Genomic DNA, 61,820 nt, shown 5'->3' with positions numbered 1-61,820 from the left:
ATTTATAATGCGCTGTGCGACACCTCGATCGGTATCCTCGCACTAACTCCAATTCTCGCTATGAGTTCCATCACCTGTACTCAAGCTGCCAATTACATTAGTTTTAACAATCGATTGAACGAATCACCGAATCAACCGATCCCAACATAACCGTGCTCAAAGCACAATAATCAAGCACAAAACCAATAACACTAGCGACATCAATATTAACATGGAATCACCCACAATACTGACCATCTAGCATGGCAAAACACAAGCTAGTCAAGCGTCCCCAACTAACCACACAAAGTATCCACTAGGACCCCCGCCGTGTCCGGTGCGCTCCTATGGAGTACTTTGTCATAGTCTCACTTGACTAAAAATAATAATGTCTAAAGCAAGATATATTAGAAATATAATTTTCATAACAGATGCAGATATGCAACAGTGTGAAGTCATAATGAAAAAATTTACTAAAGCCATGGTGGATGGATGGGGTGAATCACACATTACTCATTACATGGTATGTTTGTTCTCCATGATTTTTAAATTTTAATTGCAATTAAATCGATTTCTTTGGTGTTTACCATACAAACCCTTCCTGTGTATGTAGCACACTATTTATGCTCATAGTCCGTGGTGCCTTCAACAATATGATTCATTAAACGTTTGGAGTTCTCAAGAGATGAAGAAGTCGCATTACAGAGCTCAATGCACATACTTCAAAAGTACATGGCATGGAGGTGGAGTTAATGGAAGTGGCACTCTTTATGAAATGTTTGAGTGATTTTATTGTGGAATAATTGGGTCCTCGAATGTGATGGAGAAACCTTTGCAAATAGAGTTAGCCCAAGAACTTTATTAAACTCAAACCATCCATGGAAAATTTCAAAAGCGTCCCAAAATCACAAAGGGTGATTAGCAACCAAAAGCCAGTTAGAACAGAATTGGTCACCAAAAAAAAAAAAAAGCATTGATGGCATTAGTTGGAAGCATATATGAAATATCACTCTTCTTGGTGGTTATTCTCTTTTAACAATTTTGGGAGTATTTTATTAGGGGGCTATTATAAGCTAAAGGTTTAGCACTAACTTTTAAAGTGACTTTAAAAGGTGAAAGCCCCTTCATTATCTTAGTATACATTCTCCTTACCAAAACTTCCATCTCTCTTGGAAAAAAAACTGCCATCTCTCTTTCCAAATCTCCTCCTCTCACACCTACATGGCAAGAACAAAGAAAATTGGCAGAGACGTGGATAAGAAGATAGGGTTGTTGATCCCCACAACAACATACAATAGAGTTCTTGAGGAGCGGCAAAAACAATTGGAGGAAATATGGGAAGAAGCATGACAACAAGAAGTAGAGGCATGGCAACAAGAAGAATGGAGAGTTTAAAGAAGAGCAGCAAGAGAGACAACAAGGAGAGTAGGAAGAGAGACAATAAGATAGTGACAAAAGATGAAGAAGAAATATTGAAGGATAAAAGAGAAAGACAACAAGATGTCCCAAGGCCACAACTACCTAGACACAAAGGCAAACCATGAAGAAAAAGGTAATGCTTGGATGAAGAGAAATGGGGGAGGCACATAGAGGAACAAAGATGGGAGAGGATTCTTGCAGTTCAACAGGCAAGGCAACATTTGTAGCCACTACCATGGCATAATAGTGTCCTAGATATTCCAGCACTGAGAAGACCGACTGGAAGAAAATCTTTCTCACTAAGGGGTGGAAAAAGTGAACCATATAGAGGTGGCAGAGGTGGTAGAGGTGGAAGAGGTGGAGGTGGAGGTGGAGGTAGAGCTAGAGTTGAAGGAAGGAGACACCGTAGGAAGCTAACAAATACTAAAAGAGCATAGAACTCTCTGATCTTGAGAGCTCCACTCCCTCACCTAGTTAAAGAAATCATGGAGCACTACAAAGATGGCTTAGGAATCCGATCCCACGCCTTGTCTGCCTTGCAAGAGGGAGTAGAAATGACTCTCATTACTCTTTTTTGGAATACAAATCTATGTGCTATCCATGCCAAGAGGATTACCATCGCGAACAAGAATATGCAACTTGCAAAGAGGAGAACAGGCGACGATGGACTTAGGAAATCATGAATCATGATTCACCATTTGTGGTGGTTGTTTTTAAAAAAATTGCAAGCCGATTGTAAAAAATGTGGAGAAATCTGATAACATAAACATCTTTTTATCTTGCTCAAATTTCTTGTATTTTATTGCATTTTAGCCCATGTAATTAATTTGTATTGAATAGTTGTTTTTGTATTGAAAACACTTCATTATTGAATTTATATGGGGGGAGGGAAGAGAGAGAGAGAGAGAGAGAGAGAGAGAGAGACCCATTTGACTATTGCACCAAGTAATTACCCCATCCGGACTGGCATCTACACACTGCCAATGTTCTTTGAGATCTTCCCAAGTTGTCAACTCAATCCCTCTAATTACATTGCCCTTTTCCATCCATCTGTCACATTTTCTTTCTTGAAATCCCCAACAATTGCCTTCTGCACAAGGTAATGATTCCCACAGTAACCTTCTTTCAGCTGCTATGTTCGGGGCATATAGAGAGGAGACTGAAAATTAATTACCTTTCATGAAACACCCATCTGTTCAAAACATCAGTCTCACTACTTGAGTGACTCCTCCCTGATAATGGGAAAGTATTCCAATAGCAACTTGTCCCTTCCCTTTTGCATGGGAAGTGAAGTACCAAGTTCTCCTTCTATCAATGGTTTTTAGCCTACTTTCTAAGTTGGCTCCAATGGCCTTGACTTCTTGCAATGCTAGAAAAGTAGGAGAGAGATAGTTGGTCTCCTCTCCTCTACCAGGGTCCATCAACCTTGGAGCATTGAGAGTCAAGAAGGAGATACTTTTACCTGGCATTCTTTTCTTGCCCCTTCTTAGCCCTGGGGTTGAGGCTGTTCAATTGAGTAGAGGTTTCCTTGGATTGTCTTCTCTTGTTCTGAACCACTGTGAAGGATTTACCTTGACTTGTGTTCTCTTTATTCTCTGGGGAACCCTTGCCTTGTTCTTCCTCTGAGTCTTCTCCACTGAGTTCTTCCCCTTCCATTGCATCATCTCTATTGACTTCCTCAAAAATCTCCTTAGACCAGCCCTCCTCTACCATCATTTGATCATCAAGTATTCTGACTATTACTGATCTCCTTAATACTTATCATCTTGTTGTTCTTTAAGAGCTTCAAATGAGTTCTTAGTCATAGCAGAGGGGGTAACATTTTCCTTCCCTTTATCCAATGTGTTCTTGGAGGTATGAACCTCGTGTTTAGAAGTGTCAAAAACAACATAAGTCTTAGGGACCCACTCTTCAGAGGAGGCATATTGCTTTTAGGCTGTAGGAGCTGCCTCTCTAGGCTTTCCCTTTTTCAAAGTGCAATTCTTAACCACATGGGTGGATAGCCCACACAGGAAACAAGAATTGGGCAAGTTTTAATACATCAAAGCTCCATAAATATGCCTGCCATTTCTATTCAAGATCACTAAAGTCTTAGCGAGTTCTTCAGCAATGTCTAACTTGACACACACCTGAGGAAGACCTCTAGGGTTTATAAAGTTTTCTTTCTCTACACCCATGACTTCTCCTAGTCTAGAACACAGGAAAGGCAGTTGATTGCACAAATAAAGGGGAAGGTCAGGGAGCTCCACCCACACAGGAATTCTAGTGGATCTGGGACATCAGGAGAGAACCCCTTAGTCCACCATTCTAGGTACAAGGGTTGATTCCCAATGGTCCAAAGACCATATTGTAAAGCTCTAGCAGCCATTTCAATTTCTAAAAAAGAAGCCTTTTTTTAGAAACCTAACATTCAAAACATTTATTCCCTTCCTCACCCAGTTTGTCCTAATCCAAGTTTCAAGAAAAGCCATTAGTGGTCTAGCCCCTTGGAGGAAGCCAACTAGTGTATGAGTACTTAGCCACCTAACCGAATCAATGAGCAGAGTGTCATCCAGAAAAGCCATGATGGACTTACCGCTGCCAAGTGGTTCACTCTCTCTAGAAGATTGTTGTGTTCTTCCAACAGTAGTCGACGCTTCAACTCTTGCTCCTTGCTCAAACTGAGGCGTTGCATCTTTCTCTTTCTCCTCGCTAGGGGGGGTATCCTCTGCTCACTCAAAGTCTTCCTAGCATATGTGCCCATTTTCTCTTGTACTTCTTCTGTCTCCTCCGCTTGATGGGGCGTTGTCTGTTGTTGTGCCTCCGTTTCCATTTTATTTACAATCATGTAGGCCGTGACCGTGTCAACCATCTCTTGCAGTGCCAACTCCTCTGCTTCCTCCTTCACTCGGTGCAGAGGGGAACCACGCTCTCAGCATTGTTGGCAGAGGCTCTGTTGAACATTCCTAGTTTGCCTGAATTGTTTGCTCCTCTTCTAAGATGGGGAGAGCTAAAGCATGAGGCTTTGTGTACGGACTCTGGAGCTGAGGACCCATTTGGATAGGCAAAGCTAGAAGTAGGACACGATCCCAGGGGGAGGCTAGAGAAGCCCCCCTGTGGCTTCTAAGCTGCATGTGCATATGAGAGGTAGGAAGAACTTCCTCTACCACCATGACTTCCTGAGAATGAGAGTCCATGTCAAGGAGGGAGGGGGAAGTGTTTTTCGTTCTCAGCACACTGGTTCTGGTTGTTTGCTAGTGTAGGGAAGGCACGGTCGTCAACGAACTTAAAGTCTTCATACACGGACAGTTGGAAAAAGTCCCTAGCTAGTGTTTTGTCCTACTCGAATCTCGAAGGGATTGCCTCTTGTCTTCTCAAGAGCTTCTTGCGAGATCTCGAGAAGTTCAACAGGACCATGTAGACCGTACTGTAGATTGGGAGCTATTTGGCGGAATGGAGTGTATTGACGGTGACTGGCAAGTCCATCACCATTAAGCCCACTAGTGTCTCCATCTCCATCATCCATAGCTCGTCTAAATGCTTTTATTTTTGGGCTAAAATTGGAACTTCAATGTATATAGCCAGGATTTTCAATACCTTTATTCATCGCTCATTCTTCGCGACTTGAGAGACATGACTCTTCTTGAGCTCCATCGATTCGACATCACTAAGTTGAGCTATGCTCTCTAGCCGATGTTCTTGCCTCACCCTTCATAAGTTGTGTATACATCTGTGGACTCTTCTTGGGAGATATTGGCCAGTATTGCAAGGTGGCATATTCGGGGAGCTAGATGCACAGAGGCATTGGATGGATCCCAAGTCCAACCCTCTCATACTTTGGCCAGTGTATGGACAGACACTATACATACACTGATGGCCATTTGGGCGACCATGCAAGGATCCTCTTGGGAAGCTTCTGCTAGGAGAGCTATATTTCTTAGAGAATGGAGGGGTTAACCCCTCTTCTCTTAGACTCCTATAGGATTGAGATGGCACTTTCAACCTTCAACCTTGGTAGTTTTTACCCTCTTTTGAGGAGTGTTTTTTCATGCTCGCACCATGTATTTCCACCTTCAACTTTCACTCTCGTAGGTTTTGTTCATACCTCGTAGAAGTCTTTACGCAAAAAAAAAACATGTGAAGGAAGAAATTCAATGACAACATCATGCACTTCCAACATCAATCCTTGCAGATCTACAATGTCCAAAAAAATAAAAAATATCATCGAGTCTTATTATGTGTGTCAAAACAATTTCAAAAATATCATAAGCCTTATTATGTAAATGATAAGAATATTTAGCATCTTAAAACTAATCAAAAGAGACAATATGGTTTATAATTACCTCACTCGAATCCACTTCAAGAAGAGATTCTAGTTCAAATGAAGATAAGTCAAAATAAATTTGTGACATTAGACCTTCAATTAGATTCTTCCAATCATGAAGTTTTAAATGTAGCAAATGATATATAATCAAAAGGAGTTATGCTAAATTGAAACTCCTTACTTCATGATAATTTTGAGAGAGAGAAATATTCAAAGACCTACTACAAACATTTTGACAATTCAACCTTTGGCATTGATTACCCTTGTCGGTGTTGAAACATGAGCCTAGATGGTTATCCATTTATGATAAATTGTCAAATTTCATTGGTTGTCCAATCAATCTTTATCCTTATACATCCTCAATTATGCAAGTAATCATTAAAAAATGCACAATAGTTACACAAGGACACTCCACAATCAATCAACAAATATGTTTTTTAACTATGGCAACCAATAATAGGAACATTGTGCAAAGTCGACAAATGAGACAAAGTTTTCAACACAAATGAGTTCAAATAAGGCACAAGCTACTCAACGAAAAATTTAGGGGAGCACAATTGGACAATCCAGTTAACCACATAAATGGTACAAATGCAAATATCACATACCAAAGTGTGAAAGCTTTTAAAACAACACTCAAACTATAATTTCAACCCAACCAACTATGAACAAAGTGAAAAGAGCATCTCACTACCAATAATTCTCTAAAGGAATCAATTATCTGTTTTCAACCTCATGTGCAAGCATATACAACTCTTCAAAAGTTTTAATTGATCCTATTGAAGACCCAATAGTAACTAGGATATGTGATAGTAGAAATCTTAAATTACAAAGGGAACAATGTAGCCAACAAAGCTTTTACAACTTACGCTAATCCTCTTTTCAACATGATTCACATTTGGAAGACATGCACTTCTTCATGAACCTATGGCATTTTCTAGACAATGTGCAAGCATATACAACTCTTCAAAAGTTTCAATTGATCCTATTGAAGACCCAATAGTAACTAGGATATGTGATAGTAGAAATCTTAGATTACAAAGGGGACAATGTAGTCAACAAAGCTTCTACAACTTAACGCTAATCCTCTTTTCAGCATGATTTACATTTGGAAGACATGCACTTCTTCATGAACCTATGGCATTTTCTAGACAATAGATTCTGAAGAAAAGATGAAAGGAGTTTTAACAACTTGCAAGAACTCACAAGAATATGCATCGTCAAGGCATCAAACAACAAATGTGACCATCAACTTTCAACTATTGTTTGAAGACATCAACTCCTCGTTCATGATATGTGAAATTCGATAAAGATAGTACAAAACTTCAACAAAATACAAGAAATGAAGTGAACAATGGAAAGAAATGAAGATGTTGTTAACTTGTCAAAAGGCTAACATTCACACCAATCTCAAAGAGAATCAATGTAATTCAAGGCTTCAACATGCTTCAATTTTTCATCAAGCTAGTTTAAAAGATAGTGTTTTTTTTTTTTTTTTTAAGAGACTACTACAGGGTTGAGGTGGCACTTTCAACCTCAGCCTTGGTTGTTTTCCACCTCACTCTGAGGGGATTTTTTATTTATCCTCATGATTTCATGACGTACTCTGCTTTGAGCTTGCTCTCGCGAGTTTTTTCTCTTACTTAATAGAAGTCTTTTTCTTGAAAAAAAAAAAGATAGTGTTTTGACATTTCATGGAGACAATCATGTAATAAATCTATTTACACATCAACAACAATTGACTTTGTTCTTCACTTCAACATGCAAACAACATCTATAGAGGAAGAAAAAGAAAGCTTCCCACATCAAAATGCGCAAAGTGAAAATATTGACAGATGCACTAGGTTTCACAATGACGTTTCTTTTTAACGACAAAGGAAGAGGGTAAAGGGTGCTCTCTACGCAAAGTAGATTTAAAAGCAATTTACTACAAGAATGCTCACAATTTCTTTGCTAATAAGGTTTTAAAGCCAATCTTTGTAAGCCTCCTTTTATGGTTGGGCAAAAAAGAGAGGACTTTTTGGAGTAGGTTTGCAACCTACAGTGCAATGGTGCTCGTAGGCAAATACTCCCCCAAAGAGAAAGAGAGAAGGGGAGGGAAGGAGGGGGAGAAGGGGGTGAGGGCATTTTTTATGTTGAAAGGGCTTACAAATTTTGAGACTCAGAACGAATATTGGATATATAGACTCAAAACGAATATTGGACTCTACAAACACTTTTATATCGACTAAATCTTCCCTGTCATAATCTCTTGTTATATGATTAATGACTCAACACTTGATTTAGAGGCAAGCCTCAAAGTCTTCCTAGAGACATCGCTATAAAGATATCTACCAAGAATACTCCATATTACTACTACTACCATTTAAACAGAAGGCCATCCTTCTTTACTAGGGGAAAGCTTTTAACACAATCATATTTTTGCAAGTAACAACATACGTGTAGAGTGCCATCATCAAAACCAAGTCACTCAACTTGAGATAGAAGGGACAATTTCACACATAGCAAAACTATGAGAGGAACGACACTACCTACTACTTTGGAGGCAGACAATGATCAAGCAATAACACACTATTTAGCAATGTGTTGCATACTCCTAACGCAAGTTTTTACATCAAAGAGGGACATGATACAATCGGTACACAAAAGACAAATGTGTTATGGGGCATAATTTGCCCAGTTAAGGAAATCAAAAGACTTCTTGAGCAACCTCGTGGAAATGACATATAACTACATAGTTTGAAGCAATTATTGTAAATAAAACTTCGCAATCACTTGCAACATGCATGCATCCCCCCTCCAACACACACACTCACACCAAAAAGAAAGAAAGAAAGAAAGAAAAGGATAAGAATATGTCACCGATTTTAAAATCACATGCCTAGAGCTTCCACATAACGTTGGAAACAAACTCTAGATACGAAGAAAAGAACCATTTGATTGTTCACATACACTTGCACACTCTAGAGCACTAAACAACTTAGTCTAGGACTTAAGCCGTGGAGTGATCAAGGACTCCCTTCACACTATGAAGCAGCAAGCTGCAAATCGAAACTTGGAGAGTTCATGCACTTCATTGCACAACGTAGCCTAGGACTCTATTGAGCAAAGGCACTTGAGAAAAGAGTAGCGAAGCAAACTCCAGAAGTCATAAATCGCAGCTTGTAAAAGCAACCGTGAGATCTAGGACGAGCGAGCACAAGGATCCCATTGAAGCCATTTGTATTGTGAATTCATGTGCATCATGTTGTTTTGTTGTATTCAATAGCTGGTCAACATAGGATTGTGGCTCGAGAAGCTTTTGTCCTATGAATCGCCCCTCAAAGTGATAACAAGTTTCTGCTATGCTTCGTTAAAGGTAGGCTAGTTGGTATCAGAGCATATTATGTTCTCCACGCCCTTTTAGCATTCTTTCAATTCTGACATTATTTCGAAGGTGAAGATACTTGGTTCATTGTCCTTGCAATTGGCTTGTAATAGAGAGGAATAGAGAGGAGAGAGGACACAAAGAATGCTCTGACCAAAGATTTAAAGAACATGCAAGATCTTACTACAGCCATGCTTGCAGAAGGGTCACAGACTTCAAGAACAAGAAAAGCTTAATTCATTCTTTGTATTCAGACTTACCACTCGTCAGCCAGCCAACATATCAATGTAGACCAATCACTATCACTGAATCTGTATGGAGTAAATCTCCGAGTACCCTAATAAACCCACAGTTGGAGAGTGCAGATAACTTCAATATCAAGAAAGCTGCAGTTCAGACAGCATGACTGCAGTCATCAGTCTGACTACAAGTTCAGTTTAAAAAATTATCTACAAGCACAGTTGTCATACATTTCTAGTATAAAGATTACAAAGCTGAACCAAATCATTTCCTTGATACAGCCGCAAATTATCACACTCTACTCACAGCCACTATCAGGCTGAATGTAACTTATATTCGAAGTCAACTTACATTATTACAAAGGTGAAGATACTTGGTTCATTGTCCTTGCAATTGGCTTGTAATAGAGAGGAATAGAGAGGAGAGAGGACACAGAAGAATGCTCTGACCAAAGATTTAAAGAACATGCAAGATCTTACTAAAGCCATGCTTGCAGAAGGGTCACAGACTTCAAGAACAAGAAAAGCTTAATTCATTCTTTGTATTCAGTCTTACCACTCGTCAGCCAGCCAACATATCAATGTAGACCAATCACTATCACTGAATCTGTATGGAGTGAATCTCCGAGTACCCTAATAAACCCACAGCTGGAGAGTGCAGATAACTTCAATATCAGGAAAGCTGCAGTTCAGACAGCATGACTGCAGTCATCATTCTGACTACAAGTTCAGTTTAAAAAATTATCTACAAGCACAGTTGTCATACATTTCTACAAAGCTGAACCAAATCATTTCCTTGATACAGCCGCAAATTATCACACACTCTACTCACAGCCACTATCAGGCTGAATGTAACTTATATTCGAAGTCGACTATGTGACCCAATGAATCCACTCCCTCAATAGTGTTCTATGACCAACCCCATGCACTACCCAAAATAGCGCACCACCCTTATGGTACAACAGAAGAAAAGACTCTTGAAACAATAGGTATTCATACAAAAGAGAAAGAGAGAGTACGAAAACATGAACCCCATCAAATGAAAATCACACCTTACCCACATGTCGTGTCACACAGAAAGGTGGATTTACGAATTCATAACCACCCTACATTGACTCAACAGTGCTTTATGGCGTATCTGTCGATTTCCATTCTCCAAGTTGTAGAAAAGAAGGTGCTGTGTCTCTGTATTTGAAACTATCCACTCTGTAAAGGTATCAACCATGCTGCAGCTTCCCACGGATAGTATTCTGCTGCCTGGCGCACTCAAGGTTAACCTTTTTACCTTCCTGTTGGGCCTACCTTTGCTTTCATTACAAAAGTAGAACCCTGGATTATCTCCGTCATTCAAATTAACCTTTCTAGATTTGGCACTATATAAAAGCCCTGGTGTAAAGACATGAATGACTGACACAGTGATGGCCTTCTTTGGCATTGTACATTGCTGAGAGTTACCCTCCCCATTGTTGCCTCAAGAATTACCTATAGCTGTAGCCCTTGGCTGTACCATATTCATATCATAAACAGATAAACAAGGTTTCTGCCCCCGCCCCCAACAAAAACACCACCCCCACCAAACACGCACCTAATCAGGATCATGAGGCCGTCTGGCAATAAAGGAATATTTGACAATATGAACTTTGCAACGTAAAGAGTGTCCGCAATAGAAGTGAGGAGAGAGCATTCAAGTGATACGTACATGCTCCTCAAATTCGGTGTTTGCCAAATTTATGGAAAGGTTTCTCATAAGCAGCAAAATCTGCAAAACAATCACCTTGCTGAGACTCGAAGGTTACAATACAAGAAAAATACATGAAGGCCCCCGCCTTACATCTGAGAATTCCCTACAGACTGCAATCCTGACTGTGTGAAGACAGAAACTACTCATGTTGCACAGCAAGGTTGTTCTTCAAGCATCAGTTCAAGAACAGCCTTGAGAAGTCCATGTATGTATTGCTAATAGACTCAGCACAAATAAAAGAAAATGACTGGACAACCAGGAAAATTGAAAACCTCAATCAAAAGCAAAAGATAATCAAATGAGAAACTAGCAAATGAAGGATAGCAAAGTATATCAAAAGGGCAAACCAGAATGAGCTCTAAGACAACCCGACTATCTGAATTTCTAGAGATATGGTAGTCTGAACAAGCCCATAAGTACAAGAAGAACAGCAAAGGAACACATTACTTGACAACAAGCACGTGTGCACCCACACACATCCCTCTCCCCCCGGCCCACAAAAAAAAAAAAAAACCAAAGCAAGGGAGGCAGGGTGAAAGCAAAAGGGCATGTAATACTTTTACAAGGAAAAACCACACACACAAACACATGTGGAGACAGACAGAAAGAGAGAGAGAGAGAGAGGCAGCAGAAACAAGACATAAACCAAGAAACATTCCGACTTCTTGTAAAAGATGAAAGCAAAATGCTGAACTTTAAAAGGTGAATTTCAAACAAACAGAAAGAACATTGCCAACACATAGCTCTGGAACTTTAACAATAGAAGCAGAACATGTAGCTCCAGAACTTTCAACAACAGAAGCAGGCAGTGAGCATAGAATGATCCATCAATGAGCACATTCCAAAGAACATAAAAGAACAAGCTAAGGCTCTACCTAATCCAAACATTTCTACACATACCGTTTCCCGATTGATAGGGGCCATCTCTTTCAGCTGGTTAAGGTGTCCTGTCATGCCCGGATCAAAGACATTTCCCAAAAATGTATAGATCTCAGAGAAGTCTGGAGCGTCTGCAAGGTCTCATGAACATAATGAAAACAAAAGTAAAATGTCTGTAAGGCAGACGTAGAATTAAGAAGTCTAGAATGCAAGAATGACCATCTACAGTCCAAAACCCAAGGAGAAACACTGCTAGGATCGGAGCAGATAAATTGATTATAATTGCAAACACTCACCACGGACATTGGCATCCTGATCACTTTTTCCTGGAACCAATTGTTGCTGTGCTAAACTCAAAGGAGAGCTACCATCACTGCTGTAACACTTTCCCTTGAAAATTGGATTAACAGGATCCATGTCTGCACAAACACAGTACAGCACGATACATTCAGATTTAGGCTGTTGCTTGCAGGCATGGAAACACCAGTGGAGTTTGCAAACACCATACATTTGAGCATAAATTTGTGCAAAGCAGAAATATCACTCCACCATGAAATGCATATATCATCACAAAATATCCACGAGTTACTGCAACATTTCTGCTCTCCATTTCTCTTTGGACACAATACGATGTTAAAAAGATTTCCGATAGGAGCGTGATTTATCTCCCTTGGGAAGGACGATTGGCATCCTTCCAAACAACCATTCTTCGACACACCTTCCGCAGACTGGCACCAGTGCCATTCTGTACAAACTCACATAGAGAATGGCAATAGTGGTATTCTAATCCATGACATCATGTAGCGAGTGCTTGTAGGGGAACAATATGTTGAGCCAACAGCAGCGATTTCAAAACATGATCGCGAGCCCTTCACCAAGATTGGGCTTCCTTTTTAAGATTCAAGGCATCCCTTGAGAGTCCTTCAGATGAGAGTCTCTCCAACAATAAAAGGAAATGCCTTCCTGGAATCCAAAGACTAGTAGTAGACCTTCTATTGCACAGATCTTTTCAGACATTAAGCATAGCTCTGATGTAAAATATGTATTTGAGCAGGAAATAATCTGTTAGATAATTAACCTAACCTTGAGCAGCAGACACATCTAAATAATTATATGCCTCAGATTGGTGAGATCCCATTCATGTGCACCGCACACGATGACTTAACACCTTTGGAACTTCGAACAGAAGCAGTCTCTTAAAAGCTACTTCATCCAACCTACCAAGTGGGCCCTAATTATTTACAAAGCTCCACATCCTCTCTAATCACAGAAGTCCAATCATACAAATTCAGATTTTTTGTTGTTCTAAAGACCAAATTTCTACATAGAAAATATAAGAGAAGAAAAAAGAGGTAAACAAAAAATTTTATGAAAAACAAAAGGAAAGCAACACTTATGTCGTCATCAGTGCCCAAGCATAAGCAGCTATACTAGGTTTCTAAAGATCCGCAGAGTCTCTTGGGCAAACCCAGTGCTTACGTCAAATAAACAAAAGAGAAAGAAAACGAGAAATAAAGAAGAAAGGAAGGTGACTAAGCAAAAATAAACAAGCAAGTCAAGAAACAAAATCTTCCAAAAACTGGAATAATCTCTCTCTCTCTCTCTCTCTCTCTCTCTCTCTCTCTCCCCCTCGCACCCCTCGCTCACCCCCTCCCTCAACCCTCACCCCCTCGCTCAGCCTCCCCGCTCACCCCCTCGCACCCCTCCTCTCACCCCTCCACTCAGCCCCTCACTCACCCCTCCTGCTACCTCTGCTACCCCCTGCTACCCCTCTCGCTACCTTTGCTACCCCCTCCCGCTAACTCCGCTACCCCCTCCGCTGCCCCTCGCTCCCCCCCCCGCTACCTTTGCTACCCCCTTGCTAACCCCCCCCCCCCGCTACCCCTCTCTACCCCCCCGCTACCCCCCCCCCCCCGTTTTTTTTTTTTGCCCAAAAAAAAAAAACCCCCCCCACTCTCAGCTCCGACAAAAAAAAAAAGAGCAGCAGCTTCAACCTCCTGCAATCCCTTCTTTGCCCACTGCTGTTTCCCCCATAATGAAGGGAACAAGGGGATGAGGACAGGAGACTAGGCGGAAGACCCTTCGATCCAGATCTGCATACGCATGGAGATGGGGAAGGGGAACGGTGACAAGGAAAAAACACAAAAGCAACTCAGTCTGGAGGACTTCAACAAACGCAACAACCAGAGCGGTTTGACAGTGGACAGCACCGCGGCCCAGAAGAAAGGGGCCCACCCAAAGCCCATGCCGCTCACCACATCCTCGACCTCTATGGTTACCACCACTATTTCACCACCATCATCCGCCTCATCATCTACGCCACCTCTCTCCTCCCCCTCTCCTGCATCATCATCACAGGTCTCCTCTCCAATAGCCTTACCACTGGCCCCACTAGCCACGGCTCCATGGTACTTTCCCCTCGTATCACCTCTACCTCTCAGTCAGCCACCCTTCATCACCTCATCCAGCCTCGCTACTCCTACATATCACTCCCCCACCCAGATCATGCTGTCCCCACCCTCAGTACAACCTCAGCAGCCCACCTTCATTCCAACCCCTCTCGAGATCCAGTTCCCACCTGGGCCAGGACACCTTAGGCCCCTGCCAGATGCTTGGGACTCCCTATTGGCTGAAATACACAGCATCCGGGCCCGTCAGGCAAAGCAGGCCCGATACATCCAGGAGCAGGCCCGATACATCCAGGAGCAGGCCCGCATTATACAAGAGCAGGGCACCCTTATCCAAGGACTCAAACACGACATCACACCGCTTCGAGAGGAGCTCGGGACCCTTAGAGCAGCGCCTGGAGGGACCCCAGTCACAGAGATGGAGGCACAGATAGCCACGATACAGTCGGCTATAGCAGAGACGACTAGATGGGTGGACGTGGCGAAACGGGAGCCCGCAAAGGCAACCGTTTCAGCCGCCATACAGGAGCAGTAGTAGAGGGCTTCGAAGGCCCTCAACATCCGGATACGAGGGATCACGCAAGACAGCACCAGCACCACTACGACGCCCATGGAGGAGGCGATCGTGACCACCACCATGGGAGTCCCCAACCATGGCATAGAGGGAGCATGGCGTGTTGGGAGAGATCCCAACCGAGAGCAGCCCCTAGTCATTCGCTTCAGAGATTCACATGCTCGACTAGCGACACTCCGACCCCGAGCCTCTCTATGAGAGCATCCCATCCTGTCCATGGACGAAGATTTGACACCACTACAGATTGAGGAGCGACAAGTTCTTCTGGAGCAACGGGATGTTGCCCACAAGGAGGGGAAATGGGCCGTGGTCTGAGATGGTAGGTTGTTGACCGGCACCCGTCGAGCTCCCACCCGTATCTCCTAAGGGGACGGGGCCTATGAGACTCAAATTTCCAAGACCCTAGACTGCACCATTTGAAACTCTAATGGTACCTTATGGTCAGACCTAGGAAACTTCTCAGAGTCTTATACAAGACGAGACATAGTCTTTTACACGGAGACACACCAGAGCCCAGAGCGTCCACTACCGATAGTCAGTGGCTATACATGGGGAGTCAACCTTCACGGATGAGACAAGGGATACAGGAGGAGTCCGAGAATCAGGCGGGGTCACAGTATTATACAAGTCTTCCCTCCTTGGAGCCATCTCCATTGAGAGGAAGGACGCACACTCCCGATTCATGTGGATCCGGATTCGACACACAGACACCCGTGACCTTGTCATAGCAATATGCTACTTCCCGCTAGACACATCCCACTTCGCCAGAGTGGCACGAGGAGGGTGAGACATCACCATATGCACCCTTACATCAGGATATCCCAGACCTTTTAGCCCGTGGGGAAGTTCTCCTTGTTGGGGACTTCAACACCAGGACGAGCACGCGCCAAGCACCACTCCTGGACTTCCGAGACGACTCTATCATGCTACCAGACATGAACCTAGACGGAGCAGGTATGACCAGGACCTCATCGGACCGACACGGGCATGTTACACCATATGGACACGCGCTCTTGATCTGGGCAAGATGCATGATCTCATCATCTACAACGGGCTCGACCTATGGCCCTCCTCACGTGGTTTTACTTGCTTCCCACACGAGGGGGGCACTAGTGTAGTAGATTACATCATGGGATCCCCTACCTTCACTTCATGTATCACCAACTTCACCGTAGCACCACTCCCTCCAGGAGCTGATCACACATACCTATTCTTCACTATCGCCACCCCACGCTTAGCCACCACACACACCACATAGGAAGCACGACACCTACCACGACATACACTTTGATCACAGCCTCTCACCGGCCTACTTTGGACGCCTAAACAAACTCCTGACCTACATCGATCACATACCACTCATAGAGGACCGTGCTGCCTTGATTAGTCGCACACTCCACGAGGCCGTCCTCCAAATCTTTCCCCACACCACACGGTCCACTAGACCACCACCTCTTGGTTCTGTACCTTGCAACAATTGGTACGATGCGGAGTGCAAGGCTTATCGCCGACAGCTTGATTTGAAACCAGATGTCACCTCCCGAACACACCAAACACGGTACGCAAGTCTCGACATCTTGTCCATCGAAAGAAGCAAGCATTTCTTCGTCGAAATGAGGAGCAGCTGCTGCACATCTTGCACAGCAGCAACTCTAAGGATTTTTCGTAGAGATTCCTTGAGCGTAGGTCCCCATCACCCCTCAACGACACAAGAGTCTGGCACACGTATGCACACCATCTTTATGATGCCCCACACCAGCCCACTCCAGATCTCATACACACACCTCGCCCCACCACTTGCACGTTGTTCACCAGAGGGGGAGTCAAGGACGCGACATTGAAACTGCAAATGGCCGAGCGAAGAATCACGAGGGGCTATGCACTGAGTTTATCGCATATGGGATCGACACGTTAGCCCCAATCCTAGCAAAGCTATTCAATGACGTTGTTTGCCTTGGCTTCCCCCGCACCTGGACACTCAACACCATCACCCCCATCCACAAGGCAAGGGATCCCATGGACCCGAGTAACTACAGGACTATCATGATTGGACATGTGATGTCCAAGATCTATGCAACTGTATTGGATGCATCGGTCAACCTGTTCGCAGAGATGAGAGGGCTCAAAGCAGAGGGTCAGGCCAGTTTCAGGCGAGACCATGGGACTATGGATCACATACTCACACTCACGAGTGTCATTGAGAAGGCCAGATCACGGAAGGAGAGGGTATATTGTTGCTTTGTGGATTTCCGCAAAGCCTTTGACACAGTACCTCGAGCTCGTCTCATCACACGCCTACAAACACTCGGATTTGATCAAGAGATCATCTGGGTAATCATGGCACTATATGAGAGTCTCAGGCCGAGTTCGCACACGCGCAGGTTGGACAGATGAGATCCTGAGTACCATAGGGGTCAAACAGGGTTGTCCCTTATCACCGACCCTATTTGGCCTCTACATCGATGAGCTTGAGACTTTCATGGGGGCGTTCGGAGGGACCGGTTGCTCACTTGCCAGGATCATCATCAGGATTCTTCTTTATGCAGATGACGTGGCACTCTTGTCGTCCACACCCGAAGGGCTCCGACAACACCTGGATGCACTGCAGGCTTTTTGTTTATCCCATGATTTGGAGGTCAACCTTGGCAAGACCAAGGTCATGATCTTTAACACCTCTCGAGCAAACATGCAACGGAAGCAGGTTTTTTTTACTTTCGGTGGGTCACCAATTGAGATCGTATCCTCATACACTTACTTCGGGGTCATCTTCTCCGGCCCGATCTTCACGATGAGACCAGCGATGCACGCCAGACTGAGCAAGGGATACGCCTCACTGGCTCGGCTAGAGAGACAATGCTTTCACTCCAAGACCCTCGGACCAAGGCTCTTCTCTTCGACTCCTTGGTCCGACCAACCGGTATGTATGGCAGCCCTTGTTGGGGGCCTGACATGTCAGAGATAGAGTGGACACAGGTGGAGTGCCTGCAGATCCTCATGCTCTCACGGATGATCGGGGGGAAACCATTTGTACCACATCACATCATTCAAGCCGAGTTTGGTGCTTCTCCACTCCATCTAGATGCAGCCTTTCAGACCATCACATATCTACACCGGGTTAGATCATATGGGGACTGCACATCAGGGAGACAGAGGTTGCCATGGTTGGCTCTCAATTCCTCCATGAGGTTGACGACAGAGGGAGACGAGCGATGCTGACAACAGAGGGAGACGAGCGATGCTGGTATGCACGGACTCACAGATGGTTTGTGAGACTAGGGTTCCACATCGATAGGATACCTCCTTTTCAGTACAGTTTAGATGCCCCTCCAGTACTCCCACCCACCATCCCGATTGGGCCACACACCAACCAGGTCATTCAAGAGGATCTCCTACAGCTACACACCTTTAGGACTTGGTTGGAGCTGAGGGAGCTCCCAGTGAAGCTGAGTTTCTACAGAGATTACTGTCTTCGTATTTCGGAGGAGGGATTCATCACACCACCGGGGTACACTGAGCTTCATATGCCTCACTCACTACGGATCTCCATCGGACAGTTTCAGGTATCATCACACCGCCTCCGCATAGAGAGCGGCAGAGTAGAGGGGATTCCTAGGGAGCATCGCTTATGCATATTGTGCGACTGTCAGGAGGTTGAGTCGGAGAAGCATTTTATTTTCAGATGCCCAGTGTACTACGAGATCCGAGGTCGCTACCACTGCCTCTTCAGAGACGGCTCCAGGCTCCTTTCTAGATTCCTCATCTACCCAAATCAGAGATGTCTCGCTCCCAGTGAAGCTGAGTTTCTACAGAGATTACTGTCTTCGTATTTCGGAGGAGGGATTCATCACACCACCGGGGTACACTGAGCTTCATATGCCTCACTCACTACGGATCTCCATCGGACAGTTTCAGGTATCATCACACCGCCTCCGCATAGAGAGCGGCAGAGTAGAGGGGATTCCTAGGGAGCATCGCTTATGCATATTGTGCGACTGTCAGGAGGTTGAGTCGGAGAAGCATTTTATTTTCAGATGCCCAGTGTACTACGAGATCCGAGGTTGCTACCACTGCCTCTTCAGAGACGGCTCCAGGCTCCTTTCTAGATTCCTCATCTACCCAAATCAGAGTAGAGGGGATTCCTAGGGAGCATCGCTTATGCATATTGTGCGACTGTCAGGAGGTTGAGTCGGAGAAGCATTTTATTTTCAGATGCCCAGTGTACTACGAGATCCGAGGTCGCTACCACTGCCTCTTCAGAGACGGCTCCAGGCTCCTTTCTAGATTCCTCATCTACCCAAATCAGAGATGTCTCAGGTATCATCACACCGCCTCCGCATAGAGAGCGGCAGAGTAGAGGGGATTCCTAGGGAGCATCGCTTATGCATATTGTGCGACTGTCAGGAGGTTGAGTCGGAGAAGCATTTTATTTTCAGATGCCCAGTGTACTACGAGATCCGAGGTCGCTACCACTGCCTCTTCAGAGACGGCTCCAGGCTCCTTTCTAGATTCCTCATCTACCCAAATCAGAGATGTCTCCTAGGATCTCCATCGGACAGTTTCAGGTATCATCACACCGCCTCCGCATAGAGAGCGGCAGAGTAGAGGGGATTCCTAGGGAGCATCGCTTATGCATATTGTGCGACTGTCAGGAGGTTGAGTCGGAGAAGCATTTTATTTTCACATGCCCAGTGTACTACGAGATCCGAGGTCGCTACCACTGCCTCTTCAGAGACGGCTCCAGGCTCCTTTCTAGATTCCTCATCTACCCAAATCAGAGATGTCTCAGGAGGTTGAGTCGGAGAAGCATTTTATTTTCAGATGCCCAGTGTACTACGAGATCCGAGGTCGCTACCACTGCCTCTTCAGAGACGGCTCCAGGCTCCTTTCTAGATTCCTCATCTCTGATTTGGGTAGATTCCTCATCTACCCAAATCAGAGATGCATATTGTGCGACTGTCAGGAGGTTGAGTCGGAGAAGCATTTTATTTTCAGATGCCCAGTGTACTACGAGATCCGAGGTCGCTACCACTGCCTCTTCAGAGACGGCTCCAGGCTCCTTTCTAGATTCCTCATCTACTCAGGCGACGAGACTTGGCCACATCACCAGACACCTCTCACAGCAAGATCACAGAGTTCTTCCCATCGAGTGACATTGATCGTCCAGTCTCTAGCCGCAGACATGACAAAGACCCCGACCCGACGACCACAACACGACACACGAGACATCGAGGGGAGACACAAATCACTCTGGGGAACCTCTCATCATTGTTTAGACCCAGGATACGTCCCATGGGAGTCATAGTGGCTCTGGTCTTGTGTCGAGCCTCGTCCAGGAGACCGAGACGCACGGCACACCTTGACGGGCGCCAGCGTCCATCACCGGCTATGTACCAACTAGGGCGACATGACATACGAAGGATTCCGCTCTGCTCCAATCCTTTTCTTTTCTTTTCATTGTTACATCCAGATGTATTTGATTATGTATGATCAGACTTAGGGTTCAGCACGGGTGATGATGCTCATTTTAGAAAATAAGGCAAGGGCATAAGTCCTAGCAAACGAGTTCACTTCTCTCAAAAGACATTCTAATTAAAACTTTTTGCAAATAAAAACAAATTATTGGAACATTTGTATATATGAGATATGGCAAAATTCCTATGGGATTTTCGAAGAAAAGTTTCATCTTTTCTAGAAAAATAATGACTTTTCTTTGAGCAATTTTCGAAGAAAAGTTCACCTTTTCTAGAAAGATAATTACTTTTTTGTATCAGGTTTTCTTTCAGTCTCAGACCCATCGGTCTTCCGAAGACTCTAATAAAATTTCTTTCTCTCTCTCTCTCTCTCTCTCTCTCTCTCTCTCTCATTTAAAACATAAAAAGCTAAATGGACCCTTTACACTTATGTATCGCTTCCTACAAAGAGGCAAAATTACATTCCTAACTTATAAAGCACAAGCATACTCAATCAAACTCTCTTTTGAAACTAAAAGAAAAATGAGCGATTCACCTCCCCGCTTTTTGTTTTCAGCTTATGTTCAATCATTGTAAACATACCTAAGGCCAATACACCATAGATAAAAGACTTCATATCTAAGATTGTGAGTGCTTTTTTCATTATTTTCCTTGGACTATACATCTTGTGTAATAGTAAAGTGATCAAATTACTACATTGAGTGATAAAAGACTCCTTAGTTGTACAAAGGCGAGAAAATCTATGGAATTGGGAAGAAATGACTCCATATTTTGCCAAATCAAAAATGTTTTGAGTCAATGTGAGGCATTTTTATAATGTGTAAACCACTATATTCAGGTTGTTCACGTTTAACGTATATATCAACCTCTAATCCTATGGTAGATTGAGAAAGTCTAAGATCTAAGAAAAAACACAAGAATCCCCTCTTGAAGTACAGTTTAGTTCACAAGAGTCACGAGGATAGATTCCTTCTCCAAAAGCACAAGCGTCTTTGTACATAAAGTCTTGAAAGTCATGAACATCTGGTACAAATAAATCGTCTATAAAGCGCCTAACTTGGCTAAGCTTATGTAAAATCATAGGGCAGGTATTGATAGAAATAAGACGTTGCATAAACTCAAATTCATAAGTGAAAAGATGAGAGTTTGCTAAAAAGATGGCACAATTAGTGCCCATGGGGATTCCTATAATTTGTAGAAACAAAGAATCACTTATTGTGATGTAAAGATTATCTAAAAGAAAATTTGGATTTAAAAATTGTATTTTTTATAAATTATATATCAAACATAAATAATTATCTCCAGATTCTCTCTCTGTGTGAAAAGAGCTCTCAGATACACACGTTAGAATAGATGCGCCGACTCATCAATAAACAATGAACCAGTCAAATAGAGAAACCACCCAAATAATATATTTCCGTCCAAAAGCTATGGACAGATAGATCCAAAGTCCCACCAACGGTGTGGTCCTCTAATCTTACCACAAGGTACTCCTCCTATTTGCTGGCTATCTCTAGACTCGAGCACGTGTGCTCCACCTCGAGCGTAAGTAGACTTTCTGTCCAAATCCCTTCCATCTTGCTGTCTTTGCACCAGCCTAGGTGGGCAGCACCCTCAGCTAAGTATGCAGCTACTGTTTGCTCTCTTCTCCTCCAGTGATGAGACCCAAGACAAGCTCCCTGCTGCTCCTTTCTGATGGGGCTTTTCTGCTGCTCAAAGTGATGAATGTATGAGGCACAATGGCCTCCTTTTATAGGCCCAAGGCCTTCCCCAAAAAACCGACCAGCAGCCTCAATCTGTCCGACCCAAACAGGCCAACGAGGCTGCTGCAAAACCGCCCTAAAAAGGGCTCTCATAACAAGGGCTTTGACCCTCACTTCAAGGCAGGGTCCCAGCCCCTTCTGTCTGCCTATATAAGGCTTGGTTGGCTGGCTCCAACCAGCCCAACCAGCCCCTCCAAGATGGCCGACACTCCTGCTGGCACACCCGCCTCTGCTGCGCCCCTTTCCAACACCCTGTCTTGCCCACACGTATGCGCATTTGCTGCGCCACATGCCACCTCAGTCCGGCCTCCTGTGCGCCTCTGTCACGGGCCTGTTCCAGCCCGTTCACTGTCCTTGAGGCGCCTCTGCCAGGCTGCTGTGCTGCCCACATGGCAGCTCATGTGCTGCCCATGTGGCAGCCCTCTCCTTTTCTTTTGGGCACATGCCCTAAGTCTCCCTCCCCCATGCTCTCCTCATATGGGGGCTTACAGATGGGGAGGATTCCTTTCCAACACTAAGCACTCTCAAAAGAGTCAAAAACAGTAATAGTCTGACACCAAGGCATTTCGCCCAATGCACTGGGATTTTACCCATTCGGCGAACGTTTCGCCTAGAAACGTTTGTACACGTTTCGCTCGGGCGAAATGCGTTTTCTGGTTACTTTGGTACCAACTGACCTAACTGACTGTAACTAGGCCTACAAGGCACATACCAAGGAATGAGTGGCAGCTATGGATAGCCCATAGAATGGCCTACAAACCCCCCTCCATGGTATGGGCTGAAGTATCCTAGACATGGCTCAAGATCCGTGAATATCTAATGTCATGGTTGCACATGTTCATCCTGTAGGGATATATCAATGACTATACAGAGTACAACAGATCAAGTCACAAAAGGTACTAAGTTTAAAACTTAGGTCGAGGTAGAGCCTTCGTAAAAAGATCTGCCAAGTTGTCTTCATTGATAATGAACCTCAATATGCTTGTGTGAGCATGGAAAACGGGATTCCGTGCAACAACCAAAGCACTCTGACTATCAATGAAGATGACGGTAGGAGCAGTTTAACATGCATAAAGATCTGCAAGTAACTTTCGAAGCCAAACACACTCCACTGTAGCTATAAAAGTTGCTCTGTACTCAGTTTCACAGCTAGAAGTAGCAATTGTAGTCTGCTAATTGCTGAACCAAGAAATGCATGAAGTACCAAGCATGAAACAGTTGCCACTATGTGACACACAGATGTCCGAACAGCCAGCCCAATCACTATTAGTAAATCCATGCATAACAAGTGAAGAATCAGCCTCATAAAGAAGGCCCAAATGCTGAGTGCCTTTGAGATACCTAACGACACTTCTCGGCATGCCAATGGTGTGTAGAGTGGCTGTGCATATATATAATCAACTGTGAGATAGCATACTGAAGATCGGGTCTCGTATGGCATAAGTAAATCAAACAACTAACTGCCTGTTGATAGAGAGTGACATCACATGCACCGTTGCCATCCTCACAATAGAAGTGAAAACCAAGCTCTAATGGTGTGGATACTGGCTTGTCCAATATACTTGAATTGTGACATCAAAATGCCCCCCTCACTGCTAGCAAATTGAATGCCCAGATAGTAATGCAAAAGACCAAGATCAGACATAGCAAATGTCTTCTAAAAGTCAAGCTTAAAAGCTGCAATTTGCTCAACATGTGTCCCAGTCACAAGCATGTCATCCACATAGAGCACTAAAATCAGCAAACCTGTCCCACTCTTCACCCCCAACGAGGAGAACGCCTTAATAGCTCTCCTACAAGAGTACAAGGACTGCATGGCCTGGAAGTACACCGACATGAAAGGGGTTCCTGTTGAAGTAGTGCAGCACACAATCCCCATGCTAGACGATGCCAGGCCGGTACGTCAACACCCCTACCCTATGAATCCCAAATACGCACTCATAGTGAGGAAAGAAATCCAGAAGCTCATAGATGCAGGATTCATCTATGAGAATGAGCATACAGACTGGGTATCGACCATCGTAATAGTCCTAAAGAAAAGTGGAAACATTAGAGTATGCGTGGATTTGAAAAAGGTTAGTGCCGCCACTAGATGTGACCACTACCCCTTACCATTCACAGAACATGTTCTGGAAAGGGTAGCCGGAAAGGAAGCTTATAGCTTCCTAGACGGATTTTCGAGTTACAACCAAGTAGGGCTGTTCTGAAAGCCAAGTGTGAGCAAATGAGCATGTATCCTGGAATACCAAGCTCGAGGTGCCTGCTTCAATCCATAGAGGGCTTTCTTTAATCGGCATACCTTACTTTCAGAACCTTGAACCTCAAAGCCAAGAGCTTGGGAAACATAGACCTCTTCCTACAAATGCCCATGAAGGAAAGCTGTCTTGATACCAAGGTGATGTACCTCCCAATGAAAGTGGGTAGCAAAGGCAATAACAATGCGAATAGTAAGGTCTCCTCAAAGTCAATGCCTTACTGTTGAGCATAGCCCTCAGCAACAAGATGGGCTTTGTAACGGTACGTTGGACAATCAACTTTCTGTTTAATCTTACAAACGCACTTAGTTCCAATGGCATTCTTGCCAGGAGGCGAGTCACATAACTCCCAAGTGTTATTCTGATAGATAGAATCTAATTCAGCTTGCATAGCATTCAGCCAACAATCATTTTGAAAGGCATCCTGATGGCTCTTCATTGCATGCTGTAGCAACCAATGCACAAACAACCAAATTAGCGTGCTCTTTCCGGACAGCGGCTCCAGTACGGGCTAGCAGAGGAGTATCTTGTTTGTTTTCTTTTAATGTGTCAAGGAGCCAACGGGAGACCTTCTGGGCTCTTGTATTTCAGCTCTTTCCTAGTCAAGAGCCCTATGGATAATGTCGTGATCAAGCCAAGGCATATCAGGCTGTATATAGGCTGAATATCATGCTGCACATGTGACTGCAAATGACCAACAGATCCCTACTATTGACAAAACACTTGCCTATGCGGGGCTGGTAGAGCTTGTAGCCCTTGTTCTCTGAGCTATACCCAATAAAAAAAGCATTTGACAGCTTATCATCCAACTTGGTGCGTGTCTGAGAAGGCACATGGGTATATGCCAAGCATCCAAAAGTCCTCACGTGAGAAATCATGGGCTTATGACCTATCCAAGCCTCATAAGGTGTGATGGCCTTCAATGCCTTTGTGGGACATCTGTTCAAAATGTAAATAGTACACATAATGGCATCCAACCACAACTTGTTAGGCAAGTGCTTGCGTTTCAACATACACCTAGCCATCTCCGTCACTGATCTATTCTTGTGCTCAGCTACGAGATTCTGTTGAGTATAAGGCACCGTGCACTGATGATGAATGCCACGTGAGGCCAAAAAAACAGCAAACTCCTTTGACATATATTCATCCCCTTGTCTGTATTAAGGTGAGCAATTTTCAGCCCACTCTCATTCTCAGCCAAGGCAATAAAATACCTGAAGCATGCAAAAACTTCAGATTTGGATTTCAATGCAAAATACCTGGTGAAGTCATCAATGAATGTGACAAAATAATAGAATCCCCCAAGAGCCGCAACCTGCATGGGTCCACAAACATCACTTTGAACCAAATAAAGCTTGCGTGAGGCACCAACTCTCCCATCCTTGGGAAATGCAGAATGGTGCATCTTACCAAGCAAACAAGGTTCACAAACATGCTTTTAAGGCATATGTATTTTGGGAAGATTAACAACCATATCATCCTTATGTAACTTCCCCAAAGCCCCAAAGTTGAAATGTCCAAAACTCTCATGCCACAAATGGGTATCTGACATGGTAGTAGAATCAAGAGCAAAGGCATCTACATCTGCAAGTCTAGCATCATCCAAGCATCTGTCATAGGCATCAAGTCTATACAACCCTCTAGTCAATGTCCCAGTCAAGAACATGGTAAAGGCATGTGTAGCATCATAAACTGCACACCAAACACCATAAAAAAGAACCTGATAGCCACAAGTAGCTATGGCTGAAATAGAGATAAGGTTCTTGTGAATGCTTGGAACATAAAGCACATTCTCTAGAGTGGCAAGACCACTAGAAACAAAAGTAAAAGCAACTTGCCCAATGCCTCTCACTGTATATGATGGATTATTGCCCTTAGATGCATGCTCAAGTGAGCTGAATAACTTCATGCATGAACTAATGTGCTTACTAGCACCATTATCAAAGAACCAAGCATCAAATACATTAGAAACTGTCATGCAAGCATCATGAACATCATGAACATTAGGATTATACTGACATTTAACCAGAAAAGCCCAATGTTGGTCTTGTGCAAAATTAGTTGACTCATTTCGATCTTCTGGACTAAAAGAACTAGATACTGCAAGATTAGACTCTTCTTTCTTCTTTTCACATGCAATTCTCTTCCTGCATTCAGAATATCATGCCCAGGTTTCTTGCAATAGTTGCATCTCTTCTTCTTCTTGTTATCCCTCGAAGAAGAGGCACCATGGGAGTGATCAGCATGTGAATGAGGGGGTTTACCAGGTGAAACCTTGGCTTTGCCTTTGTTTTTATGCTGGGCAGCAAAGGCTTGATCACTAGCAATAGAAGCATTGAGATTTGCACGGCTTTGTTCCTCTTGTAGTAAGAGAGCAATCAGCTGGTCAAAGGAATAATGGTTGGCATTGCCACCTGCAACCAACCTCAATGTAGTAGCAAAGCCCTGATAAGACTCAGGCAACCCATCAAGGGTATTAGAAACAAGATGAGAATCAAGCACCACCTAATCAATATTAGCCAATTGCTCTTTCAAATCCTTCACACATAAGATAGGCATCCATGTTACCACCCTCTTCAAGCTTCAAGTCCTTCAACTGCTTGCCGAGACAAGCAACCCTCGCCTCATTCCGCACTTGATATAAGGACGCAAGCTGATACCATGCTTGCTTTGCTGTCTTGCAAGACCGGATATGAGGGATAATGACCCTTTTAAATCAAGGTATGTGCTTTGGTATCACGACCATCGCATTGAATCTGCTCCAGTGTAGTAGGAGTCAAAGTACCTGTAGTAGACAATGCAACTGCTCCACAAGTAGCATTAGACCCATCACCTGATGAGCCTGAAGCACAGTACCTGTAGCACCAAAGGCAATAGATGTAACTACAAAAGCCGCATTGCATGTAGGCCTGACCTCAAAGCCTGAAACAATGTGCCACATTCTTGTGGCCAATACATAGTGTATGTCCACATGGGATAGTTTGTGCCATCAAGCTTGTCCTCAGCCCCAAGCATCCCAAACGAATCATCCTTGCTGCTAGTCATGGTGCTGAAATTCAAGGCAAGGTGCACCAACTAGCAAGGAAAATGAGAGGAAGGCAACCTCTCAAAATCAAATGACAAAATTCTGCTCAAGCTTCAAAGTTTTTCACTACAAAAGACTCTGCTGTCTCAAGTGTACTTGTTGCAAAAATTTCCCAAAAGGCAACACGAGGCCTTCCAAGGCAACACGGGGCCTTTCCAAAATGCAAATGAAGCAAAAATTGGAAAGAACCAATGCAACAAAGGCTTACCCAATGGTGTAGCTCGAAGATATAGCAAGGAAAAGGCTCTAGATGTGAGCAAAGGGTTTCAAAAGACAGCAACTAGCAATTCGGGATGCCAAGAGAGGGCTGGAAATGAGATTTACAGCAAGAGCAAGTGCTCCCACGAGAAGGAGAACGCTTCGAAATGAGAGGAGAGTGATCCAATGGAGGTAAACTCGCAGCCCGAGGCAAGGGAACGCCAAATGAGAAGGGCAGGAGAAGCCTCCGGATCACTTCAACAAGCTCCAAATGTCCGCGAGAAAGCACGGACAGACCTTCGAAATGCTGGCACGAGCTTCGACGCAGATCAAGAAGGTAAAAAATACACCAAAACTGCTTGGAAACTGTCCCTGTACAGATGGTACGGAAATCCGTACAGGTCGTACCCTCAATAAATGAGCCCTACAGCATTAAATGCTGATGCAATAGGTCCGTACAGGTCCTTGACAGTTCCGTACAGTCAAAAATGCACTGTATGGAATCCGTAGAACACTAGTTGCAGCGCTGACAGGTTCAAATTTGCAGTAGCTGCTCCAAAATGCAGTCTTCTCACGTCAAAATCAGAGTTTTCGCAACAGAAGTGCTTGGAGAGGCCACAGATGCTCAAGGGTGTGTAGAAAACCAGCAGACCAGTAAGAATGAGGGCTCCAGAGGCTGCCAAACAGCTTGGAAAAGTTGTCAATGGCTGAGGAAATGGATTCCCGACTACTCTAATACAACTATAGGCTAGGGCAAGCAATGGAAGCTATTGAATTTTTCGTTGTGTTGGAAGTCTAATATGCAGCTTTACCCTTTCGGAACAAGAGACCATAACAAATGAATTACTTATCTCAAATTTCTATCCTCCTTCGACTAACACTACCTGATTCATACATGCATCCCTCTACCTTTTTTCTAGTAGCATTTTGGCTAAAGTAATGATCATGCTCGTACACATGCCTTTAAGAGAGAGAGAGAGAGATGTCACTTTGGATCTCAGTGAAACTCATAACGTTAACAAAACCAATGTGACGCAATCCATCATCCACCCCACATTAGATTTCTCTTATGTATTGGATATCAAAACTCTTGCATAAGCTCAAACCACCTAGCCTTACAGTCATGCAAGTTTGAAGCATTACAAACGTACTCAAGTGATATGTTATCCATGCTCAGAGATATAGATAATGCCTCCACTTCCCCAGTGCATGAACTACAATAAAAAGCTCATTTTCATGTATAGAACCTTTGACATGTGCTCGTAACTAACAAAGGCTACAAGTCAAGCATCTTCAAACAAGCCTGCACCAATGGCATAATCACTAGGAATTGTCTCAACCACAAATGAATTACGCAGATCCACAATGTGTTGTGTCATCTCTCTGGCACATGCTTCCAAAGCATCTATCCAAACAACAAGTCTAGACTCTATACTTGATTTGTTTGTAAGCAATCGTTTTCTCTCCTCCCTTGCAGAAGATTGGATAGGCATAGCGTAATGCACACATACTCACTATCTGAAAAACTAAGTGAATCCTAAAAAGAATCTCACTTCCATAACAGTGCATAATACTAGCCACTTGTTGAGGACACGCACCTTTTCAAGGTCAATATGAATGCCGTCAATGGAGATAATGTGACCAAGGTACAATAATTCTCTCTCTAAGAACTAGGATAGTTAAAAGTATCTTCAAATGTTGTATAAACTACAGTTGTACAAAAGCCAAAAACACGATAACAAACCTTTTGAAACATGAACAAAAAATATCCTTCATCATCTCCTGACAAGTAATGAGCACATCCGTGAGTCCAAATGGCAGAAGAAAGAACTCAATGTGCCCAGACCGTGTACAAAACCCCTCTTAGGATCGTCATCTCCCCTAGTACAGATCTGATGGTATATCATACGTAGATTGAGCCAAATGAAGTATCTTGAAGCAAACAATCTATGAGGTCATCAAACATGTATTCGGGGTAAACAATATTTGTTTTGAACAATCACCTTATTAAAACCTTTATAATCCACAAACATACATGTTATTATCCTTTTTCCCTGCCAAAATGAATGGTTCTTCCAAAGGAGATTTAGTAGGAAGAATATATGTCCCATATGAATAAATTATAGAAACTACCAGATAATTTCATCTTCTTCCTTAAGGCTCGGCCTATGAAATTGTTTGAAAACCGGCTAAGCTTCAAGACGTTTGGGCTGGCATGATCTTTACTCATACGTAGAACCATGGCATCAAATGAATGTTCTCTTTGATAATGTTAGTACTCACAAGTTCATTTACTAATATCTAATGTAGCCCTATAGCAAATGACAGTAGCTAGCGTACTACACAACCAACAATTTGTGATGTCCAAAATACCACTTAGAACCCTCTTGGCCCTACTTCTCAATAGAGCGCCACTACATCCAACCAAATACTTACTAAATTGGGTATTGGATAGATGAGTGGGCCATCCATCCCTAAGCTACAACAGCAAGCAAATGTGCCAAGCTAGGATGCTAGCCATTGTTTCCTATACAAAGTTTTCAAGCAAATGAATGAGGTCATCCATGGGTTCGGGTGCCACTTATGATTATTAGGGTATTTCCAAGTCCAAGTGAAGGACACACCTTTTACCTCACACTGGATGGTCATGCTTTGTGAGCCAATTACTTACGCCCCATAGAAACACATCAAGTTTGTTGGAGTGGTGAGCGATCACCTTGAAAGTTTGTCTACTACAAATATGTTGTGTTGCCTGATAACTCCTAAACACTAATGTATGGTCTCTTAGAGTGATCTTGAAAAACGACAGCATGTCCCCGATTGCTCTAACCAGGGATTGATGGGAAGCCCTCTGTGAAATCAACCAAAAGAAACCGAGATATCTTTTAGGGTTGGTAACTAGACCACAATTGTGTTTAAAACATATACAAAAGATTGAATGAGACTTAATGATGTAGCCAATGCTACTCCCTAGCCAATCTCCAAGGGTGAAAGAGATCAAAAGGCATCTAACAATGTGGATGGTATGAGAGAATACGGAAGCAAGATCTATTTGGAAGTAAGTGCTAGCCAAAAGCATTACCCAAGGCCCCATTGCACTCCGAAGTGGGACGATCCTCCCCAAGCCAAAGTCTCCATTTAGCCTTTTGTAGAAGGCTAACAGGGTTTGAACCTATTACCCAACACATACCCTATCTACAAACCACTAGCATCCTCTACTACCATAATACACCCTCCAAGATGTTTTATTCCATGAAGACACCATCATAACCTGGTCTCTACTTAAAGCAGCCTTCCATGCATATCCTAAAGAAGAAGAAGCAACTATGGTGTCTGTCCCACACCTACAAAAGGAACTCTCGTCTACAAAAGCTATCCCTATTGTCTCTATGGGAAGCCATCCATGGTTGATCCAAACCTCTCCCACCACATAACAAGGACAAATGCATCGATCGCAATGATCCAATGACTAGCATCTCACAAATTAAGAGAGGCTCAAACGTCTCTTCCTCGATGCTAGCTGTACATTGTACAATCATGTTCAGATAAGATGGTTCTATCCCACCACCCAATAGCAATTCTAGGTTACTTCAAAGAGTCTTCAAATCAACCCAAAATCCAATCGAGCAACACATCTATCAAAATGAATGCAGAAGCACGGGGCCCAATCATATCCTCTCAAAATGCAACAAATAGTGCAGCTCCAATGTCAATGACAATCACTCTTACAGTCAAGAATTGTATACTCCATTAAGCATAGCAGGGACTCAATTCCATGACATCTGTTATGAGAGATAGATACCCAATAGCATCACCACTAAGAGAGAGAAAATAACTTCCTTCTTTGACTCACTTTTGGAAAGGCATTGTAGTAGGTAGAAGATGAGAACGCACTGTTTATTTGGAAGATCTACTCAGGCTGACAATAAAAAGCAGTCTTTGGCTTTGACATCAGCCAAGAACATCTAGGTTCAGGACTTTAGGCTATTTGCTGCAGCTTCCTAACAACCAATCATCTTCTTGGGGTCGTAATTTATTTTCAAGCTGTCCCTACTCGATAAGACTGCTCTATGTGATAAATTTTTGTTACTCCAGCACAGCAGAAACCAAAAATAGATTCTCTAAACACCTCATAAACATCCTTCACGCATGGATCCACAACGTATCCATGAATTTGCTTTGCTGAGGGTTAATTATGGGAAATATCACATTTTGAGAAGCTGGTACTGCACAATGTAGGCTCTTATAAAGTGATCATTGGGGAGTCGTTGTGCCAGTTAACTTACCATACAGTGTCACAGATAAATATTCTAGTGATTCCCAGAGACAGAACTGAGACTTTCCTCACAGTGTGGGACTCCTCCATCTTCTTGAACTTCAAAGCCTTATGCCATAAGGCCACATCCCCTCTTGATATTAGATGAGATTCGGACATGCTATTGTTGACTATCCCATCTGATGTATCATGTATCTTTTAAATTTTCTTCTCATGGTTGGGTTGAGCTCCTAGACACCCTCATGCCTTATCTTTTACAGCGTAAAACATTCCAACCTCTTGCTTACTTCAAAGTATATGATCTTTTCTTGCCTCTCCATGGCCACAGAGGGAAAAAAAGGGGGGAAGGTGCACACTGTTGAAATTCATCTTACCATTCATGTTCAAATTAGCATTGTTTGAAGCTGCCACATGGTGCACCCAAGATGATGATGCTGGGGTCACAGGAGGCACAAAAGCTGTACGGGAACTGGTCACTGAAGGGTAGCCAGAATCAGATTGAACTGTTGAGGTCGTATGCACAGTAGTGTAGGATGGCTGCACAGGAGCTGCAAAAAGAGCACATGATGGCTTAGTTTAAGGGTATTAAATGATACAGCAGCCCAATAGCACAAGTATGTCATGGCAGCTTATTTGGCCAAAACAACCTTAAAGAAGTGCACCACTATGTAAAATTTAACGAGACTTATTCACCACTTTTGGCAGCTTTCTGTGGATATGGCTGAGCAGATTTCCGCTTCGGCCGAGGAGGTGGTACATGCTCGCCAGTGCCATTTTTCTGGACCTTTAAGAAGTACTTCTGTGCATGGCTACGTATCTGCATGGCAACTACAAATCCTTTGTGAAATACCTTTCATAACAACTTGAGTGAGCCTACAAAAATTACTGCAATGATAAACACATAATCAGCTTCTCCCTTGCACCCAGATATCAAGTAAAGCAAGCACATCTGAGCAAAGCACTGGTAAAAGTGACAGCTTGTGTTTCAGTAGTTACTCAAAGCACTTGCCTCTATCACAACTCATACTGTCAATCCTAGTTGAATCATCAATGCTTGCAACTAGGTACAAGCTCATGATACGTGATGTTTGCTTCCATTTTTCTTAACTAAGAAAACTTGAATAAACATGAGTGCTCTAGCAACCCTAATCACATTCAGCTACAGTTTTCTTTTTGATTGCAAAAGATGGTCTGCTAGACTGATTATATTGCACCCCCGCTCCTGCCCAATGCTGGAGACCGGACCTCTCCATGAGAGGAGATGGCATTGCTGCTTGATATCCAAAGCTAACAACATATTGTTGGAAAGGTCAACTCCCCATCTGTAAGCCCCCAAATGACGAGAGCGTGGGGGAGGGAAACCTAGGGCAGAAGAAGCTCAGAGAAGAGAGAGAAAGAGAGGGCTGCCACATGGGCAGCACCTCATAGCAAACCGGAGCTTCAGAAGGTGCATCAAAGGAGCTGATGTGCAGGAGAGATGGCAGGGCATCAAACCTTAGATCTGGCCTGGCACGAGGCGACAGAAGAGCAGCAAAGAAGCGAGGGTATAAGGCCTGGCAGCAGCACATGCGTGGGCCAGGTGTTGCAGGGAAGGGAGGGGCTGCAGGGGGCAGCACCCTGCCCTGATATGGGGCCAGGAGGAAGCTGGTCGGCCACATAGGCCAGCCCACATCCCCATGCCTAGGGGGGAATGGGGGAGCTGGCATACACTACAAAGGGGGGCTGGATCCCCACTTAAAGGTACAGGACACACAGCCCAAGCAGAGCTGCCCACTGCCCAACATAAAGGGCTGGTGGGGACGGGTTTTATGGCAGGCAAGTCGGCCCATATAGGCCATGGAAGAAAGGGCCATAAAGCCCTAGTTTTGTGCACCAAGCCCTAGTCAAACTGAGTCGGGCCAAAATGGGGCTGGCCAGTCGGCTGTTTTGGGGCCCCTAGAGGCCTATAAAAGGAGCCCAAAGCTGATCATTCATTCATCCAGCAGGAGAAGCAACTCAGAAGCACATTGCAGCAGGAGGAGTCCAGCCATACTGGCTTTCATAAGCCCCAGGGAGGTGTCCAGGACCTGCAGACAAAGAGCTTGGAAGAGGCTTCACCCTTGGCTGTCATCTTGGACAGCAAGGTGCAAGGATGACGGACAGAGAGTCTACATACGCTCGAGGTGGAGCGCACACGGGCTCAAGTCTACAGACATCCGGCAGATAGTAGAAGTACGTGGTGGTAAGATCAAAGGACCAAGCTTTGGTGGGACTTTGGATCTCTCTCTCTTTGTATTGTGTCTGGATCATTGTCTATTGATGAGTCTGCACATCTATTTGAAGCACATAAGTTTAAGAAGTATGCGATTCCACTCCCCTCACACTCTGTGTGAGCTCCTAGACCATTGTATAAGTCTTCCTCTGTGCGTACCCTCCGTTGGTCCATTTATAACATGGTATCAAAGCCCAAGTAGGAGGCTCACAAGTGTGGGAGCCTGAAGGCAGGGACCTTGCTGAAGGACGACCTTGATTCATAATCGACTTCCACGATTGGAGGACCGTGCCCTTGTGAGAAGGAGGGTGACTCACGTTCAGTTAGGTGCGTACAGTGTTCTGGTCTATAGAAGGTTGAGTTTGCTTTTCGATTTTGCTGTGTGGTTTAGCAGCAAAGATGGCGATTTCAGAAGCAAAAGCCTCTTCAGCCCCTGCTCTCCCTTCCTCCTACCCCAATCGAGTTCTTTCTTTCACCATCCCTAACTTTGGAGAGGCCAGGAAACTGGATGGGACAAACTATCCTATCGGGAAGGTGAAAATCCGGAGTCATTTAGTGGCTCGGAAACTGTGGAGACTCACAACGGGAACGGAGGCGAAGCCAGAGGATATGGTGGACAACAAGGGGAGGATACTCATAGCAGTAGATGGAGAGGAGCTCGAAGCATGGGAAGATAGAGATGCCCACGCCCTGGTATTGATCAACTAACATTAGTTCGTCAGAAGGTTGACTCGTGCCAGTTGGCCTTGATGGTACTACTGAGGCTACCACAGAGTTTCAAAGCTTCGTTACAACTGTGACAGCAGGACAAAGAACCGAACCTCTGACTTTTGAGAAGTAGGATCCATAACTGCTCCTAGAAGAAGCTAGGGAAAAGCTCTACAACAACGACAATGATGACAAGGCGTTGTTGGCAAAAGATAATGCTGGCAAAGGAAAGGGCAAGCCTAACGGTGGCAAGCCCAAGAAGGATGACTCTGGAGATGACAAGGACACTTCCAAGAAAAGAAAGCAGAAGAAGAAGTGCTTCTATTGTGACATGCCAGGACATTTTGCGAAGGATTGCAAAAAGAAGAAGGCAGATCAGAAAAACAAGAAGGAGCCCGACTCAGATTCAGATGGTGATACAAAAGCCAAAGCTAATGTGGTAATCGAAGAACTATTCTTAGTGACATCTCCATGTGTTACTGAGGTAAGATATGCCGACCTAGAAGTCACAGTGATGATGTCTGACATTGAGATGTGGGCCGACGAGGAGTCAGAAACCTTTGTGAAGGAGAAGGACAGCATGGAGTGCTTGGAATCTTCCAAGTGCATGGCTGTTGATACTGACACGAGGGTGGGTTCCATGGAGTGCCCTAGGGTTTCATGTTCGTATGGTTGCTGTAATTCAAAAGGGGACAGTACAAAAGGCAATTCAGATGGTTGCTGTAATTCAGAAGGGGACTGTACAGGATTGCACAGGTTTTTGGTATGTATCTCGATGAGGTGCATGGTCTGCTTTCAAAGCAAGCATGTCACATGCACCCCTGCACTTGGGTGCAAAGTGACATGGCTACATCGACAAGTGCGTAGCAATTCCCTAATAGGAGATTTTGTCGTATGTTGAGACCCCTTTGTGAGCCCTTGTCCAGGGACAACAATCAGGCACAAGCTACTTAAGTCAGTCTCTCAGCCTTAGGTCAAGTTGGAAGATCAGTCCTTGTTCACTAGTACCCACTGGAGAACCGTAGGGTAGTGTTTCTGTCTTAGGTTTAGGGATAGGTTTAGGTCCAGCCTAGGAGAGGATCCCTTCTGGGCCCCCTCAACGCTGGAACAATTGAAGAGAATGGCAAGGGAAGGGTTGCCTTTATAGGCTACCCTACACCCCTCCCTAGGCTGCCATTTATGGGGCCTAGGGCTGCCCTTATGGGGCCAAGGGACCAGCCAACCAGCCCCAAAAGCCCTATAAATAGGGGGCCTTCAGGCCCTCTTTCCTCATTCACTTCTCCCAGCAAATATGGTATGTTGCACACTTTGCAAATACTTAGTTCCAACACAACCGCCACACCACTCTGGCTTCTTGACCGCAACCACCCAAAAAGTCCTCTTGCCACAAAGAACTGAACACTTGGTGGAAGCGCTCCATCCAATCTCTCATGTCGGTATGGCCTCCTCACCCTGTTAGGCCTCTCTCGACAAGACCTCTATTGGTTATCCTTAGAGAAAACCTTCAAGTGTGTGATAATGACAGAATTAGGTTACAAAAGAAATGCAGCAAACCAGCCCACTGACTTCATGTCGCCAGTCACTATGCACCATCGTGATTCCACAACCCGGCTTCGTCATGAATACTTTGTAGTCATCGCCATGTGTTGGGAACAAAATCCACAGGGGACTCTCAATGCTGCGAGAGGGAGATACGTGACATGATGGAAGAAGGAGTAACTGATTGATTGTTGCATTGCATTAAATACATGTATATCAAGACACAACCCCTTCGTGAGAGGCTCATACCGTTTGGCATCACATGATACACACCCTTTGGCACCACCCATGCACCCCTTGGCACTACGCCTAAGGATAAACATGAGTGTTTATACCTTAACAGATACCACTGACGGGATGTGGTTCCAGATAGTCTCCCTAGCGGCAACCAACTCAAGGGACGACTCCTCTGCTTGGAACAATCGCTGGTAAAACTTAGTGGTCATCTCTTATAACTCCTAGGGATCGGAATGCATAGTGCCGTCGAGCCTCTCAACCACTTCTCCAACTTGTCCCCGCGGCTCGAGGGCATGCGCTCTGAAGGAAGTACATAGTCATCCTATCACCCTGCTGTTCTCAACGGGATCTGGAGGAGTGGTAGGAGAACTCTGCCTAGCGTATCTCCGTATCCTCGAGGTCCAAATGTGCCCACTCATATCTATCTGCCAACCACTGTGATCCCGGCACCTGCTCTCTAAGCCACTCAATGGAGGCCAAGTCCCATCTCAAGGCTCTCTCCCGTGCCTATAGGAGTCTGCGGCGACAGAAGGCTTGGGACTGCAACTCCTCGTTGCTCGTCTGAATGGCCTTTGCTGCCCACGCAGCCCATCCATCCTCTTGACTATCAGCCGGCTGTCTCCAGATCTCTACGATGGCCTCCTACACTTCCTCCCTTGCGGGCCCATCCACTCCTCCATCATGCTGCAATCTGATCCTTCATCCTCCGATCAAACAAAGCAGAGGTCCATTTTTCTTTTCCAAATGCAGCGAAGTCGAAGCCCCAAAAGGGGCCAATATGGGAACCAACCACTCCAATCGAGCCCCCCTTACGGGACTGCAATATCATCATCATCACCTCCAAAGCGAGGGGGTGTGCATCGGGTGCCTCCAGGTAGTTCAGGGATCTATCCTCCACAAGTCCCTAGGCAAAGGCTTCCCAGGCTGAGGCACCGGTCATGAGACTTGAGATAAATCTCTTGGAGAGGCCTTTTGTGATGCGGATGATTGGGACAACGCCGAAGAAGCCGTAGCCTAAGGAGTACGGGGGGGCTCTGTCAGACTCTTGCCGGAAGGCTTTGGGTCTAGGGCAAAAGGGACGCGAGGATGAAGAGATCGCTTGCCCTGTCTCAGCAGGAGGGGGAGCAGGGGGAAGGGAGAATTGATCACTCGAGAGTGGACCGTGATAGTGATAGCAGTAGAAGGGGGGGGGGAGGCAGAGGGGGGAAGGGGGGCTAGAGAGGGAGCCTTCACAACCATCGAGGGAGTAGAGGACGAAGTCCTTGGATCTGCTGGCTCTAGCACTGCTGGAGCCCTCTGATCCTGATGCATGTCGACCTTGGGGCCCCCTACCCACTGAAGCCAATGGGACTACCTGAGCATTTGCTGGAGTCACAGTCACCTATGCCGTGGGGTTGCCAGCACCAATCGCTTTGCTTGCTTCCCCTTTGCTTGGGGAAGGAACTCCTTCCCTTGCAACTGAGGAGCGGCCTCACGCTATGTCTTCCTCCACTCTCACTGCCTGGCACAAATCTTCGCTGCTTTATGGCATTCTTACTGGTTTTCTTCCGCATTCACCCTAATCCAGGCCCCACTAGACGCCTCTACCCATGGTGTCAAAGACTTCGTCCGCTGCCCTGTTGCATGTTGTGCTCCCCCTGGTCGAGCTATATGTTGCTCGGTACGCAACTGATGGGGCATCCTACTCTGCCCTCTCCTACAATCCTTGGCCAGGTGTCCTATCTGTCTGCAACTTAAACACTGCCCTTGCAAGCCTGAAATCTCTAAGCGTTGTCTGCAACTTAAACACTGCCCTTGCAAGCCTGAAATCTCTATGTGCTATCTGAACTCACCACCATCCAATGTCTCCAGCAAGATCTCCTTCGGGAGAGTCTCTGGACACTCCACAATCAACCTGAGCTTGGGGACCCCATAACCTGCAACCACTAAAGCCGACGTCTCAGGAGGCGGCTCCAACTATAACCAGCCTCCGGGATCTCCAAGGTGCAGTGAACAGATGACAACCAGCAAATACTTAATTTACAGCCACTTAGAACTTCCCACACCAAATCAACTTACAACACAACACCTAAGAGCTAGATCGCCCCCGTCTTGCACCAGACACCAAATTGGCCCTAAAATTTGCGCCCTTTCGGTATTTCTTTATCTTTTATTCAAAAGGCATGCAAATACAAGAATGGCACCGCAGTGCATCATTCCACTAGCCAACTGAATAATCTGTTCACATGCATTTCCATCCTCCTGTGCAATCACAGAAAAGGCATCCCAGTCCAATGCAACATTCCATGGCAGCCCTTCTTCCAAATTTGGTTGAGGGTTCTGACCTGGCAGCTCTAATACCCACTAGGGGAGTCCTGGCAGGAGAGAAATCAGCCCAGCCCATCTTGGTAGCTCTGAATACCCGTCAAGGTAGTCCTAGCAAGACAGAGGCCAGCAAAACAACCACACTTGGCTGTTCTTGGCAAACAGAAAGGCCATTTGCTCAAAGCAAAAGGATCTGAAGGTTCTGAGGCAGTAGGAAAGCGCCCAGAATGCAATCAAGCGATAGAAAAGCTCGAGAAACCCTGGAAAAATTCAGCAAGCATGGAAAAACAAAATTCCCTGGCAAGATCTCTGGCACCCTGGCAGGTGAAAATCAGCAAAAGCAACCCTGGAAAAAAGAATCGCCAAGTCTGGAAGCAAATCGAGTTGCCTAGAAGCTCCAAACTGTCTGTAAAAGTGAGATTTTGATAGGCACCTGGCCTGGAAAGCTCATGGAAGAAGTGTGAATCAGATTTTGGCCTCTGGGAAGGCATGAACAGTAGGCGTGCAGCAAAAACGAACTGATTTGGATAATTGCACTGAAGTGTCCTTTGAACTATTCTAATTAGTTGGAGGCTAGGACAGTCACTGTAAATTCCTAAAGCTTAGAAACTCACGTCCCCGTGACAGACCCCCTCTTGAAACATTGCAAATGTACCCGTTTGCACCGAACTTTTTGCTTTGTTCCATCAGAATCTGTAGCAAAAGTCTCAAAGCAAGTAGAAGTTAAAAGCCTCGGTTAGTTCAAAAACACAACCAGGCATCCTTCCACAAACATCAGACATACATGCTCAGAGCCAGACAAGTTGCTCTGTATGGCCATCCCGTAGGATCCACAAAGATGATTTATCCTCTCATGGACATCCCATACGACCTAGAGCACGAGGTACAACAAGAGCATATGCAAGCACTTAATGCATGCAAACATACAGTCAATGTGTACCTTCTTCTTTTTTTCATATGGCCATCCTGCAGGACCCATATATGTTCCTCTCGATGTGCTACCCACTTTCATATGGCCATCCATCAAGACCCACAACTAGTGGTACATCATGAGTACACACAAAAGCACTTCATGCATGCAAACAAACATCCCATGCATACTTTTCACACATGTTCCTTTCAACTATTTACCCACTTCATCTTATGGCTATATGGGACTGTCCAAATCTATCCTGGCAGCTCTAAAAGAGTCTTGGCAAGAAAGAAACTGTCCATAATCCGTGGTATATCAGGAACATATTACACAAGTTCACAATCCAAACCACACATATTCACAAGAATATCATAGAAAGTGAACCAACCAGTTTGGCATCAAGTGCCATCGGAATTATGTGGCAATGACCGTGGTTTACCACTTCTTGTTTTTGTTCTAGCAAGTAGGCCATCGTGCTTCTCGATGATAGCAGTGACCGCAGTATGCTAGAATTTAGGGATACTCCCTCTGATGAACTGTCGTGTAAGAGTGGCATATACCGCCATTACAAGAATGTGCCACATGCATAACAAGACTGGAGTTGCATATATGATTTGTAGAGCCATGGATAGCAAACCATATCCAACCACAAACTGATCTCAACAGATTTGGCAAACTCTGCCATTTTCTTACATGCACCTATATATTCAAGATTACAAGATAAACCCTATATACATGCAACATATGATTTGGTAGAGCTGCAGGTAACCAACTCATATACCATGTACAAATAGTCTCGCAATGACTAGTACACTAATCTAGAAGTCCCGCAACAGATATACTGTCAGCAAGCGGTACCTCGGGTGAGACATACAATGTCACCAAGCGACCTCTAGATATCCGAAACATTCTGTACCAAGGGAGCAGAGGTGCTACCCCCCTCTTGAGCATCAGGAAATGCTCTACACCAACGCTCTGCTGAGCCTGAAAGTCACAACCGAAGTTGGCTCAAACAGAAAAAGTAGAGTTGCATCAACTGAGGTGAGTTTGCCAATTCACCCTCCTCCACCAATCCACATCACTTCCAAATAGCAACGAGGAAACTCTACCATGGTGTGCCAATAACTGTTCTTGAATCAAGATCTCGTCTTGTTCCTCTGTCTCTGGCTGTTTCTCATGAGGCATATACTTTGGCACATCTTGTGCTTTCACTGCACAACCTCTTCGCTGAATTCTCTTAGCAACCACATGCCTCACCCCCTTGAGAAAGATGGTATATCCCTGATCCCAAAAACATCCACAACAATCACAGGTCTCACCCCCTTGAGAAAGTTGGTGATGTCCCAACAACGGAACCACTGTAACTGTTAGATTTCTCAGCGAGTGATTGAGATACGACTACCCTCACAACTCAGCTCTTAATAAACACATGAGATATAAGGATCCCTACACATAAAATGACGAGACAAGATTGAAAAACTCTCGCTACACAGTGATCTAGAATGGCGACACAAACAGATCTTTATTGATTGAGTTAAACCGACTATTGAAGCCTCAACCCTACAGGGTTTGTTGGCAATACAAGGTGTGAAACTATCTAATCTATGAGCAGCTGCTCACTATAGACTCCTATAGGCACTAAGCCTCAACAAAGAGAACGGCATAGCCGCCTGTGATCGTCTTTCTAGAAGGGAAGGCACCGACTATGTGAAGAGCCGTGTCCTTTCACGCATGAAACCGTCTCTGGAGTCGCCGCCTCTGGAACCATCTACTTTCATTTGCCATGCCACCTCTCGCCACGTGCTTGTGCATGCATGAACTCACCAATCACTTGCATGGACCAATCTCTGCTCAACGTCCACGTTCAGTTGTCTTCATGAGCCAATCCCCACCCATCTTTTCATTCATTGGTACACAATAGTTCACGTGCTATATCCCAATGAGGCTTGTTGCTAACAGCAACCGGCCCCCGGGATCTCCAAAGGGCAGTGAACAGATGACAACCAACAAATACTTAATTTACATCCACTTAGAACTTCCCACACCAAATCAACTTACAACACAACACACGAGAGCTAGATTGTCCGCATCTTGCACCGGACACCAGATTGGCCCTAAACTTAGCACCCCTTTCAATATTTCTTTATATTTTATTCAAAAGGCATGCAAATACAAGAATGGCACCACAGTGCATCAATCCACAGATAGCCAACTGAATAATCTGTTCACAGGGATTTCCGACTAGCTGTGCAATCACTGAAAAGGCATCCCATTCCAGTGCAACATTCCATGGAAGCCCTTCTTCTGAATCTGGTTGAGGGATCTAGCCTGGCAGCTCTGATACCCACTAGGGGAGTCCTGGCAATAGAGAATTCAGCCCAATCCGTCTTGGTAGCTCTGAATACCTGTCAAGGTAGTCCTAGCAAGACAGAGGCCAACAAAACAACCACAGTTGCTCCTGGCAAACAGAAAGGCCAGTTGTGCAAAGCAAATGGATCTGAAGGTTCTGAGGCGGTAGGAAAGCTCCCAGAATGCAATCAAGTGATAGAAAAGCTCAAGAAACCCTGGGAAAAATCAGCAAGCATGGAAAAACGAAATTCCCTGGCAAGATCTCTGGCACCCTCACATGTGAAAATCAACAAAGCAACCCTGGAAGACCTGCTGGAAGAGAATCGCTAAGTCTAGAAGCTAATCGAGTTGCCTGGAAGCTCCAAACTGCCTGGAAAAGTGTGCTTCTTTGATAGGCACCTGGCCTGGGAAGCTCATGGAAGAAGTGTGAATCAGATTTCGGCCTCTGGGAAGGCATGAACAGTATGCATGCAGCAAAAACGAACTGATTTGGAGACCCCTGGCACAAAAACGAATTTCTTTTTTGAGCTTCTGGCAGCCCAACAACAGCCCACGGACTGCCCTAGTAGTCAAAATACAGCAAGGCGATGTGATAGAATAGCCCTGGAGCATTTTCCCAGCCTGTGACTTGCCTCTTCCTACTCTTTCGTGGTCCATAAACAAGCCTCAAAGTAAATTTGGAATTTTTTTCCCTTGTTCCACAAACCAGCTTGCCAAACGTGGCGCCTAAAGCTATTTTAAGCTAAAGGGATTTTTACCCTTCTCTAACCTTCAGTCCCTTGCCTTGGCCCATGGAATAATCGCACTGAAGTGTTCTTTGAGCTGTTTTAATCAGTTGGACGCTAGGGCAGTCACTGTAAATGCCTAAAGCTTAAAAATTCACGTCCCTGTGACACCAACACCGTGCCAAAGGCTCCCCCAATGGAGTGAAATGGACCTGCACTCCTTGGGTAGCCCTGGGAATCGAAGTGTCACAAGGAAGCGAGGTATGTGATGGGTCCACTCCATATCATCCACCGTGAACCCATGGTACCAAGAGATAAGGTAAACAAGATGCGGGCCAAAAAGGATCGGGCTACGCTCCACCAGTGAGACTGAGTAGTGTCGGGGGAGCTTAGATGAAGAAGGAAAACCCCTCTACCATAGATGGTGACCTCCTGAATGTGGTCTCAATCCAATGCTAAGCTCGCCTGGATCCAATCATGAACTTGGCTCCTGGATGGCATGAGGTCAACAATCCTACCCACCACTGCCCTGTCTTGTAGTGACTATACGGCTTTCTTCACCTGGTGTTTGTCCTCTGGAGTAACAGCTTGGGGAGTCACGGGTGCTGCCATGTGCTCGAGCCCCTCTGGCCAAAACAACAGTCACCACCAAGATTCAATATTCAAAAGAAAAGACACTCCGCTGTGCTGCGAGAAAGGATGGAAAAGGAAAAAGGAAGGAGGCTAGGAGAGGGGAAAAGGCCTCTCACAAGACCCCAAAGGCTGACAAGAAGGGCCAGCAAAAGGAAGAAACCAATAAAGGTACGAAGGGGAGAGTCCTTCCGAATCCTCTACCAAAGGACCTTCAAACAAAAAACCAGAAAGCCCAAAGGAGAGGGCTGGCTGTGGGCTGGGCTCAAAGACCACCAAAGTACAGCGCCGAAAAAAAAAAAAAAGCCTTGAGAACTCCTCGAAGAAAGCTCCCAAACCTGGAACCTTGCCAAGAAACCACCTACCCACACTTCGAACAGCTTCGAAGGGCCACAAATGACAGTCAGGGCTCCCAAAAGAACACACCAGCCAATCCGACCAGCTTCAAGGCCTCTAGAGGGGGGGCACTTCTGTTCCGACAGTGAGTTGAATGCCCGCTGAATGAGACACTTCAGAAGCAGCACCCTTCTCCCCACCTCAGCTCCTTCTCCAGCCACCTTTCTTCCCCGCCTTCACCTTTGCTCTACTGCCCTTCCCTGTCCTTCAGCTCGCTTTCGCCCTCTAGTAGCCTCGTCTTGGTATTGTTTGCAGGTTTGCTCCCTTTTTGGTTTCGCATGAGCTTGCAGCTGCTGTCCCGATCTTTGGAGCTTCCTGTGGACTTCTTTCCCAGGTTGCGGGAGTGCCATTTGTAGGTGCCTTCAGCTTGCTAGCTGCCTAGCTGCTGTTACATATCAACATGCATTTTGGAAATGTAATTTCAAGGCTCTTCCTTTTACCACTCCTTATGCTGCCACAATATTACTGAGGTTTCAAAATTCGTCCACCCAGCTTTCATTCAGTTGCAAGCCATTTTGTAGATAACAAGATCTTTAGTTCTATTCTTTGAAGGTACCTCATGCATGCAGAAACGAATCTCAAGTACCTTAATCGTCTAGTACACATAGTCTTTCTGTGATACCTCACCTCAGCAACCAGCAATGGTTTTTTCCCTGAATGATAGTGTCTATAACAACTTAAAAATATTGGCCCTGAACCAGCCCACATCTGCAATGCATAAGTGCCCCTACTTGGACGTTCAGATCATCTAGGAAGAGCTTAGAGTAGCTGCTTCTCAATGAAGCATCCTCCTTTCATGGATGGGTTTAAAAAAGCCTCCAAAAGCGCTGTGCTTTGTATGACAGGCTTGACATATATGCAGCATGGAATCTATGATAAGCATTCAAAAACAATACAATTGGGACAACTTGAATGCTTAAAAGAAGAGTTGACGCTTCAGACTGTGAATTCACCTGTATAACAGTCTTCGTTCCAACAAATGCTTCAATCTTTTTCCAATCACGATCAAACCTACAATACGCAATCAAGGAAAATTCACAAAATTACACTTCAATTGTCAGAGCCGTGCGTATGCGGAAACATGTTTCTGAGGATATATTTAATTAGAACAAAAAATGTCTAACCATGAACTGAAAGATAACACCAAATATCACATTCATCACACATAGTCATAAAGCTGAAAATAATTGAAAGAGTGGAATGTTTGGGATTTTGGAGCTCTTGTGTGTGTAACCTATCATGTGTTTGTCATTGTATGCTTGTGTCCATCCTCGTGTTCGTCCTTGTGTGTGTGTGTGTGTGAGAGAGAGAGAGAGAGATTAATAGTGCCTGGCAAAATCAGTAAATGCCAAATGCTTGGAAGAGAGGGCTGGTTAAGTTGATCCCCAAAAGCATCTTTGTGAATCATTTGCTTATTGGAGGCCTATTACACTCATGCCAGCCATTTATAAGATGGTTGCCAAAATGGTGGTTGATAGAATAAAAGGTCTTCTGCATGATGGTCTACATCCTAACCAATATGGCTTTATCCCTCGCAGACACATCACTGATAATATTGCAAATGCCGATGTTGGGATAGAACATGTTTCTGAGGATTTATTTAATTAGAACAAAAAATTTGTAACCATGAACTGAAAGATAACACCCAATATCACATTCATCACACATAGTCATAAAGCTGAAAATAATTGAAAGAGTGGAATGTTGGGGATTTTGGAGCTCTCGTGTGTGTAACCTATCATGTGTTTGTCATTGTATACTTGTGTCCATCCTCGTGTTGTGTGTGTGTGTGTGTGTGTGTGTGTGTGTGTGTGTGTATGCAAATGCTCTTTGGCATCTAAATAAGTCTTTAACTTGGTGGAAAGGAAAATTGAAATTGATATGGAAGTTGAAAATGCCATTAAAACAGAGACTCTTTTTTTGGAACTTCTGGACAAGATCTCCTATTTTTTATCTCTCAGATTTCCAGCGCACAGGTTCTCGAAGTTTTTCTGGATGTTTGGCAGATTATCAGCTTCTTTGTCACAGTATTCTCCTTTCTTTCATTGGATCAGATACTAAGCTTTATGGACCCTCTGGCTTTAGCGAAATCATGCATTTCTGAATTCATCTCTTCAGCACCCTTATGAGTTCTTCCAGGCCTCATTGCAGCAGTCCTTATTCGATGCCTTGCATGAGGAAGATTTGGATGTTTCTTGCATTCAGCTTTTCTTTTACTGTTTCTGATAGATAGGGCATTGGCTCTTTTCTCGAGCACTGCCCTGTTGTAAAATGGATGTTTCATAATATAATGTTTTTAGTTTCACCAAAAAAAAAAAAAGTGTGTGTGCGCACGTGCGCATGTGCGAGATTAATAGTGCCTAGCAAAATCAGTACATGCCAAATGCTTGGAAGAGAGGGCTGGTTAAGTTGATCCCCAAAAGCATCTTTGTGAATCATTTGCTTGTTGGAGACCTATTACACTCATGCCAGCCATTTATAAGATGGTTGCCAAAATGGTGATTGATAGAATAAAAGGTTTTCTACATGATGGTCTACATCCTACCCAATATGGCTTTATCCCTCGAGGACACATCACTCATAACATTGCAAATGCCTATGTTGGGATAGAATATGCAAAATGTACTTAGTAGGATGGAACCAGCCTCAACAACGTAAAGGGTGGTAGGATCCACTTAATTACAGCATACACAGCAATTTGACAAATAAATACGCACCACAGATAAAATCACAGGGGAGCTAGAGCACTCCTACTTAGAAACAAGGACACCGATTGGCCCCAAACGTTGGCGCCCCTTGCGGTATTTATTTAACATTCATTTGAAGAAGCCAAGCGGCTGATTACAAAGGTCTCTGAGAAGCTGCACCACAGGCAAACCAAGCCCGCAGACTCCCCATCCAACCCACCCTCTAATTCCCTGCTCAACTCCAAACGGTGAATGGCATCCAATTACTAGACAATCATGTATCCTCAGCCAACCAAAGCATGCAATAGAGACCCCAATAGCATCCACTGTCTGTGCCACACCTGCAATTGCACAACTAAGTGCCCAACCAGCCAGACACAGCTGAACGACTGCAAGACAAAGCCTTCAACAACCAAACTCTGGTGCAATCAATCCACAAAGCACTCCCAAACAGGTTGCCTCAATCTATAGCCTCTCTAGCCAGCCTCTCTAGCCACTGCCCAACAGCATAAATCAACCTTTCTTCGCGAGAAAAGAAACCCAAACGCAATAACTAGCCAGCAGCCAATCAGGGAACGGCAAAAGCAGGCAAAGACAAGCCTTCTTCTATCCAGTATCCACAGAAGATAGGTCACCGGGTCCTATGGAGAAAAGCTGACTCTGCCCTGGCACAGCCCCAAGAGCAGCTTAGAAGTGAGCACCCACGCCTGGAAAGTTACCAAAATCAGCAGCAACACCCGAAAGGCTCCAGAAATCAAATCGCAAGTTTCCCTGCACATCCTAGACAAGCTGGAAGAGACACCCCGGTGCAATCTACAACAGGCTCCTGGATTAGGTGCCATTTCCTCTGACAGGCCCTGAATGCACTGGAACTAGCCCTGGCTGATGGCGATTTTCCCTGGCAGGCTCTCGAAGCTCCTGACAGATGACGATTTGGCTCTAACAGCACCTAGCAAGCTCTGGTAGCTCACAACTGATGATCTAGCTCTTCTGAAACTGATTTTGGCCTTCTGGGTCCAAAAGAAGAGCTCTCCCCCTCTTTTTAGAATCCTGTGCTAAAAATAGCAATTTTTAATTGCAGCATTCTTTTGGCCCCCTATGCCCTAGGAATTAATTGCCTAGTAACCGGGCGCACATTCACTATTTCCAAGGGCCTACTAGGGAATTTTAATTCCCCAAGTCGCTGGACCCTCGCGTCCTAGAGGCTCCTCAAGGCAATCACGCGCAAATTATGAGAGTCACAAATAAAAAAGTCCCATAATTTCACGTCCTCGTGACAGTAGGATGTACTCTACAAGTGGACATTGCCAAAGCTTTTAATACTGTGCAGTGGGATTTTATCATAGACCACGCAATTCTTAGGATTTGGCTTCGGATGCAACATATTATCTACTCGCTCTAAAGTGATAATAAAGCCACATGCATCTTATCTAGAGAAATTTCTGATAGTGGACTTTACATTATTCAATGCGACAAGGATGTCCTCTTAGTGCCTTGCTTTATGTAATAGCTACTCATCCAATGCTTTGCTACATTGATCATCTTGTGGCCACTGTTGTCTTGCATGGTCTGGAGATACATGGAAGAAAGCCAATGATTGTGTAAGCTTATGTTGATGATTCATTCTTCACGTCGATGAATACAAAAGCTGGCTTGAATATATTGAATATTCATAATATTTTGGCTCACAAGGGGAAAATGATGCTGCGATTTCTATAGGATGATCAGCCTTGGGCTGCCATGATGCGTCATCTACTTTCGTAGTTGACGACTCTTGCTTTTGGGCATTGGCATCCCACTCTGTGGGATTTCATTCTGGATTATATTGATGGTACGGTTAAAGGCTGTCCTCTTGTTTGCAAAATGTTTTTGGCCTAGAAGGAGATTTTTTCTCATCTTAAATGGCATGGTTGTGACTCTCTGGATGGAAATTCCTTGCAAGCTGAGAACCTGCACTGGTCAAACGCATTTGATCGACCTTTGAAATCAACCCAAGTGACAGGTGCCTTGCCCTGCAAAAGCAAATTGGTTCACCACCGTAATGCATTTCCTTCAAGAAAGTGGCTGAAACCAGCAGGATAGTTTCCAGGCATTCTAACACCTTGCATTGGCTGTCCAACCATAGCTTGGAACACTCAACCTCCTTCAAAATATCCTAGATGCATAGAAGATTGAGGAAAAGCTTCCTTGACTGTTCAAACCAGCACCAGTGCCAAAGCAGACTGGCACGGGAACATCTTGTGCATGATGCATAACTGACGGCATATCACCAGGCTGCTGCCCGTGAGTTTTCTTCTTTGTCTTCTTAGGCTTCGGACGAGCACTAAGGAACTCCACAAACCGGGCATGTTGTGTGAGCTGAGCTAAAGTTCCCCCGGCACTTACCAACTGTGCTTTAAACATGGCATCCGCATCCGCATCATCTCCAACCTCTTTTTCCACACCAGGCCAGGACTGCACTTTCCAAGATTCTCTTGGCTGCAAATAACTTACCCCAGCAACAACCACAGGCTCACCTCTTGAGGAAGATGTTGGTATCTAGGCGATGGAACGACTTTTCAGATAAACTAAAGGGCAGTAAATAAATATTAACCAGCAAGTACAGGTATTTCAGCCACTCAGAAAATAGTTTCAAGAACACCAAGAGAACACAGAACCCGCAACGGGGAGCTAGATTGCTCTTGCTCAGAAACCAGACACCCGATTGGCCCCAAACCTTGGCACCCTTTTTGGTATTTCTTTATTCAGTAAGAAAAATTACAGCAAGGTTAAATGCCCTCGCTCTTGCCCAACGCACAAACAACTGGCATCCAAATCTAGCGCAAAATTTATGGCCAATGGTTCCAAACATCCCATCAACACCAACAAAGCAAAATCACCCTCTTCCTGGCTGTCCAAGCATCAATCCCTCAGACACACAAGGTTTGCACACAGACCGGAGCTGTTACTAGCAGCCTGCCGGGCTCAGCCACACAGCTCTCATAGGCTGTCACTAGTGCCAAATCTTTGCTGCCCTCATGGGGAGGGCTCATAGCTGATAGAGAAAAGAAGGCAACTCTCCATGCAAACTACCTGAGAGAGAATTCTGGAAACAACTCTCTGCTGTCCAGAGCTGGCACACAATATACACCTGGCCCTGGATGAAAACGAATCAATTTGGAGGTTCCTGGCAGGCATGCGAGTCAATGTGGCTGCTCCTGGTTGAAGGTGAATTCACCTGGCAGCTCAGTTGTTCAAAAAAGTTAAAAAAGAACTGTTAAAGAAGACTAATAGAAGGTAAATAATTACTGTAGGGCTGAAAAAAATGTCCACAAATTATGAGTGATCTTGGATGCCAAACTAATCCAGAAGAATTTGCTTGCTGAAGAGACAAGTCAGAAAACAATTGATAATTTGAGCAAAAAGCCATTAGCTATTTGCAGGTTGCATGGCAAAGGGATGATGTTTGCCAGGACAGCCAAAAAATATCCCCAATTTGATGTTTTACGTGAGATAGGGTTCAAAATACATCGTAAAGCAGCAAAACACCTTGCTTATACTGCAAGCTCAGGGCCAAACACAATATCATTTCTTAAGGGGGTGCGAGAGCTGGCTCTCCATGCCCAAAATAGCAACAATGAACACCACTCATAGAGCTGTACTTGAGAAGCGAGTTAAAACTGGCTCTTTTAGGGCAGTTGGCCTAACCAGACAATACTCGTAGAATATCTACACAACAGAACCCCACCTCAGAGGTGTGTGCCCCTATCCTTTTATGATGTTCACTCTAAATGCCTCCAAACTGAAGTACAACGCTAGAAAGCTTTCGACCTCAACATTAGCTCCAAAGGATCACACTTACAGAACGAAGGCCACGTAGAAATTGTATTAAAGACCACGTGGCGATTGTGTTTTTCTCTTCGTTAAATATCAATTTGAGACTTAAAATACATAAGAAAATCCATAAAAACCTCTCGCTTTGATCCTGCATAGTTAACCACTACTTTTAGCGTTGGGTCTTCAAACGTGCCACTCTTTGGTTGTTCACTCTTTAAATCTACTACGGTGCCTATTAATTTCTGCACGTACCCGTGGGAATCGGGAGTCAAACATAGGATTTAATATTGAGCTCTCTGAATTGACTATTTTCAGACAGCCTTGAATAGCGGACTTCAGAAACGAGGGGAGAACTAAACAAAGCCTCTTAAGTCTTAAGCCCGATTCACAAACAGACGCGGACAGCAGATGTGCAGAAAGAACTTGTCCACCCCATTGTGAACGTGTGTCCGTCCCTGGATTCACAAACGGGCGGACAGGTTTGATACAAATAGGAAATGTTCCTATAGTTGTTTACTATGTATGAATGGCTTGGTGGTAGGGTCCTTGAACTATGAGCATGTTGTCAGAGGTTCGAGAAGTTCGAGTCATATGTCAAGCACTTCCGTTTGTCCTTTTGTAGGCGGACACCCTCATGGGCGGTCTTGGGAGGCCGCCCACAGAAATTCCCTTTTTCGCTTGCCACTTAGGATCGACCTTCCCCGCCTGGCGGACGTGTGTGAAACACTTAAAACCTAGCTTTGAAATCTCATTAGTGCACATCCCTTTTTCATTTGGTTCCGCGGACGAGTGTGAATCCAGCCTTAGTCAAGTAAGCCTTTCCTTAGAACGGAACCTTTATTGTGGACACAATTTGAGCTTGAGCTTAAGCTCGCCTTGGATTGGAACAGACTTACACGACCAACCATCAGTCACAGGACAAATGTGTGTAATCTGAAATTCGTTCAAAACTGAAGCCCAGTCTCAAGGGTGACGTTTACAAAAGCTCTTCTTTAATTCGAGTGGAGGATTCGCTGAGCACGATGATAAAGAAGAGATAATGGTGACGGGTAACTTTCGGGGTGCGAAATGGAATCCATCTTCAGATGCAACAGGGCATCGTGGAGCAATGCTAAACGTGAAGCATGAAGGGTTGAAGTGAAGAGACAATTGATATTTGCAGGGTTGCGATCGTCCGTGGCAACCCCATGAAATGGTGAGTAATAAGATCTCTTTGGTCAAACCGTCCCTCTCTTCAGTCAGTAAAACTATGTTTCCTTCATTTCTAGCGTATAAAGAAGCAATTCAATATTTCAGTAGCCACCGCAAATTAGTCGCACCGGCTTAATCTTCCGATCAAAACTCGCGCACTGCAGCTGCAACACTTGCATCGCTATGGCATCACCGTTCTCAAAAATCAAAATCGAACCGAGATCACTTACAGCTGAAGTGCTTCGAGAAACTTATCATGTTCTTGCTCGGTCCAGCTCTCCCGAGACTTAGTGATGGTGTAGGGCTTCCGGATCTTCTTGAAGGAGTCGTCGGGCAAGACGGCAGCAATGACACCGGAAGCCGGGAGGGCAGGGAGAGAACGAGGAGGGACATCGGAGTTGGAGGCATTCATGAGAGGAAAAATCAGGCAAGAAGGAGGTTAAAAGAGCGAGCAAAACGTGGGGAATGGGGATGGCAGAGCAGGAAAGGAAGCGAAAGATGTACAAATGTGAGGGTGGTGGAGGTGGAAGCAAGGGAGAAAACATGCAGAAAGGATCTGTGCAGGAAATTTGCAAGCTTGGGGAAGAAAGCAGGAGCGAATGAGCAGAGCAAAAACAGAGCAATGAAGAAACCTTGCAAAAGGAAACCCTTGGACAGGGACGATGACGTGGCACCCTCCCATTCCCCCCCCTCTTTAGATATCCACCCCTCCGCCTACGTGGCATCCCGCCAACGATTCCCGCCTGCCACCTCGGACCCTCTCCCGCTCCTGCCCACGTGGCAGCACGCCAGTGGGGGGACCTCCTCTCTTTTTGGCCTGCCCTCGGGGGAAGGCTTTAGTTAAGAGGGCATTCCCACGCTATTGAAAAGAGCTCGCTATTTCAACGGAGGGCCAAACTAAGCGTATTCCCACGTAGGGATCCGGTTAATTTGCCATGAGGGTGTTGGCGGCGCTAAAAAGGAGCTCCCCTAACATCGGCCTAAAAAGGCCGATGTTAAGCGTGATTTTTTGCGTTCCTTTAATTTCGTTGGGCTAGCAATTGGTCCCCTCCAAACCTTGTGCTCTTACATGTAAAGCCTCTCAAGTTGCTTCCAAGTATAGAATCAAATGAAAGCTAAAGACATCAAAGGCGTATCGATAGCTGAAGACAACATAGGCTATATTGTGATCTACTAAGCTAGCTGCGATGTAAAGTATTTTATTGAATCAGTTTTTTTTCCATGAAAGCAAAAAGCAATATTTCACTTCGATCTCTCAGTTGCTTGCATGCTGGTTTGTTACTCTTCTTTGGGTCTAGCATCAATGTAGAGATCATTTACAATAATGTTTTGTCCCTAATGCATACTCATTTAATTGTGGCTAGCTTTGGATGTTACTAGTTTTGTGCACACAAATTCCAATTACATAATATTGATAAGTTATAAGATATGATTCCTACAGTCTCCTTTTTGTATAGTTTAAGATAGTGAGATTCTCTTCAAAAGTTCATTTAATGACTTTAAATGCTTTGTTGTGCAGCTCCTCATGGTTCACCACTTCCCCTTCTCCTTCTCCCAGCATTCGCCCTCCTCAGTTCCTTAGAGTGTCTGCATCTAGCTCCTCTCACATTCCTCCTGTGCCTGAGTTTAGCCATGCCCCCTCTCACATTCTTACCGTGCTTGAGTTTAGCTTCGTCTTGTGGAGAAGGGAAAATTAGGTGGTTTTTGTTAAATTCAGTTAATTTCGTGATTGGCTACCCCGTTGCACTTTCCATTCATGTCTCTCCCGCACATGTTCAACCAAAATGGCTCACATGCAACTCCTCTACGGCTTCTTCCACGATGACTGATTCACTTCGACCCATGGCTCATATGCAGCCCCTCCATAGGTTTCGCCATAAATGAGTCGCTCCATCAACAACACAAGCAACTCCAACACAAAAGACCTCCAGCAAGCCTTGCCAATGACCCCCTATGCCTCAACGAAGCTCATGTGGCTCCGTCACAAAGCTCAACGAGTGCAAGCTTGGGCTCTTGCTAGCTCCTATGCGGCCGTCTCATCCACAATAGTGCCAAATCGGCAGCCCCGATGGTCTGCAATCTTTCATAGTGCCAATGAGCCTGCTACAACGCCACTTCAAACAATGCCTTAGCCCAGCATCGATGACAACTACTCCCACTGACTTGCCCATGAGACGACAAAATCTTCGTGATCCATTGGAATCTTTCTAGATTCCTTGTCACCCTAAGCTTAGTGTACGCTTAACTGTACGCTTAACATGTGGCAAATTGGAAACCCCACTTTAGGGCGAGGATAAGGTGAGGATGGGGTTGGTTAGTTTTCTAACACGTGGAAACGCCATCCAAAAGTGCCACATCATCGCTTATCTCCCACATCAGCAGATTTGATCCCTACTAACACATCATCTGCCATGTAGGCAATCACATCAGCTACCACGTCAACATCCCAGAGCACTATGCCATGTCATCACCTACCTAGTCATCATGCCACATCATTAGTTGACTCACCACTGCCACATCAGCTTTGACCAAGTCAGAGGTCCATATCATTAGTGACACCTCACTGTCCACCTCAACACTGCCACGTGGCAGTGACCCCTGTCAAGCACACAATCCCTCTATAGGCACACTGTGCACTGCATGTGCACCTAGTTGCCACATCATCATTGCTCCATAGGTACACCCCTTGCTAAGCACAAGATCTGCATGTGACTCTGAGTGCCACATCATCATTTTGCACCCTTTTTGCCTCTCCACCTAGATCAAGCCGTATCTCTTGATCCAAGAAGAATTCGAGGGTGCTCTAAAAAGAAAAAATGCTCGATTTTTCATGCTCTACATGCTCGTCACATCAAGCACACATTTTGGCATAAGTATCACACACTTTTGAGCCTCGGCAAAACAAATCTAGCCTCTACATCGACGCATCTGACCTAGCACCTAAAACAAACAAAGAAAATGAATTATTTGCCAGTTTTTCATCACTTAATGGTTGGTCTAGATCTAGATCAGAGTAGATTAGATCATCCATAGCGGAGAGAACTCCAAAGCAACCAATCAAAGCCATTCTGAAAATTTCCTAAATAGTTCCTACTCGGAGTCAGTCCCTTCGCTCACATGCGGTTTCACATCATCACATTTCTAGAAACCCGACTTTCCACAATTCAGTGAGCAGAATTTAGAGTGTTTAGAGGCATTGACTGATTGTTTAGTGCGCAGATAGCACATGATTTGATTTTTCACACACATGCCATCATTGTAAAACCTATTTGGCTATTTTTCCGCATTGTGCGCATCAATTCAAGCCTTGTAAAGCCTCTTGGCTATTCCTGACATCATTTGCCACACAAGCCTTGTAACAGATTGGATATATATTGTAGTTCTATCTTCATCGAAGTTCAGATTGCACTTGATACAGTCACTGATTTACAGATGATTCAGACAGTGATTTCATAGACACTTTGAGTACATTTCTTGTACCATGTCTACGATTAGCAACCTCAATTCGGAGGCATCTGCTAAGCTAGACAACTCCAATTATGGCACATGGAAATACCGAATGGAGACCATTCTTGTACACTAGACCATTGGATGATCTAGCCAGTAGTAGCTCTACTCCACCTGTTGCCGCAGCACCAATAAAATCTACAATGGGATCTACAGCTACACCAATAGTGACCACACCTGTAGCAGATCCTGCCATTGCCCAAGCACAGGCATAATGGGACAAGAAAGACAAATATGCATATCATTTGATTAAGCAGAATGTGCATCCAGCTCATTCCAATCATCCTCAGACATATTTGCAGGCTTAGCTTCAATCCCTGCCAAGGGTTTAATTTGCTTCTTTTGAATAAGCACATCCCTTATCTGTTCTTTCCACAAAGAAAAGTTTGTCCCATCAAACTTTTTAATGTTGAAAAACTCCTTTTTAGACATGGAAGAGGATGCCATGATGCAAATAAAGCAAAATCCCAAATGCTAGTGCCTGTAAGAGAGAATCACACCAAATACCAGGTGCACGCAAATGTGTAAAATAACCAACAAATCCACTATATAATTATTACCGCCAATATTTAAAACAATATAAATTCAAGATCTTCAGGTCATTGATCAAAATGGAGATGGTCTCATGTTCCACAATTGCAACTTATTCATATGAACATTGAACACCACCAAGGTTCATGAGATGATTCTCACTCCTTAAATTTATGACTGGCCTCGGTCTCTCATGACATTTATGATTGCATCCCTATACTGGGGGACTTGGTGCCTAATGTCTAGATGGTGGAGCCATCTCGACAGCGATGGTCGTCATGATGCCCACTATTGTAACTTTGCTCCAAGTCCCAATCAGAAGCTTGGTGATGTTGAGTCTCCTATTCATCTTCTTTTGATACATGTGTAGACCTTTGTTGCCCTACTGGAAACATGTCCAGCTTCAAATCTAGATTCATATTGTCGGCTATGAGAACCGTGCTTGTAGCTTAGTCTCCATTATGACCTATTGAACTCCTCAAAATGGAGAATCTATATGGATGACTAATCAGAATCTTCTTGACATTGCTTGAAAAGTTCCTCTCTATTGAAAGGCTCAGGTTGCCTTGGACCTACACTCAGAATTGGCTCACTCTTGGTGTCTATGTGGTATCCTGAGACAACTCTTCTCTACTCATGGTCGAGTTCTTTTTTGTCTTAAGCTTGTTGTCATAGGTGGTTCCCTGGATCCTTTCCCCAATTTCACTGTTCATCACATACTGGCTTTGAATTTATGGTAGTTTCCATATTCTCCCAACCTCTATGGCCTCTTCACAGGGTATTCCTCTCGTCATGTTTTGTATCTTTCTCTCCTCACTGATTGTATGTTAGGCATTCTTGCAATAACTAAACAATATGTAGAGCCGCCTAAGAGCACTCCTTATTCCAGTTTTTGGTTGCCAAATAAGCTTACAAGATTCTTATCTCTCATATGGTAACCTTAAGAGAAATTGTTTGTAATAATTTGCTAAACTGAGTAGTTGTTGTAACTCAGCCAGATTAGCATAGAATGTTGTTGTTGATGGGAAACTATGCATTCAATTCTATAGATTTCTACACTCCATCCATTGAACCCCCCACTCAACACTTTCATCACATCACCTCCCTAGCAGGATCACCAAGTATTGATGGTCTTTTCAATGCACACTAGCTCATACACAAGATGCCCAATCTTGCAATCCATGGGTTGCTATGTAGGGTTGCAAGTTGTTTTTGAAAAAAACAAACAAAGACGTCGAAATATTAACATAGGGCAACATAGCAAGCAGGCAAATTGTATGAAGATGGGCAAAGAATGCTTGAGTAGAAAGAGATAGATAGATGAAGAAACCCAACATCAATTATATGATCAGCTAGTTTTCTATTGAGGATTACCAAAAAGTGAGCGAGGAAAAGTGAGCAAGCAAGAAAAAGTGAGCGAGCAAAAAAAAACAATCAAAACAAAACAATAATAGATTGACAAATCCTTATTTTAGCAACTGTCTAAGTTCTTCAAAAGTCCATGAGAGAGTTGGACCTCTGTCATTGGGTTGCCAAGGCATCATTAGTAAAGATGCACCCTATCTTCGCTCACTTTTACTCATTCACTTTTTTGTAATCCTCCATAATCAAGTTCTCTCTCTCCACCAACATAGGTGAGATCACCAATGAAATCTTCCACACAAGTCAAAAGTTTCATAGACTTCTTGAATGGAATAGTCCGCATTACATGCATGTGCAAATGCTTGGTTTTTGAAACTCTATTCACTCTTGGAACAAAACCCGTGTTTTTCTGTTTGCCAAAAAGCCCTCCCTAATGAATTTACATCCCACCAATCCAACAAAATCTAAAGAGTAAGTACATCGCTTTCTTTAAAACGAATTAAATTCCAAAAAAAATCAATCTTTGCTTATAGAAATAAATGGTAGAAGCCATAATAGACAACATATTGACATGGTCCCTATTAGGTAAACTTTCCTCTAAATCCAATGCAAGAAATCAACTGATTGTTTATTAAGTTTATATTTTGATGCATGAAGTTCTACTAAATGGTGCAAAAGGTCATGATAATCATCTAAATCATGCCTTGCCATTCATTTTGATATGTAACATAACCCCATTTGAATTTGTAAATCAAAAGAACCAGGATGTCAAAATTCTCATCTTTTGGGCCAAAACAGGCAGCGCATTAATGTGTTGCTTGTTTTGGCCCATAATGCACTGCCTATTTTGGCCCAAAAGATGAGAATTTTGACGTCTTGGTTCTTTTGATTTACAAATCTAAATGGGTCATGTTACATATCAAAACAAATGGCAAGTCATGACTTAGATGATTATCATGACCTTTTGCACCATTTAGTAAAACTTCATGCATCAAAATGTGAATTTAATGGAATTTTGCCAGTTTCTTGCACCAGATTTAGAGCAAGGCCACTCGTAATAGGAGCACGTTAGAACTCTATCTATATATTGGGAAAAAAACAATCAAATGTTTTCTATGCAAGTTCTTCTGATGAAAATATATAGAACACTTTTACCAAGGTAGACTTTTAATAACATGTTATGATCATGTTCGATGTTGAAGTTTTTATTGAATGGTGCACTTCAACTATATACTACTTGTTGGTAGCCAAAGCATTTACATGCAAGCTCATCTCATGAGAATAAATAACACTTTCACTAATGTAGACTTACAAGCTTATATTATAATCATCTTCAAAATTATGGTGATACTATAAAGCTTTATTAACGAGATCTATACATACATATAGTGAGGTTATGTTTTTCTCAAGTGATGCACTTGAACTATATATAGTACTTGTTGTTGATAGCCAAAGTATTTCTATTTATTAGTACACACATACATGAGATTATGTGTTGGTAGCTCAACCATTTCTGCTTTGCTCGCTTTTTCTCACTCGCTTATTTTGTCCTGCTCACTCAACATAGCTCGCTTGATCGACTCCCTCTTTTCTATTTACAATAGCTTATGGCTGTGTAGTTCACAATAGCTCCACTCAGACATTGCCTCAAATGAGCTAGAAGCTCTATGAGCCCTTTAATGCCTAGACTCTCTAGAGCACAAAAGTTGCTCTATTTGTAGTTACACAATAAATTTTTGCCTCTCTTTGTATTATTGAATCTTCTACCTAAATAGAAGCTTACTGACTACCTAAGGCAAATTCACCACCTTCTAAAGCTAGTCTAGCTAATTTAGTGGACCAAACTCCACCATTGGCTATCATTGCTGGATTCTTGCGTTCCTTCATGATCTATGGAGCTCTTCCTCATTGCATTGCCTAGGTCCTTGTCACTTCCATGCCACCTGCCACATCAGTCCACTAAGTCATATTCCACCTATTCCACCAAATCTTCTAAATTTAAAATTTATAGAGACTCAACTCAATTTTATTCTTGAATGTATAGTTTTGTTATATTGTCCTCTGATGATTTGCACCTTGCAACATATGCATTTTCATGGTACTCTCTCAAAAGAATATCCTCACTTGATCTTGATTATAGTTTTTGTTTAACATTCAAGAAGGACGTCACTATTTAAATATGTTTTTGGGATAATAATCAAATTCATCAAGGAAGGAAAACACAACAAAAACCCCAATGCTCTCTAATCTATACATTAAGAACACATAAACAAACAACATTTTTTTTAGCATTGATCTTGTAAAGATCTTGTATAAGTATCTATAAAAGCATCAGCAAGGGATGAAGACATTATCAATGTTAAAGCACTGTTATAAGTTAAAGATGTACTTTTTGTCAGATTATCTCCATGCAATGAAAAACAAAGATATGTAAGAGTGTGTGAATATGGCTAATCATGTGAAGAATAAGCCAATGAAGAATTGTGAGTGGATTTATGCATGAGAACCCTATAAAAGAAGATAAGGGGACAAGATTGAATCTACCATGTGTCAATCAACTACAAGATTAAGAGTGCTTATCTAGACTTTGGAAAGATTTTAAAATGAGAACATTGTCACACCAACTATGGAGCTGAAACACATAGAACATTCCACATGTTATTTTTCATATAAAATAACCCCAAAACCTACAGCACCTTCAAAGAATGAAACTTCACAGAACTAGCAATGACATTGTAGCATCCAACCATATGGGAGGAATTAGAGATAATAGATGCAAATTAATACAAGAAATCCTTGTAGTAAGAGACATATTGCAAAAAAGTATTCAACATTACAAAAATCAATATGTTCAAATGCTCTATAACACTCAGTAGCTTTGTTGAATGGTGATGAAATACAGATAATATGACTTCTTGGGAAAACAAGACAGTAGCCATAATATTGCTCAAGAGTTTCTCAAATTTCTCCCAAGACAAAAGAATTGAATCAAAGACAACCCTTACTACAAGCAGCTAACACTGTTATTTAAATAGTGACAACAAACAATGGAAAGCAATGACCAAAATGTCTTCTTTGATAGTTGGGGAAAATAGCAGAGGCAAAAAAAACATATATAATGCTTTTTTCCAAATTACAAATCAATGGTGGGGACCTAAATTCCTCTTTGCAATAACCTCATAGCCTCTACAACAAGTAGCAGCCTCACTTTTCTTGATTCAAAGACTTCAAGCAACAAGGGGAGAAGTAGGAGAAAGAAGAGCAACCTATTGCTCTAATACTAGGTTAGGAATATAAGTGCATGAAGAGAGAAGCTAACAAAGGTGGGATCTCTAGGAGGAAACTCTCAAAAGAGAAATGTGGGTGAGATAAAAAAAGAGACCGAGAGCCAAACCATCCAACTTCAATTATAGGACTTCATTCCACACCATACATTTCAACTATGTGTATTATTAATATACCAAAATTTGGATTGGGTTTCTCATCCTCAACCACTCTTCATTGGCTTATTCTTCACATACTTCACCATATTTCACACACTCTTACATATCTTGTTTTCCTATTACATGGAGATTTTCCAGCAAATGCAAGACGCAAGGAAAGCTCACAAAAGGAAAAAGTAGGAGACATAGGAGACCAAGACACAAGATCTTGTCCAACTTCAAGATTGGACTTCTTCCACAACACACACTTCAACTACATGCGCTCTTATACAAAAACTTGGATTGGGGTCCTTATCATCAAATCCACTCACCTACTCTTCATTGGCTTATTCTTCACATGACTATCCATACTCACACAATCTTACATGTCTTGTTTTTCAATTGCATGGAATATTCCAACACTTTCTGCAAATTGTGGATTATAATGCTTAATATCCATTTAGAAAGTCATCTCCTCCATCCTTTAAAACTACAATTCTAAAAAACTCTTCAACATGTCCCACACATTATATTTTATTTTGCATTGTATATTACATTTTGTGCTTGTTTATTTTCTTTGCTCATGCTTTCCAAGGCACTATCTTGTTATGGCACTTTTTTTCCCTCAAAATCCATTTTTCATATAGTCTTTTAAATCTAAACCATGCTTATTACATGTACCCTTGGTTCCACCTTTTGGCTCATAGAGGGCCAACAATGTTCTCTCTCTACCGCTCTCTTTCATCATTCTTTACAATCATCTTGGGCCCATTTGGGTCTAAGGCAAGATACTACTGCTATAAATACATTCATAGATATTAGATTGTGGTAGTGTTAGCCAATTCCGTTAACAAGTAACAATGATAAACGGTAAATTTAGTGACATTGGCCATTAAAAACTCATTGAAACTAATGGTATAGATGCCAAATCTTTTGTGTATCTATATACACATTACAAAAGAGTTATAAGATTATCTCATGGTACCTACTATTGCATTTGGGTAGAGGTAAAAGACAAAGTGGCTTATAAAGTTGATGGAAATGTATGTACGTTAAAAGGACAAAGAACAACTTGAATGTATCCACATCCTTAAATCAATATTTAAATACAATGCACTACCACAACCTCATATTCAATAAAACAATGCCAGATGGTGTTATAGTGTGCCAATGCCATCTTCCTGTATGAATGACCAAAAAAGATTGTGTTAGAGACTAGTGACAAAGCTTTACAAGGTAGAGAGGAAATAAAAATTTGGAGTGGTCAATTTCATAATGTGAAAACACAATCAAAT

General features: G+C 43.8%; 1 protein-coding gene across 4 annotated transcripts; it reads right to left on the bottom strand.

Moving 5' to 3' along the window:
• Window positions 1-9,152: 9,152 nt before the first annotated feature.
• LOC147898334 (protein REVEILLE 8-like) lies at window positions 9,153-52,356 on the bottom strand. 4 transcript variants are annotated; one of them, XM_087379824.1, is made up of 8 exons: window positions 51,934-52,356; window positions 44,963-45,020; window positions 32,651-32,774; window positions 32,332-32,505; window positions 12,224-12,346; window positions 11,949-12,067; window positions 11,007-11,066; window positions 9,153-9,989 (listed from the first exon to the last, which is right to left on the bottom strand). In XM_087379824.1, exons 1-8 carry the CDS (start codon window positions 52,113-52,115, stop codon window positions 9,981-9,983), a joined length of 849 nt encoding a protein of 282 aa, XP_087235950.1. In that variant the 5' UTR covers window positions 52,116-52,356; the 3' UTR covers window positions 9,153-9,980. The 4 variants fall into 4 exon arrangements, with proteins under 4 accessions (XP_087235950.1, XP_087235946.1, XP_087235947.1 ...); XM_087379820.1 differs by lacking the exon at window positions 9,153-9,989 and adding an exon at window positions 10,006-10,843 and having other exon boundaries at window positions 10,997-11,066; XM_087379821.1 differs by lacking the exon at window positions 9,153-9,989 and adding an exon at window positions 10,006-10,847.
• Between the last annotated feature and the right edge of the window lie 9,464 nt (window positions 52,357-61,820).

This window comes from Dipteris shenzhenensis, chromosome 9 (genome assembly GCF_047967505.1).
Source record: "Dipteris shenzhenensis isolate YYH24624 ecotype China chromosome 9, Dip_SZ_1.0, whole genome shotgun sequence".
Taxonomy (NCBI): Eukaryota; Viridiplantae; Streptophyta; class Polypodiopsida; order Gleicheniales; family Dipteridaceae; genus Dipteris; species Dipteris shenzhenensis.
The sequence above is the reverse complement of the archived record's forward strand: the minus strand, read 5'-3'. Positions and strand labels throughout refer to the sequence as shown.

Excerpts from the sequence above, each read along its gene's own strand:
- LOC147898334 (XM_087379820.1), bottom strand. The coding sequence starts at position 52,115 with ATGAATGCCTCCAACTCCGATGTCCCTCCTCGTTCTCTCCCTGCCCTC. Across the intron at positions 45,021-51,933 it reads TTTCTCGAAGCACTTCAGCT|GTTTGATCGTGATTGGAAAA; the intron begins GTAAGTGATCTC and ends TGCGTATTGTAG. Across the intron at positions 11,067-11,948 it reads CCCCTATCAATCGGGAAACG|ATTTTGCTGCTTATGAGAAA; the intron begins GTATGTGTAGAA and ends ATTGTTTTGCAG.